This window comes from Cupressus sempervirens, chromosome 6, assembly GCF_028749045.1.
Source record: "Cupressus sempervirens isolate cs-2001-9-10 chromosome 6, ASM2874904v1, whole genome shotgun sequence".
In the NCBI taxonomy this organism is placed as follows: Eukaryota; Viridiplantae; Streptophyta; class Pinopsida; order Cupressales; family Cupressaceae; genus Cupressus; species Cupressus sempervirens.
This window is the reverse complement of record NC_143123.1, coordinates 155,859,909-155,931,997: the sequence shown is the minus strand read 5'-3', so window position 1 is coordinate 155,931,997 and position 72,089 is coordinate 155,859,909. Positions and strand designations below refer to the sequence as shown.

Here is a 72,089-nt window from a genome sequence, read left to right as displayed (position 1 = left end):
TCACTTGTGTTGATGGTCAATTATATGAATTAGATGGAAAGGAGGAAAAATTGCTCTGTGGTAGGAACACCTGATTATTTGGCACCTGAGATCCTTCTTGGAATGGAGCATGGTTATACTGCTGATTGGTGGTCAATGGGTATTTTTGCCTTTGAATTACTAATTGGGATTCCTCCTTTCACCGCACAACATCCACAGATAATTTTTGATAACATTCTTAACCAAAAAGTTCCATGGCCAATTGTCCCCTAAGACATGTTGTAAAGAACCAGTCAAGACTAACTATGCCACATCATCTTCAGCCCGAAAAATGTGGAAGAGAAACCAATAACATAAAAGTGGAAAAAGTCAAACTATTCATTACAAAAGATAAATAATACATCATTAAATTGATCATCATAAATTCTGTTACATACATTCATATCAAGTCATACATCAGTATAGTTTTGCTGATTGAGCTTACAACATTTCAACAGATACATGTAATTACAAATTGCTGATCTACATACCATAGTTATATGTTTCTCTTTAAAATGAACATCAACTTAACAGTTGAACATAAATGAGTTACAATGTTGTAAATAAGTACATCTCAAATGACAAGCTGGGCAATCAAATTGAGATGACTTTCCAATGAGCTCTCCAGTGGTTCCAATCTCCAAAAGTTGTAGAACGTCTCCCACCTGCTTCTTGAGATGGAAGTGTGGCCCAGGCTCTTTAACCTCGCCAACTACAGAGTGAAGTACTTCCCCGGGATTCTTCTTGACATGAAGAATTCTCCAACCTTGGCACGAGAAGCCTAGCCTCTCGGAACAAGATGGATCGGATGTATCCAGTGCAACCGTGTAACATTTCTACATTGCAACCATGTGCCTAGTAGTCTAAACACGTAATGTAGCTAGGAAATAAATAACTACATATCTACACATATGCAGTAAAAGAATACCAAATAGGCATAACCATGTGTCACATATGCAATATTTGGAAAAATAAAATGGCTTGGTCAAGCACTTTCAATCCAGATTTACCTGTAGATGAAACAAAAATAGAATGCAACCATTCTATAGAACTGGTAGATAGGGAAACTAAACATGAAGATATCCACCTATCTGTCATGTAATTTGCTACATTACACCCAAACATGGAGGAGATTCTTGTTCATGCTCTGATTCTCAGCAAGTGGTTGATTTAAAGATTCTTCCATGGCTAAGATTTTCTTTTAAATGAAATGTATAACTACCGAACTAATCCAACAGCATTAATAGACAGCTTCTATGATGTTGCTAAACTTGATGATAATGAAAGTCTTAGCAGTATCTACCAGATCTTTAACTGTCTTGTTTTAAGAAAAGAAGAAGAAGAAGGTATGACAGTTGTTGATTATTCTTCTAATTTAATGTTCAAAAGAGGATTAAATGAAACGAATTCACAAGAAGGAGTAATGCATCTTAAGGATTTGAAAATGTACTTAACTTCAGCACCTAGTCGTTTCATGGTCTAATATTCATATGATCAACAAGACAAGTCTGATGACCTAATTTTAGTGTTTTTTAGTAACTCCAAACAATGAGTCAATTTTATCTATACACGATCTTGGTCAAAGAATGTCCTCGAACTTCTGTATTATTTGTTTATATCCTTGAATATTTTAATTTTCTAAACAGATACCCTGACTATACCTACTGGTCCTGCTTAAGTTTTAGTCAAGAAGTATATAGTTAATCCTATAAGTTCAATTTACCCTATTAGCACCACTGAAATCACTACTGAATTCATGCATATAACCCTTTCAATGTTAATTTATTGAGAACAGAGACCCCTTTTTGAGCTTATAACCTGGGAAATTGTCAAGTATTGGTATTTAAATATCAGCAGATTTGTTTTAAACACTATGTCTATAGGGTGATAGTGCAATTTCAAAACAACATGCAATTACATGACGTTTTTGTTTCAAGAGACAACCATATGAAATTTTAATCACAGCAATTATAGTGCTTACTTTTTATTTATTTATAATAAGTAAATCCATTTTTCAAATTCATCTGTTGTACAACTTCAACTGTCATCCTGGATTGGGTTCTATAGGCTTTTTAGTCTTTGAACATCATCGAAATCTCCCATTCTTTGATTCAAATGACTTTAGAGGTTAATTAACAAACAAGTAATTCCCTATTGAAAGCTTTCACAGAAGTCTAAAGGGGAAAAACAACAAGAAAGCATGGCAGAATTGCTCTATGGACAGACCGAAATACTTCTCTAATAAGTCAAACAACCTATAATCTCTCATCAACGTTAAGGAAGGAATACAATAGTATTACAGGATAGAGAATATCCTGTGTGTAAGTATAAACAACAATCAATTTTAATGACTCCAGCAGACCTTAATAACATGGCATACATAATATCATTTTACTTAGGTGTAAAGAAATTAAAAGATTTTTGAAACTTCCACATTCAATGAGCTATACACAGGAAAATGTTCTAGCACATGCCCAAACCTAATTTAAACAAGGAATTCATTTTTTGCATAACATTTCTATTCAAGAGAAAAAAGTTCCAGTAACGATTCATTTCCAAGAAAAATAGTATGGAAAATAGATAGAGGCAGGATGTTTAAAAAGGAAACCTGGAAGGGTATGGCTTCTGTTGACACAACTACTCCTTCCAGCTTTCTTCCCTGAGTGCCGCTCCTGCTACTATGACTCCCAATGCTGTGGATGACCTCCATTATCTCCAAAACCCTATTCTTAATGCCACTCTTCCAAGAATGTCGATGACAACTGACCTAACTGCCTCCTCCTCACTCAAGCGAAAAGGTAAAATATATCCTTTTTTTTTTCAATTGGTTCCAAAAGAAAACACATATATAGTTACAATTGTTAAGAAAATAGTAATAAAAAAATGCTTGTATGAGGAGGCCCTATATATGATATCTAAAATATACTAATTAACACTTAACCAAAACTTTATGTCATTAATTATATTTGTTTCTTTCAAAAATCTCACATTTAAATCAATGTTATTTCTAATTTCATTCTAATATCTAAAAATTGACATAGTAATGCAGTGTAAAAGCAATCAAACATCATATAAATCCTAAGTGAAGTGTGTGTGGTCGCATGGTCATCCGACACATCCCCTTTCAAGAGGCTAACCTTCTCTACCTCGACCACACTTCCATCATAATGATCCCTGCATCCACTCAAACACTCGCAACCAGAACAAGGAGTCAGTGTCGATCATGATTAACAACTTAATTACATTATCATTAAAAATAACATTAATTGAATTAGAACTATAAGCATGACATCATGATTACATCAATTAACATCATCATCGAATGTAACATTTCATACGTATCCATCATCATAAATCATTTCAATTAGAAATCTAAAACATTAACTTTCATTTATCTTTTAATTAAGTCTTAATTTTGACCAAGTCAACATAGCCACATAAGCAAGAAAGAAAGGGTTCTAGGGCAAGATGTGACATCCTTTCCCATTAGGAAAAGGCATCGTCCTGATGTCTTTCACAACAAAATTTTTATTTACACATACCAAAACTGTTATGTATTCAAAAATTAAATAGTTATAAAAAGATGGGGAAATGATTTTTGTAAATCATCAGCATCTTCCCAAGTGGCACTATCCACCCCAAACTGGTCCCATTGGACCTTATATTAGAGTACATCCCTATCTTGTACCCTAAGGGTATGCTGCTCAATGATTTGGGTGGGATGAACTGCCATCACCCCTAGATCCTATACCTGTAATGCATGCTAGTCAAGAATGTGAGATATAGCAGGATGATAGGATTTAAGAAAAGATACATGAAAAACATTATGAATGCTGGCTAAAGCAGGTGGCAGAGCAAGCCGATAAGCAACTGGGTTGATGACTTCTAGAAACTCGAACGGACCAACAAATCTTGGAGCAAGCTTTGAACTCTTGCCAAAAGAGATTGAACTCTTTTGTGGCCTAACCCTGAGAAACACCTTATCCTCGATTTGAAACTAGCGAAAAGAGCATTTCTTGTCCGCATAACTCTTCTGTCGATCTGCTACCTCCTTCAACTGACTACGGATTAGAGACACCTGTTCTTCCATTTCTCTTACCATCTCATGACCTGTAATAATCCTATCCTCAACCTTATCCCAACTAATAGGGGTCTGACATTTCCATCCATAGAGAGCCTCAAATGGGGCCATACCCAAAGATGAATGGTAGGAGTTATTATAGGAAAACTCCACCAATGGAAGATATTCCTCCCATTTGTACTGCTGATCCATATAGTACATACGTAGTAAATATTTCAATATCTAATTCACCTGCTCTGTTTGTCCATCTGTCTCAGGGTGGTATGTTGTACTGAAATTCAAACATGTACCTAAAGCAGCGTTCAAGGTAGTCCAAAACCTTGAAGTCATTCGAGTTTCTCTGTCAGAAATAATAGTCTCAGGAATACCATGCAGTCGAAAAATCTCCTGAACAAACTTCCTTGCCAATGCCGAAGATCTGTCCTTCAGATTGCCAGGAATAAAATGAGCAACCTTCGTCAACTTATCAACTATGACTAAGATAACATCATGCTTGTGTCACGTCATGGGTAAACCCTGTACAAAATCCATGCTGATAACTTGCCATTTATACTGCAGAATCTTGTGGGGGTATAGAAGACTGGCTGGATGGGCATGCTCAGCCTTGACACACTGGCATTCTAAACACTGGGCTACATACTCCATCACGTCTTGCTTGAGTCGTGGCCAGAAATATAGAGGCCTTAAGTCAGCCATCATCTTATTTACCCCTGGATGCCCTGAAAATGGAGTATTATGCATCTCCTCAAGTATAACTTTCTGCAATCCTTCACGATCTGGAACATAAATCCTATTTTGATATTTAAGTAGACCATCCTCATCCAAACAATAGTCGTTCAATCATGGATCAGAAACATTCGTATCCAATACTGACTTTGCCCATTCATAATGAGTATCTCCAAGAAGATATTGGAGGATATACTCCCTCATGCGTGTTCAAGACGTAGAGATAGTAGCAATATGTCTTCTACGACTAAGTGCATCTACTACTCTATTTTCTTTACCCTTTATATACTCAATGCCAAAATCATATTTACTGAGGAATTCAAGCCATCGTCTCTGTCGAGCATTTAGATTTGGTTGAGTAAAAATGTACCTCAACCCCATATGATCAGTTTTTAGCTCAAATGGCTTTCCCAATAGGTAGTGCCGCCACATCTGCAAGGCATGTACTATCACAACCAACTCTAAATCATGAGGAGCATAATTTACTTCATGAGATTTGAGTTTCCTGGATTTGTAAGCCACAACTTTACCATCTTGCATCAGAACACCCCCAAGTCCATCCCTTGATGCATCGGTGGTGACAACAAAATGCCCATTTGGGTCTGGAATAATCAAAATAGGCACCGTAGTGAGTTTTTCCTTGAGTAACTGAAAGGTTTTCTCAGATGCCTCTATCCACACAAACCTTTTTCCCTTGCACTAAAGAGATGTAATAGGTGCTTCTATACGAGAAAAACCTTCAACAACTTATCTATAATATCCAACAAGTCCCATAAAACTCCTAACTTCACTAACATTCTGCAGAGTTGGCCATTCAAGGATGGCTTTGATCTTTGCAGGGTCCATGGCGATGCCTTTGGCTGACAAAATGTGTCCCAAATAATGGATCTCCTTTTGATAAAAGAACACTTAGAGAGTTTCCCATAAAGTTTCTTGTCTCTCAATCGCTACAACACTATCCACAAATGTTCTTCATGCTCTTCCAAATTCTTGGAGTATATTAATATGTCATCAATGAATATCTCCACAAATTTATCAAGACAATCTCTATAAAAACTATTCATCAGGTTCATAAAAGCAGTTGGTGCATTTGTTAGTCCAAAAGGTAAGACTACAAACTCATAATGGCCATATCTTGTTCTGAATGTAGTCTTAGGTATATCTTCCTCTCAAATCCAAAGTTGATGATACCTAGATTGCAAATCAATCTTGGAGAATACAGCTGCCCCTTTCATTTGATCAAAGAGTTCATCAATCTTGGGTAGTGGGTACTGATTCTTTATGATCACTTTATTCAACATACGATAATCTATGCACAGCCTTAAGGTACCATCCTTCTTCTTGACAAAAATTACAGGAGCTCCCCATGGTGATACACTAGGGCGTATGAACCCTTTATCTAAAAGTTCCTGTAACTGAATGTTCAATTCATACATTTTTGTAGATGTCATGCAGTAAGGAACCTTCGATTGAGGTTTTGCTCCTAGTACGATATCTATAGAGAAATAAAACTCCCTTTTAGGGGGTAGTTCAGGCAGATCATTAGGAAATACATCTCTAAACTATTGCAAAATAGGGTGATCCTCTATTCGAGGTGGAGTCTCATCTAAATTCTTAATATGGGCAATGTATAACTGACACCCCTTCCTCTTGGCCTTCTTCAACTGCATTGCTGAAATTTGCCTCTGTTCCAAAGGTCGTTTTACACCATTTAATGTCATGGAAAGACCTATGTCATCAAGACACCTAATTACCTTATCCCGACATTCCACCAAGGCCTTATGCTCACTTAACCAATTTATACCTATGATGACATCATATGAGCCCAGAGGCGCTACATACAAGTTGACCTCAGTTCAAAAACTAGGAAGCTCCAACTCACTACAAGATAAGCATTGCTCTACCTTGCATTCAACCCTGTTACCATAATCTACAATCCATGATTCTGCCATAAAACCAGCCCTAACAGGTATCTTGGTTAATATTTTAATATCCACAAAAAATTCAGTAGCAAAAGTATCTTTTAAGATAGAAACAAGGTAACCGAAAAGTGTACTAGTCATCTGAATGCAAGTGGCCTAATAATATGCATGTCGCTGATCCACTGCAGCATGGATACGGTGTTGCTGAGGAAAGTCTTTCTTATCAATTCGTTGCGAACACTTAGTAGCATAATGGTTTCCTCCACATATGTAGCAACCTCCCCTAGGTGTTCTTATATTTTGATCTCCTTGGTTGTTTCCATTCCTGCCACCACCATTTCTGAAATTTCGATTGTTGTTTCAATTTTCCTTATTCCTGTCAAAATTCTCGTGTCCTTTTTCTTTCATGTTCCTGATTTGCTGTTTCTTTTCTTTTCCTTTTGCTCCATCATCTCGATACCCTTTGTTATCTTGATATGACCTGCTATCCTGAAACTTCCTTTTATAGTTCTGGTTGAAGGATTTATAGGATGAAGCATCCTTCAACCTCTACTCCTTCTTAAGGGCTTTACGCAATGCAAAGTCCATGGTTTTAGGCTCCTGCATCTCAACCTCACTATAAATTTTAGGTCGCAAGCCCATTACAAACTTTCGCATTCTAAAGAGTTCATCATACTGATACTGTGGAACATATTTTACCAAATGGAAAAATCGCTCATGATATTATGTAACATTCATGTTCCCTTGCACTAACTTATAGAAGTATGTTATTTTCCTGTCATAATAAAGCTGAGGTAACCATCATTTGTGAAACAACTACAAGAATTCCTCCCAAGTTACCTCTCCATTTTGGAATTTCTTTTCAGCCATGACATTCTCCCACCAGTTGGCTACCTCACCCATTAGCTGATAGGTGGCCCATACTGCTCTAGATTTCCTAGTCTAGTTTCGCACTAGAAAGTACTTCTCCATGCTAGTGATCCAAGCCTCTACATCTTCCCTAGAAGCTCTTCCATGGAATGTGGGTGGAGTTACCAGCTATCTAAATCCTATTAGAATTAAGGAGAGCACTTCGACGGTCAGCTTCCACTTTCTGCTCTATTTCAGACCTCCTAAGAGCTTCAGCCATCTGCTCATCCTTAGGTTTCTTCCTTAGCTCCTCTTCCTGCTTACTTAAAGCTTCAGAGCGTTGATCCTCCTCACGCTTCCTAGCCTCTTCTTTGACTTATCTACCTTGAGCCCCTTGCTCTAGGTTGTCCATTTGCTGACTTTGTTGTTGTAACAAAGCCCCCTATTGGGTTAACAGTGCCATAATTTGATCCAACCTCTCATTAGGTTCTTTAGCCCGTGCACTACTGCTTGACCAAACTTTCCGTTTAGATCTTGTGGCCATAGTAATATTTCAAAACATCTGTCAAACATAGGCGCAATTAGCATAGTATCCCAAAGGGCCTAGATTTAAACCATGCTCTAATACCATATGTAAAGAACCAGTCAAGACTAACTATGCCACATCATCTTTAGCCCAAAAAATGTGGAAGAGAAACCAATAACATAAAAGTGGAAAAATTCAAACTATTCGTTACAAAAGATAAATAATACATCATTAAATTGATCATCATAAATTCTATTACATACATTCATATCAAGTCATACATCAGTATAGTTTTGTTGATCTAGCTTACAACATTTCAACAGATACATGTAATTCCAAATTGCTGATCTACATACCATAGTTACATGTTTCTCTTTAAAATGGGCATCAACTTAATAGCTAAACATAAATGAGTTATAATGTTGTAAATAAGTACATCTCAAATGATGAGATGGGCAATCAAACTGAGATGACTTTCCAATGAGCTCTCCAGTGGTTCCAATCTCCACAAGCTATAGGATGTCTCCCACCTACTTCTCGAGATGGAAGTGTGGCCTAGGCACTTTAACCTCGCCAACCACGGAGTGAAGTACTTCCCCTAGATTCTTCCTGACACGAAGAATTCCCCGACCCTGGCACGAGAAGCCTAGCCTCTTGGAACAAGATGGATCGAATGTATCCAGTGTGACCGTGTAACATTTCTACATTGCAACCATGTGCCTAGTAGTCTAAACATAGAATGTAGTTGGGAAATAAATAACTACATATCTACGCATATGTAGTAAAAGAATACCAAATAGGCATAACCATGTGTCACATATGCAATATTTGGAAAAATAAAATGGCTTGGCCAAGCACTTTCAATCCAGATTTACCTGTAGATGAAACAAAAACAAAATGCAACCATTCTACAGAACTGGCAGATAGGGAAACTAAACATGAAGATATCCACCTATCTGTCTCGTAATTTGCTACATTACACCCAAACATGGAGGAGATTCTTGTTCATGCTCTGATTCTCAGCAAGTGGTTGATTTAAAGATTCTTCCATGGCTAAGATTTTCTTTTAAATGAAATGTATAACTACCAAACTAATCCAACATCATTAATGGACAGCTTCTACGATGTTGCTAAACTTGCTGATAATGAAAGTCTTAGTAGTATCTACGAGATCTTTAACTATCTTGTTTTAAGGAAAAAAAAAAAAAAAGGTATGACAGTTGTTGATTAATCTTCTAATTTAATGTTCAAAAGAGGATTAAATGAAACGAATTCACAAGAAGGAGTAATGCATCTTAAGGATTTGAAAATGTACTTAACTTCAGCACCTAGTCATTTCATGGTCTAATATTCATATGATCAACAAGACAAGTTTGATGACCTAATTTTAGTATTTTTTAGTAACTCCAAAAAATGAGTCAGTTTTATCTATACACAGTCTTGGTCAAAGAATATCCTCAAACTTCTATATTATTTGTTTATATCCTTGAACATTTTAATTTTCTAAACAGATACCCTGACTATACCTACTAGTCCTGCTTAAGTTTTAGTCAAGAAGTATATAGTTAATCCTGTAAGTTCAATTTACCCTATTAGCACCACTGAAATCGCTACTGAATTCATGATAATAACCCTTTCAATGTTAGTTTATTGAGAACAGAGATCCCTTTTTGAGCTTATAACCTGGGAAATTGTCAAGTATTGGTATTTAAATATCAGCAGATTTGTTTTAAACACTATGTCTATAGGGTGATAGTGAAATTTCAAAACAACATATAATTACATGACATTTTTGTTTCAAGAGACAACCATATGAAATTTTAATCATAGCAGTTCCAACACTTAAGTTTTTTTTTTTATAATAAGTAAATCCATTTTTCAAATTCATCTGTTGTACAAGTTCAACTGTCATCCTGGATTGGGTTCTATAGGCTTTTTAGTCTCTGAACATCATCAAAATCTCCCATTCTTTGATTCAAATGAATTTAGAGGTTAATTAACAAACAAGTAATTCCCTACTGGAAGCTTTCACAAAAGTCTAAAGGGGAAAAACAATAAGAAAGCATGGCAGAATTGCTCTATGGACGGACCGAAATACTTCTCTAATAAGTCAAACAACCTATCATCTCTCATCGATGTTAAGGAAGGAATATAGCAGTATTACATGATAGGGAATAGCCCGTGCGTAAGTATAAACACCAATTAAGTTTAATGACTCCAGCAAACCTTAATAACAGGGCATACATAATATCATTTTACTTAGGTGTAAAGAAATTAAAATATTTTTGAAAATTCCACATTCAATGAGCTATACACAGGAAAATGTTCTAGCACATGCCCAAACCTAATTTAAACAAGGAATTCATTTTCTGCATAACATTTCTATTCAAGAGTGAAAAGTTCCAGTAATGATTCATTTCCAAGAAAAATAGTATGGAAAATATGTAGAGGCAGGACGTTTAACAAGGAAACCTGGAAGGGTATGGCTTCTGTTGACACAACTACTTCTTTAGGCTTTCTTCCCTGAGTGTCGCTCCTGCTACTATGACTCTCAATGCTGTGGATGACCTCCATTATCTCCAAAACCCTATTGTTAATGCCACTCTTCCAAGAATGCTGATGACAACTGACCTAACTGCCTCCTCCTCACTCATGTGAAAAGGTAAAATATATCCTTTATTTTTTTTTAATTTCTATTTTTTTCAATTGGTTCCAAAAGAAAACACATATATAGTTACAATTGTTAAGAAAATAGTAATAAAAAAGTGCTTGTACGAGGAGGCCCTATATATGATTTCTACAATATACTAATTAACACTTAACCAAAACTTTTTGTCATTAATTATATTTGTTTCTTTCAAAATCTTGCATTTAAATCAATGTTATTTCTAATTTCTTTCTAATATCTAAAAATTGAAATAGTAATGCAGTGTAAAAGCAATCAAACATCATATAAATCCTATGTGAAGTGTGTGTGGTCGCATGGTCATCCGACACATCCCCTTCCAAGAGGCTAACCTTCTCTACCTTGACCACACTTCCGTCATAATGATCCCTGCATCCACTCAGACACTCGCAACCAGAACAAGGAGTCAGTATCAATCATGATTAACAAATTAATTACATCATCATTAGAAATAATAGTAATTGAATCAGAACTATAAGCATGACATCATGATTACATCAATTAACATCATCATCAAATGTAACATTTCATACATATCCATCATCATAAATCATTTCAATTAGAAATCTAAAACATTAACTTTCATTTATCTTTTAATTAAGTCTTAATTTTGACCAAGTCGACATAGCCACATAAGCAAGAAAGAAAGGGTTCTAGGGCGAGACGTGACACATGTCTTATGAGGCAAAGGACTTGATTGATAAAGAATGTGGATTTCTATATGCCCTTATCAGTAGTTATGGACATGTACAACATTTCATTCTTTTTCTCTTTGTGATTTTCTGGACTAGCAACTTGAATCTTAACCTCATCAAACCAGAGATGCTTCTTACCTTGGATCCAAAACATCAACTAGAACACATTAGCAATGCAAAAGGCAGCTTTTTTGCCATGTCCGTAAAGTGTAGATGATATGCGGTACTTTAAGTCACAACATTCCCAGAGCTCTTATACGATACAAGAGTATCCAGAATCAAGTGACTATGGCAACGGATAGTAGATATACTATCAAATCAAATAAACCAAAGGTCACTTTACTTTGGAAAATGACTAGTTAACCCGAGAGTTAATAATCCTAAAGAAGAAGTAGCATTTTGTGATGTTTATGGTTTTGGTGATGAGCTATTGGAAATAGTTCCCAAGCCTATATTGGCTGTACTCTTCCTTTTTCCACTCAATCAAGGAATCAAGGGAACTGACGAAGGACAAAAGGAATCGAACAGCAATCTATATTTCATGAAGCAAACTATTGGGAATGCTTGTGGGACTATTGGCCTTCTCCATGCCATGGCCAACATTAGATCAGAAGTTCATATGGTTACTGGATCCTATTTTGATAAACTCTTTACATTGACTACAAATATGAATGTTGAACAGCATGTTGAATACCTTGAGAAGGATACTGAATTAGAGGATGCACATTCTATTGCAGCTTCTATAGGCGATACTACTGCTCCTGATCTGAGTGTGAACATGGATTTGCATTTTGTTTGCTTCACTTGTGTTGATGGTCAATTATATGAATTAGATGGAAAGGAGGAAAAATTGCTCTGTAGTACGAACACCTGATTATTTGGCACCTAAGATCCTTCTTGGAATAGAGCATGGTTATACTACTGATTGGTGGTCAATAGGTATTTTTGTCTTTGAATTACTAACTGGGATTCCTCCTTTCACAGAAAAACATCCACAGATAATTTTTGATAACATTCTTAATTGAAAAATTCTATGGCCAAGTGTCTTCGAAGACATGTCTTATGAGGCAAAGGACCTGATTGATAAATATTGTGGATTTCTATATGCCCTCATCAGCATTTATGGACATGTACAACATTTCATTCTTTTTCTCTTTGTGATTTTCTAAACTAGAAACTTGAATCTTAACCTCGTCAAACTAGAGATGCTTCTTACCTTGGATCCAAATCATTGATTAAGACACATTAGTAATGCAAAAGGCAGCTTTTGTGCCAAGTCCAGAAAGTGTAGATGATATGAGCTACTTTACATCACGACATTCCCAGAGCTCTTATACGATACAAGAGTATCTAGAATCAAGTGACTACGGCAACTAAGAGTAGATATACTATCAAATCAAATAAACCAAAGATCACTTTACTTTGGAAAATGACTAGTTAACCCGAGAATTAATAATCTAAAAGGAATTATTTGATGAGTCATCAGCTATATATGCCACCTATCAAAAAACATATGTGCCCTCAGAAGCTTTAATTCTTATTTCTATTAAAAGAAGATTCAAAGTTAGAAAGAGAAATGATTTCAAATAACACATACTTCCAAAAATCAGTTACATAACTAAAAGCTACGAGAAGGGGAAAGATGATAGATATGCAGACAGAAGAGAAAAGAGGGGTTCCATCTTTTGGTGGGGACACTGTAAATTGGGTGCTTGTAATAACCCCAATAGGTTATAACTTCTTCAAACACAAAAAATCTTTATACTTCAGTTGTTTGACATTTCGTCAAACACTTTGCAAGCAAGCTCTGATACCATTGTAATGGCCCTCCTCAAATTTGCTCTCAAAAAATGCTGATGAAAGCTCAAGGAATTTCTTCAAACAATTCACATGCAAGGGACGTATGACTAATATAGTTTTTCAACTGGCTTTAAATGACTTTTTTTTTTCAATTTGCATCAATGAGATTCTTATGCTAGAAGACTCCAAATGGACTACACAATGGCCTAACATGAGTGTGCTACTAATTTTGACAATATTCAGTGCATATATATGATCTAAGCATGAGAAATGAACACTTATAGCCAACTGACATTTTTACAAACAGTTGGTATGCAAACTAACTAGCTGATAAATAATGATATTGTATTGCTTAAATGACACTAGCAACTATTATCTTATTAATTTGCAATGAAATTTCTAATACAATGCTCATGAAATATAGCCAAGACTTTTGGCATTTACATGGATTTCAAAATGATAATGCTGGTATAATGCACACTTACAGCTGAAACTTATAACACCCTAAAAGAAATATTAACAAAGGAACCTGGTTGTAGATGGCTGTAATAATTTTCTTCAATGCTGCCCCTTCTGTTTTGCTTTTCTGATTTGCTTTTTCGACTACTTTTTTTTATTCTGCTTTTTTCGGGCTGCTTTTTTGTATCTGCTTTTTTCAGACTGCTACCATGTTGAATCTCAAGACCATATCTTTCAATGGCGTCAAGATTTCCAGCTTGAAGAGATTTTGTCCTTCAAACTATTGAGACATAATCTCTAGAAAATTTCTCAATTTCTTTGATATTTCCAAGCATACTAAAAAGAAGCTCTTCCATTTCTTTTATAGTGTTCTCACAAGAGCTCAATCCTTCATTTTCTCAATGTGGGATAAAACATCACTCCCTTTATGTAACTTATATCTCCAATGTGTTATAAAATAAAGGGGACTCTTTTAATTTAAATATTTCCCACAAACTATAGTTTATGCATTAATAAAGTTAAATATTTAAATTTAACTTTGTAAAATAGTTTTATCAATGCATAACAAATCTTATCAATGATAAACAAATCTTCTTGTCTATTTGAAACAATTACCATCGACCTATTGTTGCCACTGGATGTTCGACCATATCCAAGATGACATACTATAAATAGTAAGTATGCCCAAAGTTGCCTCAACACCCCTCAGAAAAACCTGCAACTGAAACTATCTAGGCCAAATGGCCTCTAAGCCCCTTTAATGTCTTGGTTAGCCTATGGGACCGTGGGGAAAAAGGCTAACAACAACATCATGCTATGAATGCTAAAAAGGGGACATTACAGTCCGCCCTTCCCAAAATTGCTTGTCCCCAAGCAATGGTCGAACAACAACCCAATCAATCCACCTGGATCCCAAATGTAGTCATGAACTATAATGCTCTCAGTCAACATAGGCTCCTGCAACAACCTCTGAAAATTAACCAAGAGGAATCCATAATCAAATTGGCGAATACAACTCACCCAAACTCCAAAGTCAGGAACCCATGAGAAACAAGCTCTCGAAATATCATAACCCAAGTAGAGTAGATAACCCAAACTGCCAACATAGTAAATACCATCAACACATCCCACTGGCCTATGTAGAATGTACAATACAACTCTACAACAACGGTGAATACTCCTGCATGAAACTGCACCAAATACAGAGAATCCACACACTGCACACCTACTGCAATAAACACAACTCTGTAAATCACCGGCCACTATCTCATAACCATAACTCCCATGCATTACTGATGGCAAATAGTCATCACATGATAAATAGCAAGAACTAGAACCCAAACCAAATCTGACAGCCATCAAGTCCTCAACATCTGGATCCAATGCAATCTGATGAACATACGTTGTAGTATAATGCTGGTAAAAAGAACAAATCTCAGTCAAGGACTCATCCTTTAGTTGTGATACGACCAACTGTGAATGATCATCAGCTAAGTCAGAGGATGTTATAGCCAAGGGTGCAAAATCAACAACAACATTACTATTCTTTGTGCCCCCCAAGTTGAACATACCACAATGCTCAGCTGTAGTGCCCAACTTAGCTGAACCTACCTCCAGTGGAAACAAACCAAATATGCCAATAGTAGTGTCATGGACAGATATATCCTCATCTCCACTACCTCTATCAACCTCGATCATGGACATCCTCAGATCACCAGACACCACGGTCTGTGATTGTACAAAATCTTGTAAAGATTGAAGTCATTCTAACTCCATGGTCACCTCAGCTAAATGAAATTGTGACTCCTTGAAAGCCAACTGTGTACTCTCAAGAAACTCAGAAGTCACCTCGAGCTGTTGAGTAAGCTCATTCACCTCATCTTCCTTGACCAATAATGTGTCATATGCTATACTACCCCACTCCATCAGATAATCTCTGTCGGCTGCCAACTACATATAATTCTATCTCAGAATTCGAATAGCCTCCCATAAAGAGTGGATCTCTGTTAAGGAAAGATAACTGCCTCCTTGCTCATCACTAGTAGGAGAACCCCATCCATAAACTGCTAACAACTGACAATCAGCATCGAAATGCTCGCAAGCGATAGAAATGTCTCACTCGCCAACTCTCAACTGACTAGACACATGATTGTGCCGACTAGTCGAAATCCTATACTCTATCCCTGGTACACTGTCCAAAGGAGTAACCTCAAAATAGCTATAGCTATCATCTGTAATACTTAGATCCTAGGATTCTTCTATAAACTCTGTCATATCTAAGAGATCATCAACCCATTCCAAAAAGAATGGTTGATTGGATATATGAACAATGCCCAATATAGGTGTGTAAAAACTAATTCCAACATCAAACAAGTTGTTGGCATGGATGAGAACTACACCTAGAAAACTACTAACCAAGTCCATGATGGTGCAATAGATACCACTACAAAGGAATGATAGATATCTCCAATCAAAATGATCCCAAGTACTAAGATAAGGATCCCAACATCTAATCCATGAACGAAAACCAGCTAGCAATTCAAGTAAACTTCTCACCTGAGTAATGTGAACAATACCAACTGACTTCACGCACCTATCTACAATCTTTGAATTTGGAGTGTGAATGCTAGACATACTCATATCATCATCAACATGTGACCCGACTGTAAAAGAAAATTGAGTCCCTGCTATACATGCTAACTCCCGAACTGAACTCACCTCAAGACAAATCTCATACACGTGTCTCTTAGAATCTTAGAGAGCCAACTGAGTACACACCAAGGAATTTTGAGTATCCTCCAGCTCATGAAAAAATTGGTCAACCTCCTTCTCCTCCTTCTTCACTGCATCTAAATAGATCCTTGCAAGATTAAGGATATGATTGCGATCTGAAAGTAGGTCTATGTAGCTTAACTTCATTGCCTCCATGTCTTCCTTGATTTTTTGTAAGTTGTCACAAGAAGAACCTGTTGTGACTCCTTTCTGTCTCTCCTGTAGTTGAATCATCCAAATGTGATTCTCAATCAATCCATGTATCCTGTCATGATGAGATAAAGTCGTGACAATATTCTTATCCCTTGTCTTTAGTTGGCTTTCCAAACCAAGTAAAGAGCTACTAGCCTCTATCTCATGTGAATAAGCATCCAACTGTGTCCGATACTCATTTTCTGCAAAGTCCTAAATGCTCACTTTCTGATCAACTGTACTATCCTCAAACATGACAGTATCCTCAACTACTGTAACTTCATCCAACCCAACTGTACTGGAATCACTATCTGTGTCAATCACACAATACAGTGTGCCTATGATATCACCTTCTAGCTCAACCTGCACAATTTCTATAACCCCTTCTACATGTGAAGATGATGCAGATAAACCATTACCTGAAGATATGCTAATGTCTCCCTGTATCGAATCAACATGTCTGTTAAACTCCTTATACAAGTTTCTGCCTGTCATAGGGAAGGTACGATCCTTAGGCCTATCAAAACGTTCAATCAGTCTCTCCTTAAACTCCACATATGAGGTAATATGTGCATGACCCATAGTGACCATACCATGATGCCACCACTCATGTGCTAACCCATCTAGGTGAATTACTGCATACTTAATAGCTTCTTCCTTAGGCATAGGGTTCATTTGAAAGTATGTGTCAAGCCTTTGAACCCAAGCTCTTGCTGTAGACTTCCCCGAGCCATCGTAATATGGTAACTGAAGTTTCCCTACTTTCTTCCATAGCTCATAGCTCTAGTTCTTGTCATGTCCACATGGCATATGCTTCATCCGCACATCTATATACTCCCTAAAAGTAATTGCAGCAGTAAAATCTGTACCTTCGGCTTCCCAATATCTCCTCAGTTTGTCCTATATATCAGTGATCTAGGGCTCTGGTATGGGCTACTTTGGAGCTCTAGGAGGAAATGTGGGAATAATGGGCCTCGAACTCACTATCCTAGTTTGCTAGGGTGCATGACCGAAATTGTTCCCAACTTGTTCGCTTCCATTATGTGTCCCATCCTGATTATTACCACTCTGGTTATTACCATTCTGATTATTTCCTCCACCCACATTAGCATTCAACCCCATTTGACGAGCCATCATCTGCATCATAAGTGCCAATTTCTGACTCTGTTCCTGTGCTCTCTGCTCTACTGATCGTTGTTTCTATGCTAAGGTGTCTAATAACTGTAAGAATCTTTCCTTTCCTAATTTGGACCGGCATTCATTTTGTCAAACATTTTTCTCTCTATTTGGCTAATCTAAATTCCCAATAAGACCACCATAGGATGGCAGGAAATCACTCTGATACCACTGTAATAACCCCAATAGGTTATAACTTCTTCAAACACAAAAAATCTTTATACTTCAGTTGTTTGACATTTTGTCAAACACTTTGCAAGCAAGCTCTGATACCACTGTAATGGCCCTCCTCAAATCTACTCTCAAAAAATGTTGATGAAAGCTCAAGGAATTTCATCAAACAATTCACATGCAAGGGACGAATGACTGATATAGTTTTTCAGCTGGCTTTAAATGACTTTTTTTTTTCAATTTGCATCAATGAGATTCTTATGCTAGAAGACTCCAAATGGACTACACAATGGCCTAACATGAGTGTGCTACTAATTTTGACAATATTCAGTGCATATATATGATCTAAGCATGAGAAATGAACACCTACAGCCAACTGGCATTTTTACAAACAATTGGTATGCAAACTAACTAGCTGATAAAATAATGATATTGTATTGCTTAAATGACACCAGCAACTATTATCTTATTAATTTGCAATGAAATTTATAATACAATGCTCATGAAATATGGCAAAGACTTTTGGCATTTACATGGATTACAAAATTATAATGCTGGTATAATGCACACTTACAGCTGAAACTTATAACACCCTAAAAGCAATATTAACAAATGAACCTAGTTGTAGATGGCTGTAATAATTTCCTTCAATGCTGCCCCTTCTGTTTTTCTTTTCCAATTTTCTTTTTTGACTGCTTTTTCGGTTTCACTTTTTTCGGGCTGCTTTTTTGTATCTGCTTTTTTCAGACTGCTACCATGTTGAATCTCAAGACCATATCTTTCAATGGCATCAAGATCTCCAGCTTGAAGGGATTTTGTCCTTCAAACTATTGAGACATAATCTCCAGAAAATTTCCCAATTTCTTTGATATTTCCAAGCATACTAAAAAGAAGCTCTTCCCTTTCTTTTATAGTTTTCTCACAAGAGCTCGATCCTTCGTTTTCTCAATGTGGGATAAAACATCACTCCCTTTATGTAACTTATATCTCCAATGTGTTATAAAATAAAGGGGACTCTTTTAATTTAAATATTTCCCACAAACTATAGTGTATGCATTAATAAAGTTAAATATTTAAATTTAACTTTCTAAAATAATTTTATCAATGCATAACAAATCTTATCAATGATAAACAAATCTTCTTGTCGATTTTAAACAATTACCATCGACCTACCGCTGCCACTGGATGTCCGACCATATCCAAGATGACATACTATAAATAGTAAGTATGCCCAAAGTTGCCTCAAAACCCCTCAGAAAAACCTGCAACTGAAACTATCTAAGCCAAATGGCCTCTAAGCCCCTTTAATGTCTTGGTTAGCCTACGAGACCATGGGGAAATAGGCTAATGACAACATCATACTATGAATGCTAAAAAGGGGACATTATAGTGCTACAGTAGTGTGACAACAAATTCTGAGATTGTAGGAGAGTTGGTTTTTATTTGCTTTTCTAAACTTTGTGTTAGGAAGAATAAGGAATTTTAATTTTAAGTTTTATGAAGGAAGCTCCTGTTTAGTTGTAGATAATGGTACTGGTGCAATGTGTATTGAAATCAAAGTAATTTTATGCATGTTAGGGAAGGGAGATTTAAGAGAAAATTGTATATTGAAACTTTGAGTCTGTGCAAAGTTCTCTCCATTGATTGTTATCTTGGTATGACTTTCATTTTTCCTTAAATGCATTTGGTTTCATTATTCCCCAAATATATTTGATTTCAAGATCCCTTTTAAGTTTCAATTCTCTGCTTTCTCAGGATTTTTATTCATTATGTAATACAACATGCAAATAGACTTTGTGAGTTGTTTGCTATTATTTTCTTTTTAGTTGTTTAGGTTTTCCACATCTACTTTGTGTTTACAGGTAGATGTTTGACATCCTTTTGTGCTTTCTGGTTAAAAGCATCCATAATTAATTTGTTGTACATCTTACACAGGGAGTTGTACCTGATAAAATTTAGAGGAAGGTTATCAATCCATTGATAACCTGTCCAACTTTTGGTGCTAATTAGTCCTCTCACTTGGGCATTTAGGGTTATATTTGCACACACTTTCTTGAAGGATAATATGTTCACTAACACTACCACAACAACATTCATTATTAGTACTTTATTTAAAAGAGGCATCAAGTTTTCTTCCATTTATTCATCAGTTGAAAAAAACACAATGCAAACTAGGTTAAACCTCATATTATCCATCAACACATTGACATTCACACAGGCCTAGAAACTAGAAAAGGGTATAATTAGTCAAACTTATACAAGCTATATAACTTCATGGATTGAACTCTTACGAAAACTTGGTAAATCCCAATGCATCACCATACAATCCATGCTAGAGAGGTTTGTCCAAATTAGTTAACCTTCTACACTATTCTATATTGCTATTAGGATTTAACTGTGTAGTTTTTGAGTCAAATGCATTGAGCCATGTTTCATGAGTAGTGATTCACTCATGAATCCATTTCTCATGATAATAAATGGAATGCCTAGCACTCAATGGATCTAGGTGATGCTCACAGAGGTGAAGCACCAAGACTTCCCGAGAGCATCGAGACTTGGATATTACCCAATTGGATATAGGGGTGTCTACTTGATCAAAGGGTTCAAAAAAAAAAAAGATTCAAACTATAAATGCTCCACAAAACACACATTGTGCTTGCATTCAAATAAGGACATTTATTGATAAGTCCGTAGATTTTATCTCCAAACCATTCAACGGTTCCTATATGGCTCTCTATGTTTCTCATCCCAATGATTTTTCTCCATCAAACTCTTCATGAGATTTTAAATATTCTTATTTAGGTTGAATGTATGATAAGGATTGGATGCTTGAAAATTCATATTCTTTTGGTAGACCACATCTTTAACTTCTATTTCAACTATAACACTAACTGAAAGTTCATCGATATCCTTGAAGGTAAAGGAGTTCAAAGGAAAATAAGATATCTTCCTTTTTATATTAAAAATCACTTGAGCTAACAAATCAGTTTGAGGTAGTGGAATCTAGATACTTAACTGTGTGTTGTCAAATATATGGTTAAGTAAGTTGAGGTTAAAAAATAGTATTCGTCTTGATTATGCAATTATAATGATATTGAGGGAATTCTTTTGAAATTCCCACAATGAACTTGAAAACATGTAAAAGAAAATGGAATTTCTTTCCTTTTGAATCCTCTCTCCTTACTTGAAGGAAATGGGGTTGAAATACCCAAAAATGGTGTTTTTTTATTGAAATAAGAGAGAGTGTTTTGTGAGGCCTAGGAAAGTCTAGTGGGTCTTTAATGGATGTTTGTGGCTGAATTTAGTTGTGACACACAAAAAAAAAAAAAAAATTAGGCCACACAAATTTGTTTTTCTCACATAATTCTACTACTTTGCTTGATTGATAACCATGGTGACATCAACTCTTATTCTTCGACTTGTTTGTAGGTTAAGCAAGGATTGCAACTTGGTTTTCTTTTACACTTAGTTTAGGGTTTATCTGATTATTTGGATGGTTGGTGTTGAACTTTATCTCGTTTACAATGGGGCCATGCGAATAAGAAGATCTTGGAGATGCTTACAAGGATAGAAGTGTAATGGAGGAATTAGTACATTTGTATTGGTATGATTATTTTAATGGGTTATTTTAATATACTAATACTTTTGTAACAAGTGGTATGTTTTTTGTACACTTTTTAGTTTGATTGTTATTTATTTATATTTCTATTGTATAGTTGTAAAATAATAATAATAATATATTAGGTGGTTGATTGCCTTAAGTTTGATTCTTATTTATCTTAAATTCATTTGTATTATATGGTATGGTTTCTACTTTATGTTATGTTGTTTACTTACTCCTCCAAAAAACTTCTATGTGACTTTAGATTGATCTCACTCAATTATGGGGAGGCATAAGAATGATCTCAAATTTGGAATCTCAACTTAAACTTATGAGTAGATATGAGTGGCCTAATTCATATTTCATGCAATCTTCTAGTTGCTATGAGTGATCTAGTTCATATTTCATGCAATATACTATTATGTGATGGCATTCAAAAGTCATCGATTATGTATTCAATTTTGAATGGTGGATTTGAAACAAAATATAGCTTACTGGTGGAGGATGGCATAAAGAGAAATAGGAGGATGACTTCTATTGTTTGAAAATATATTATTACTATTCGAATTGTCGACGACCTGCTTCTAATTCATCTGGGCCACCCCACTTTACACATGTGGAGTGAGATTGATTAGGGAAAAAGTGAACAAAAGCTAGGACTATAAGTCTTGAAATTTTCTACCTATTCACATGTTCTTTTTAAATTTCATATTCTCGGTGACCTCGCTATCAATTTTTCTTTCCATTGTGTTCTTTTGATAGAGTTATTAATCCTCAATGATTTGGAATTGTCATTTACTGTATTGATATGAAGACAATTATTTAATGGTCACTTATTTGGTGACTAATTATGGCCTCCTAAATGAATTTGATGAGAGAGAATTCTGATTCAGAGACATCCACATATGCTAGACCATTGCTCTTACAAATCCATGGTGCAAGTGCATCTATCTAATCTTTTAAATTAGGGATGACTGGCAGAGAACACTCACATATTGGATAGAGGGAGAGAAAAAGAATCCTCTTTGCAGTATCTATATGAATGCTACCATGATTTTAGAGACTTTAAAATATGGAAACACTTGTGTTACTGTATTGAAAATGGATGGCATCAAAAGCCTTTTTACCAAATACATTTTCTAGTCAATAGCATTGATGGAATACTTGGTAGTTGAACTCTTAAAAAATAAAATTAGAAAGGGGGAAGCTTATTAAATGGGGCTAAATATTAAAGATAGGAATAGAAAAGACCTAGATGCCAAACACCTCTATTTTTTCATAATATATTGAGAGCTTCATAGATTTCAGCATTTAAATGAAACATGAAATAAATTGGGAGCAATATATATTTTGTGTGAGAAGTAGCTCAACATTATCCAACATGCAAATAGATTACGTAGTAGAAATTTTTCTCAAAGGTAACGTGTTGGTAACATGTGAAATATAATAATAAGAAAAGTAAAAACAAAAATAACAGGGTCGCATACTATCTGTGTGATCTCCACCAATGGCAATGCTAGTTCTAGTCACCATGAGCATTGTCATTCCAATCATTACAGCAAATAAGTATTCATATTTTCTGTCAAATGCCATTTTTGTAGAAGAAAAAGGTGTAAAATCATATTAGCTTATGATGAATTGATACAGTTTTTAGAGAATAGAATATTTTTTGTCAAATGTCATTTTTGTAAAAGAAAAAGGTGTAAAATCATATAAGCTTATGATGAATTGATACAGTTTTCAAAGAATAGAAATGTATGAACATTTTTACCAAATACTATTAAACTCATTGAACTTCTATGTTGCATCTTTCTTGCGTGATTAGAATATATTTTTCACTATACTAATTCATTTCCACATTAAACACAGTAAAACATGAATGCATATTGATTCATCTTATGTTTGATGAGGATTTGAATTTAGACCATCCACACATATTATGACATTTTTCTACTCTTCCAAACATGTAAAAGGTGAATAAACCCCTAACATGTGATGTGATCTTCATTTTCATTCATTTTATGAACATATTGAATGGAAAATACAATGAAGAATGGTTTTTCGGACTGAAATTTTAGTTGACTAATAATATAATGTCACCTCTCTTAGAAGGATATTAAAGAGTTAGTAGTGATGGAGCCCTATTTTTTTTGCAAAAAAGTATGGCCGCCATTTAAGAGATGATGTTGAAGATCTGATGAAGTATTATGGCCTCTTATAAATCTAGTTTTAAGAACAACATTAGTAAAAATTTTGTCACCTAATTATGGGTTAATATGCTCATTGTTTAAATTAAAAAAAATTTAAAATGTTATTAAATGAAGGATACCTTTAAACATCGCATACTCATATGTTGCTTTCTCTGCTATCATCTTTGAATAACAATACCAATTCTTAGCACCAAAAGAGAAAGAGGCAAAATTAGTTTAATAAAGTTGGAATATGGATATAAGTTTACAAGTCTTTCCATGGTATACAAATACAAAGTAAATGGATTACCTTGGTCTGGATACAGTAATGAAGGTTGCTTTAGCAATTCTCATCAACTATGGTTTGCAAATTTTTGTTGGGGTCGACATAAATGGCGTCGATGGAGGATGTGAGGTGTTCAGAGCAATCGTCAAATGACTACTAAAAACTAGAATGCTTAGGAGGGCTATAATTAACTAATTAGAAAATAGCTAAGACCAAAGGCAAACATCTATTCAAAATAAGGATTGTTTGTATGGTGGCTTGTGGGTTGCAACACCATCTATTGTCATATGGGAGTTATGGTAGATGAGAAATAAACACATTTAAAAAAATAAAGGACAGGATAGGAACAACTTATCGACAACATGGAGGCTTCCATTATCAAGATTGTGAATAATAAAATATTGAATATCTAAAAGGTGGTAGAAAAGATGACTTACTAGGATAAGAAGATGAGAGGTAGATGGATTGGGTTTAAGATTCCTTGGTATGTTAGTTTGAGCTTCACTTGGTTCTCAGAATACTTTAATATTCTCTACTTAACAAGGCCAACCATGTGAAGGTGGAAGCTCATCTGGCCTCACCTCACTCCCCCTAACATCAATCTAAATTACCCATTATCATCTAATTACATACTTCATTCATTCATTCATCCATTTATGAACTATAACATTCAATCAATACAATCATATAACATTCATTAATATGATATAAAACTCATTAATACATAATATTAATCAAGACTTCATTAACACATAACAATATTCATTAACATGAAATAAAAATCAATACTAATATGAAACATTCAGAGATAATTACTTAAAACAAAGTTATTTCATTATCCAACAAAGTTTATCAAACAAGGTTTATCAAAGAGCATTTTTAAAACATCATTTCTTCTTTTTGTTTTTCTTAGCTTTGTTAAGAAAAAGGCTGATAGGAGCATCAGTATCTTTCACATTCTCCTCCTCTTGTGGTACATGTAATGTCAAATTATGATGCCTCCTCCTATTTGGAGGAGCATGAGGCTACTACACTAAAGGGGCCTCTATTGCAACAACAAGTAATGGGTTAAATTGGCATACTCTTTTTTTTTTTAACTGTAACGAGTATTTAATTAAGTAGTACAAAATAACATGCATTTTTCTTACCTAAAAATTCCACATCATGTAAATTAAAATTTTGATCTACTGCCATGTCAACATGTTGAACACTTGGAACATGCTCCACTCCTTCACCATCATGTTCAACATGCTCTAAAATATTCAAAAAAAGATTACACATCAAATTGTAATTGAATATGTTAAATTGTATTCATAATTGCATGATTAATTTCCAATAGCAAATTAATACCTCCATCACTATAATGCACATCATGGCCTTCATCACGAGTAGGTTTTAAGATAGGATATGAAGGCCATAGTGAATGTTATGTGCATTGTTATGCAGTCAATTTATGTTCAAAACTAACACCAATTTTTTTTTTCTCAACTATTCAATTTGATTTACTTTTCATCTGACCAATTTACCTTTGTCTCATTTGGTGCACCAAATTCTTGGGCAAGGCTTTTAGATTCTTGGTGTAGGTATGCAACCACGACTTTATAGCCTTCCTTCAAGGAAATTTTTTTATCTCCATCTGTGAGCTCTACATTGAATTTTGTGCCCTACATTTTTTGCTTAATATCATTAGTTTTGCATGTATGGTTTCATTAATCAAAATTATTTGCAACATTATATATATAAAAAAATATGAAATTTCATTACTGCTACTTACAAGTTGAAATTGAAGATTCATATAGACACTAGAGCCAAGTTTGTGTTGGCCAACCTTTTCTAGTCTTGCTTTTATAGCCACTGATGTGTCCTGTTGTCTATGAATAGTTTCAAACATGTTAGATTATATATTTACAAAGATCACTAATTAGTGCATGATTACATTGTACTTAATATTATCATGACATATCTTCTTTTGCCTTGTGCTTGTTCATTTCCTTTATTTTCACATAACCTTTTCTCCTTTGCATCTATTATTATTTCATTCCACTCCATCAGTGGAATCATAGGAGGATGATAGTACTTTGGGTTCTCCTTTAGACCCCTTCTATATTGATCCCTCATAATCTTTATATGCCTTGATGTGCTTTTTAGAAGTAAGGCGGTTTCAAAAATATTTTTTCCAAATGGGTCTTTAAAAGATGTAATCAACTAATTTTTTAATTTAGAACCCTGTTCATTCCATCTTTAAAAAAAAATTAAATTATTAGATCAATAACTTTAATTTAGTACAATAAAAGGAAGAAAAGAAAAAATTTGTAGCAATGATATGAAACTACATACCTTTTACGTATGGTGGGTCCAAATAGCCTCAATGTTATATCAAAAAGATGATCAAAGAAAACATTATTTGCTAGAAAAACATAAAGGGATTATCAATCCAAAATGAGTTATGTATAAGTAAACTAAAACTATACTTTAAATAATAAATTTTTTAAAGCACCTAGAAGCTTTCAAAATTTTGATGGAAATATAGTTTTCTTGTTCAGCAACAATTTCCCTACAAATGAACTAGTACTAGTCACATAGACTACTCCAGAAAATGGATCAGCTTCAGTAGTACTGGTCTTTGTTGCTCTATCAACTAAAGGTCTATCTATTAGTGCACAAAATAGATACATGAGTACAAAATCCACCCAAAAAAAAACAATGCATGATTAGCACATTACAAAATATAGCAAAACAAGGTTTTACTAGTTGTAGTGGACATAGACGAGGATGTTTGCATGCTTCTTGTTGCCAACAATGCACTCGACAATATCGAACCATTGATTGAAGGAGGCATCTACACTTCATCATGAGCTAAAGAATACAATATTTTTAGCAAAGACATTTGCAATGGGTAAAGATAAAATGGGATACTAGTTAGAAGCATCCAAAACTAAAGTTAAGTGTTATAATGTTGATTAAAACAAACAAAGAAAGTGTTACTTACATGAAGGTTGTGAGCTACAACCCTCACTATGTTCACCATGTGGTGTCATAGCTATCACATTTTTTTGTAGAAGAACACATAATATTTTAGATTTTGATCCATAAGATACTATAAAATATAAACATCTATTAACTTCTATTATTGCTTTATATTAATTACGGTTGGCCTTCATAGAATCAATCCTATGGACCAATTCTTTTTTCAGTGCAGCTTTCTCCTCGCTTGTGTCATACTCAATGATAATGTTAACAATTTCATCATTGTATCTTTGTTTGAGTTGTTGGGCCATGAACATAGGGTTAGGACTAAGGGTGATGGCATGTATAAATGATGTTAGTATTTCAGATCGCATTTGATTTGTTGTCATTCTAGCTTTTTCCTATCATTTGTGAAATCAATATTAGTAAAATTCCATCAAAATAACTCCAAAGCCATAAAGAAAAGAACATAATAATAAGACGTTTATTTCTATATGATTTGAACAATTACAATAATTAAGGTTTACCTCCACTAAAGAAGGTGCATGAGATGGTGCATCCTTGCCTATGCATGGTGGTCTACCCATGTCACCCTATGAACAAGATTAGTAATTCTTAGAAATCAGCAGTGAAGTGAAAGTATTTGACATGTTGTACTTTTCACATATGGTTTTTAAAAAAAAAATTGGTGTAACTAATATGTATATCTGCAAAATTCAATATTAGTAAAATTCCATCAAAATAACTCCAAAGCCATAAAGAAAAGAACATAATAATGTAATATTTGTTTATATATAATTTGAAAAATTACAATAATTAAGGTTTACCTCCACTGAAGAAGGTGTGTGAGATGGTGCATCCCCACCTATGGGACGTGGTGGTCTATCCATGTCGCCTTATGAAAAAGATTAGTAATTCTTAGCAATCAATAGCGAAATGAAAGTATACGACATGTTGCAGTACTTAATGCTTATATCTGCACATATTGTTTTTAAAGAAAAATTAAGTGTAACTAATGTGTATACTGCAAAATTCAATATTAGTAAAATTCCATAAAAAATAACTCCAAATCCACAAAGAAAAGAACATAATAATATGACATTTGTTTCTATATAATTTGAACAATTACAATAATCAAGGTTTACCTTCATTGAAGAAGGTATGTGAGATGGTGCATCCGTGTCTCTGTGTGGTGGTCTATCCATGTTGCTCTATGAAAAAGATTAGTAATTCTTAGCAATTAGCAGCAAAATGAAAGTATTAAACTTACCAAAAAAAATATTAATAATAAAGTAGATTGTATATTAGAGTCAATATTAATTGGATATAATTGGTTTAAATGTTATACTTACCAGTCCCATGATAGGGAATTTTTTGTATCTACATGATTCGAATTGTAATCTATCAGAAGCTCTTCTCCTATGCTTATTGATTTTATCGCACATATAAAACATGGTTTCCCTTGTGTGCCTTGAATATACAATTTGCCAACTCATTAGTTGACACAGGTCGAGAACTATTTATAAATTTTGCAATACTCCCTATTATTTTTGGCCTTCCATCAATATACATAGTGAACATTTTACTTTGATCATTTTCTTTGCATTGTATATAATTTGGTAACAATGCATACTGACACATACTTTTTTATATTGCACTATCCACATCCAATTTTTGTAATTGTAACAAGGTCCTACATACTTGATCAATTCAACAAATTTATTGTAATAGACCTTTATTTCATCCATGGAAAATAGGCCCAAACCATGTAATGAAGATGGAGCTATGTGATATATCCCTTCATTAATAGAAAAATCAGTGTTAACTAGAGGTAGTTCCTTGGGTACCCATTCTTTCTGAAGATGGGTGTACCTTAAGGGAACCTCCCTATCACCTTTATTCTCATTATCATAAGAACATGAACCCCCCTCAACAAGAAAAAATTACATTCGTTTGTTGAATTTTCTTCTAGTCTTTTGACCTCTAGTTGATTGATCTCCCTATTTTATACCTACTAGATGTGTCACTTTTGTCTTCTATTACTGCATTTTCCTCACTCAAGGAAGACAGATTAGACAAATACCTATTTGGTGATACCTACAATCCATAAAATGAGAGACACACTAGGAAAAAAGTTGATGTTGATGGTAAAGAGAAGATATACAAATAAAAAATTGTATCTATAGGGTCTATTGACATATACCTATCGATCCATGTGACTATGCAAGACCCTCGTCAAAAGCATTGAATAGCCTACATATATAAATCATTTAACTTAAGTTAGCCAAAAATTTGGTGTACTAATGTGTATATCTAAAAAAATATTGGACATGTTCTACTAAATGTTTATATCTACACATATAATTTTGAAAAAAAAAGTTGGTCACCTTGCTTATTAAATTCACCCATATTGTAATGAATGAAAAGTGATCCTCTTACAATGCTCTATAAACTAAAAATTATGTAGAAGAAAAAAATTACATGATGCATTCATCAAAATCAAACAAATTTCTATAAATAAAAATCATGACCCCATCATACTTGACATTGATCGTACCTTGATAGACATTTCATTGATCATCATCTTCATCATCACTATCATCACACTTGTCATTTTGATCATTGTCGTCACCACCACCATCTTTATTGCCATCATCATCATCTTCATCACCATCATCATGACCATCATCATCATGACCATCATCACCATGATCATCACCATCTTAATCAGCATGATCATGATTGTCATCATCATCATCATCATCATCATCATCACCATTATCGTCAGCATGACCAGAATCATCATCTTCTTCTTCTTCATCATAATTGGGTAACAATCATTTGTGATCATCATTTACTTCATCTTGTGATTCTTTAGTATCTTTTTCTTCCATCACTTTATACTTTACCAACCTTCCTCTTGGATCGTGTCTAACAACAAATTACCAACCTAGTTTGTGTGGAATGCCAAAGTAAAACACTTGCTCGCATTGGCTTGGAAGAACATAGGGCTTATCTCCAACTGGCTCAAATAACCTTGTATTAATCATTGTAAATCCACTATCATGTTCAATAATAGTCCTATCAAGATCATTTTGATTCATCCGTAGCTTATACCATTTAACAAAAAATAAAATTAATTTGAATGAATTAAAATTGCACTCAAGTATATCATCCAAAATGACATAGTATCAATTGTTAGATTGTTAAAGATGTATGTTAATTCTAGATGAAATATTAGTGACTACGAAGAATTCACTTATCCTGGAATCACAAGTTTTGTTAATTTTGTCTGACTCTTTTATGCAAAATTTATGGCCATGGTAATACATAGCTTTGTGGTATTTGACCTACAATTACTCAAACATTTCAAGATTATTTGCATCAATTTGTGAGTTGATATTAAAATTATGACTCATGATTAGTAATATTCTATGTACCTTTGTATCTCTTAAGCCATATGCTAGATTAAGTGCCATTGACATAACATTGAGATCTCTATTACGATGAGCTTCTTTAACCAATGATGAAATGTTGTCTCTTGTTAATAAGAAACTATTTTCTTGAGACTACTCAATCCATACCATCATCCAATCAAAATTATTTGCAATATAAAAATGTAGTGAATCCCACTCATGACCAACTATAAAGAAAACAATTAGACCAGTTAGAAACAACTTATATTAATGATGGATAAGATTTAATTAACTACAAAAAAAAAAAACTTATAATTACCTCTCACTCTCCTCAATCTACCTTTCTCCATTAGGTACTCCCTTTTGAATTTTTCAATAGAGTTGGGATCCCAAATGTGATTTACATGGATATTTACTGCAAACTTTGGAAGATATTCACTAATGTACACCATGGTTTGGTATACCATATATCCCTCAAGACATGCTTTTTGCCGAACTAAGTTCTTCATAAATTTCAAGTGCCTCTCAACCGTTTACACTGAACTAGTTTGTATAGGTCCACACAATTCAATCTCCTCAACTTGATGTATGAGGTAGTGTTCTTGAGCATTAAAAAAGGTTGAAGGTAGACACTTTTTCATTTCATACATAAGCTGTGGAATTTTTCTCTTTCAATATTTAATATCTTTTTTTATCAATTTCTTTAGATGATAAGTACCTAAAAGAGATTCAACATGCAAGAACATATAAATGAGATTTTAAATAAAATTATACAATAGATTTCAGAAAAAATTATACAAATCTAAGAAAAAACACTCTAACCTCATGTATTTTCCAAAATCATATATAACTTGTTTAATACTATTGTAAAACTGATGTGGGAGGGATAAAGGTAGGATGTACTACAATCATTGAAAAATGATCATTTTCAATATATTATTAAATAATGCAATAGGTAGAACATTCAATTTTACAAATATATTATAAATAGAGAACATGACTTACCTTGACGAAGGTATGCCAAACATGTGTTTTCAACTCTAGCCCAAAATCACCTTTCTTTGATACAAGAGTTCTTATATTTGCAACAAATCCTATGCGAATTTTTTTTTAATGACTTATTTTAATGCATCACTTTGTTGCTCCATTAATAACCAAGAATGGGCACTCATATTTATATGATCTTCATTGCTATTTGATTTAATGAAATCTTTCAATGCATGATTGGATTCATGAATGTCTGTACAAAATTTGAAATTTTTTCTCTATCATGCCTTCTATCCAATATTTTTCATAGTTTTTATGTTACATTATTTCCAATATGCATAACATCAAACAAATGCACAATTGGAAGATCCTTGTAGTATGGTAACCAACTAAACTAAGTACAATAACTTTTCATTCCTCTAGAAAGTTGGTCATTAATGCCTTGATAACCTTCATGAGCATAAGTTACATCATTACTAAATATAAGACAATATCAAAATATAAATTTTGAACTTCAGACCATAAACTAGACATTACCTCGACAATTTAGTTGATCATATTCCAACTTCCATAAATGAGGTGTCATTATTTGTGGCCTTAATGTTGTCTCTTCTTTCCTATTAAAAAGATTTTTTTTGGTAATTTAATACTTATGATTATTGTGGAGGAAGTGCCTAAACTCATCGAACACCTACTTTCCTAAACTTCTTGAATGACGAGATTTCATCTTTAGACCACAAATTGGACATGTGAATTTTTGCTTTGTCTAAAGACCTAAAAGATCATGTGCAATTGGATCATGTACAATTATCATACACAATTTAAGCATACAAAAATAATGTGTAAGCACTATAATAAACCAAAAAATATGTGATCTTAATAATATATCATATTGCAAAAATGAGTTAGCCCAAGGGCATCATGTATTGTCCATACAAGCATTGCATAGAATTGAAATTGTCTTTGTCCTATTGGTCTAGAGATGTCATACATAGTGATGCCATTCTATAACTTTAACAACTCATCAATTAGGGGTCCAATATACAGATTCATATCTTTGACTTGGTACTTACATAGTAATTGAATGAACATAAATTACACAATTATTATGACTATTTTTATGCACTATTTATAAATTAATTTAGATAAATATTAAATGAAAAAATACCTTGCATAATCATTGAAAACATTATGTGCTCCCTATTTATGTACATCCAAAGAGGAATGTTATTGTTAATAACAAAAATAGGCCACACTAAGTAAACAGATCTCATATCTCCAAATGGATTAACATCGTCCACTACCAATGAAAGCTTTAGATTATGAGGTTCTTTTTTAAAGTGTGACCATGTTTCTTCTATCTCTTTAAATGCAGAGCCATCTGCAAGCATTCACATAATGTCATCTTGACTTCTATTGCATGCATGGAAATCCATAAATTGTGCCAAGCTAGTGCACTTGAATAACCATTGAAGACGTAGAATAATGGAAATGTATCGAAGAACTTTGTGAGGCACTTTTTTTGTTATTTGATCTAATCGATATCTACTAATATGACAATTAGTGCATTCTGTTACAAATTCATGTTGTTTATGATATAGAATGTGATCATTAGGGCATGCATGTATTGTCTAATACTTTATTCTAATCTAATTCATAATGGTAGATAATTCTCAATATGAATGAGGCAGAATGTTTGATGGTGGTAAGAAAATCTCACCTATCAACCTACAACAACAAATATGCATTGTTAATATAATGAATAGTAATGGTATGCTAACATTGAAGATGGAAAAAATGGCATACCTTAGCATACATGACATTGCTACATTGGATAAGCCATTATAACTTTCAAGTTCATCAACAACACTATAGCAAAGAGAAGAGTTTTTTGGGAGCCTTTGTATAGGGGCTTGTGTGCCTTCTCAAGTAAAGGTATATCAAGACCATCTTCATCATCATTATCAAATGTGCTAGTACCATCATCATGAGCATCTTCATCACCTGCTTCAATACCATCTTCTTCAATCATGTCCTCTAGCACATTATCAACTTCTTCCATGGGAGTGTTATCCTCAACTTGGATATTCACACCTCCATGTTTCTCTAATGGGAAATCCACATTCAGCAATGGATAAAAATTGTGCCCCCCTTCAACATGACCATGTTGCCTACAATGACTTTGGGCTGTTGTGATTAGAATTCTTTGATTCTTTAAGCCCTTAAATTTTTTGCAAGGAAAATTACATTTATCAACTTTTCTTCAAAATTAAGACCACAATGTAGCCATTGTCTCGTTATTTTTTCTAGGTTCATATTTTCAAGTGTGGTCTTTCTTCATAGGAAAATATATTTGCAAAAAAAATTGGACATGTTGTACTTAATGTTTATATTTGCATATTGATTTTGAAAGATAAATTTGGTGTAACTAATGTGTATATCTACAAAAAAATTAGACAAGTTGTACTTAATGTTTATATCTGTACATATGGTTTTGAAAGAAAATTTTGGTGAAACTAATGTGTATATCTACAAAAATATTGGACATGTTGTATTTAATGTGTATATCTGCACATATGGTTTTGAAAGAAAAATTTAGTGTACTAATGTGTATATCTGCAAAAAAATTGCACATGTTGTCCTTAATGTTTATATCTGCACATATGGTTTTGAAAGAACAATTTGGTGTCATCAAGAGTTGAATTGTTCTATTCATACTTGTCCAAAAATCATAAACTTTCTATTCATATGTTTTCATGGATTGGTGCTCACATTAAAATTCAACCCTTTCCCTCTATATGATTTAGTTTGTAACATAGATCTTTTGGGCTGAAGTTTATTCTTGGACTAAGAGCTTTTATCCATCCATAAATAGCACCATCAACCAACTCTATGTTATATCAGTGGCCAATATTGATAACTCTGAAAAATCAACAATGAAGGTTTCCATTGAACAACATTGTTCAAACTAAGCCAACTTCTTAACATGATGTTTTTTGTTAATAAGCCTCTTAGTGAACTCTTCATAAGAGGTACTCTAATCATTTCCCATTATGATCATTTTGTGGTGCCACCAATCATGAGCAATAACAAACAAGTGAATAACAACATATTTAAATGGCCTCATCTTCTAGCATGGAGATAAACCAGAAATAGGTATATATTTTTAGAACCCATGTTCTTGTCATCGTCTTGCTAGACACATCATAGTAGAAGAGGATCAATTTTCCAACCTTTTTTTGCAAGTCGTTTTCATATGGTCTTCAACTCTATAAATCAGTTAGAGGTCCTTATAATCTCTTAAAGATATCTTAGGTTGGACCTAAACTTGACTATTTTGTTTCAGTCTTGCATGAAGTGATCTTGCAAACCATTTTATGTAGGTTCATTTTCAACTTGTGGTTGGACTATAGGAGAAATATAGGCATGAGAGGTCTTCTATTAGTTATTCTAGCGTGTTGATTTGCAGTGTTGTTATTTAGTGAATTGGTCCCCTTGGCAATTATTTCTAGCACTATTATTTTTATTATTACTATTTTTATTGTACCCCAATGAGCCACCATATCCATGTACCAAAATTGGAACCCAAATTGGCAACTTAGATGAAAATTAAAGCATAATTTAAATACTCCATTTGAGTTGCAAAAAGCAGCATCGAGGCTTCAAGATCGAAAATTAATCATGATGGTGTAAGTAAGGTAAAATGATGATGAAAATTTTCAACTCAAAAACTTACTAAAAATTAACATTCTCTCCAAGAATTTTGTCGAACACCCCGAAGGTCAAGAAGTTTGTCGAGCAACCAAGACTAGCAACCAAAATGTTGTACACAGTCTGTACAATTATTTCTCCAATTTTTCCAACCCATTGAAAAGGTTGTCCTCATACTTTTAAAGGTTCCCCCATCAGTTTCATAACTATTCCAAATAGTTAGAGCATTGCAAACACAATTTTTTAAAATCTTGCAAAAAAATTGCTCTCATCAAGAAAATGTTATCATGACAAGATGACAACATTTTAGCAACTTTTTCCCAAATTGAAGTTAGACCTCCAAACTTGTTTGAAAGAAAAAGTGGGCATAAAATATGCATTAAAGGACCTCAAATAACATATCCAAGGCTATGGCAACCTTAGTAAACCATTTTACCCTTTCTAGAACCTAAGTCACCTAGTTGACAACATTTTGCACTTTCTAGCAATTTTGCCATTTTGGGTCTTGCTAACTCTCCTAAACATACCTAAGGACCAAATAGGACCTCTTATTAGAATATTTATGTGGCTAATCATCACTACAAGCCAAAAAATAAGGAAGCCCTAGGTTTCATACTAGCCTACCTAGGTGCTCCTGCACCACCTATTTATATTGGTTGTGCCTACATTGTTAGCCTTTTCTATGTTTTCAGCAAGAAATTCCAAAGGAAAATTATTATGATTCTTGCTCTATCTTCCCACTATTATTCAAGAGCAATACAAATTTATAACAAAAAATAGACTAGATTTCCAATCATACAAAAGATAATCAGCTAGTTTGAAATATGAATTGTCCATATTGAGATGCTTATGATAAAAGCATCTTAATTTTGTTGATCTTCCCCCAACTCCTTGTAATCCACTACATGTTTCAAAATTTGATATATTATCAATACATGGTTCAAAAAGTGAAGTTAGGTCTAACTACCCTAAAGGGTTCTTTCCTTGTGTCAATTCTTAGAAGAGTGATTTGTATATGAGCAATGTTAGTATGCTAATAGAAACCAAATTTAAATAAAGCTTCTACAAACTAAAAAAAATTCATAAACTTCAAGATAGACTAAGATGAAATCTCAATTGAGAATATGAGCCATTAATGGAATCTCTCAATAAGAAGCTCTCTTGTTGAGTAGCTTTATCTAAATGGATAGGATGTATGCTCAATATGCTTCCAAAGGCTTCAATGGATGATTGTGGATTTTTAGTGTGGATAGATGGCTTTAGTATGGATTTGGCTCTCAAAATAGCATTATAACTTTACTTCATGGATTGTGTTATTTTGCAAAGGGGAAGGATCCAATTTATAGGCAAGAGGCTTGAGGGATTGAGGGCTAAGATGCAAGGATGGGAAAAAGCTCATGGAGGGCTCAGATTGCATGAGAAGAGAGCACATGGATTGTGCTTCCTTATAGCCAATCAAGGAGTGACACATGTCACATGGTGAGAGGATGGAGGAAAGGGGAAGGATGAGTCAAAAAAGGAGGCTCAAGGGATAAAATCTTCATAAAGACCCTCATAATGACTTGTAAGAGCAATAAAAGGGCTTGTAAGAGTCATTTATGGCCTAGTGGACTTCATAAAGTTTTATGGTTGAGATATTTTGAGGGTGATGAGAGCAATTTCGACTTGGACTTGATTAGGAAGGTTTTAAGCTTGTTTAGGCTTGTGCAAATGATTAGAGGATGGATTAGGATGGTTTAGGATTAGCTTAGGGATAGGCAAGTGGATGGCATTTAATGAGGGTGGGTGAAGGAGGAGATATTTGTTAACTTTGGCTTGGGTTAGTAAGTTTTAACCCATGTTTAGGAAATGTGACAAGGTTAGGAGGGGATTAGGATTAGGTTTAAAGACATCTTCTAGAAGAGTCTAGATTTTGGATGAGGATAAAGACTTTCTAGAATAGTCTAGAATTTCCTAGGATGAGGATAAAGACTTTCTAGAATAGTCTAGAATTTCCTAGGATGAGGATGAAGACTTTCTAGAAGAGTCTAGAACTTCTTAGGATGAGGATAAATTAGATTTTTAGAAAATAAATAAAGTTTTATTTATTTCAAGGGTTTGGGTTGAGGAGATATTTATTAAAACTTTTTTAATAAACATGAGGATTAATATTTAATCTTAATTAAATATTTTGAGTTGGGATTAGGGGTAGGAAATGATGGGATTAGCCTTTAATCGAAATTAAAGAAGGATTAGAAGATTTTGGAAGAGGTTATTGGTCATAAGGAAATTGGCCAAGTTTTGGGCAAAAAATAATTTTTTTATTTATTTTAGGATTTTTGGTCAATTTATTAATTAAATAATTAATAAATAAGGAAATAATGTTTAAATAAGATTTAAACATTTTTGGGAAGGATTCCTTAATTAAATATTTTTAATTAAGATAAAGGGATTTAATGGCATAAAAATTAATTAATTAATTAATTAATGATGATGTCATCAGGACTTTTTTAGAAAATAAAAATACTTTATTTTCTAAAGGTTTTTTAGGTGTCTACAGATTTACCTTTTGTTCCTTAGACAACAACTATTTTTATAAAGAAATGTGTGTTTAGAAAAAACGTGATTCAAATAAAGATAACACATCATGCTTTACTTTGCTACTCTTTATCTAATAATCCACCAAAAAGGATTGGCATATCACCTATTTTCAATGTTGTTGATATGAAATTATACAAAGGGGACAACAACAACATAGATTCTTGTGACAATAGCAAGGAAGATACTGAGGTAGATTGGATAAAGGATCTTCCACCAAAAAAACCATTTAAGTTGGAATGCATTTTAGATACCAAGACAATCAAGAAGACTAGGAACAAGACATACAAAGAGTATTTGGTGAAATGACAGGGTTTGCCTGAGGTAGAAGCAACATGGATGACTGAAGAAGACATCATCAAGCATGGCACAAACCTCCAGTAGTTAGCAATTCAAGGGACTTGATTTCTCAAATGACGAGAGTATGGTACAGAAGCCCTAGGTCCTGATTAAGGTGGTTAAACACCAAGGAGAAGAGTGCAAAGGTCAATAAGTGTCCAAGTTGACACATGTTAGTTTAGATTTTCTTTTTGTGCATTTTTGACATCTAGATTGCATGATTTCTAAGGTTTCTAGCAAAGTCAAGTGGTGCTCAACAGGTGGTCAAACATGGGAATTGACCAAAAATCATCAATTTTATGTTGCATAAACTTTTTTCATATTTTGGGTATAGTTAGATGACCTTGGTAAAGTTCTTGTGTTATGTTTTTGGAAAAAATGTAAATTTGCAATGCGACTTTTCTTGCAAAATATGGAAGCTCAACAATGAGAGCTTTATTTGGTAAGATTTCTAGTAGTTGAAGTTGAAAAGATAGGGGAAGAATTTAAATATTTGTTTATCTCCCATGTTAAAACATTAATGACACCATATACGAATTTGGGAATGGAAATTGGAATGTTTTTTACAACAACTCTGTACACAGTCAACAATATTATTTCTAAACTTGGAGTATTGTGTTAGTAAATAATTGTTTTCATGTTTTAGAAAGTTGAATATATATATATATATATATATATATATATATATATATATATATATATATATATATATAGTGTAATATGGAATATGATGTTGGTTCAAATAAGGAACATTCCTTGTTAAGTTTAAGATTTGTTCATACTTGATCTTTACCCTAAGTTTGGATTGAGGATTTAGAGGTAAATTTTTGTTTTCTTTCATTATTGCAACCCAAAATTCTTGGTACCTAGTGAATAATTGTATTGGAAGGTGGAGGTAGTATGCAGGGTGAGGATATTGGGAGTTTTAATCAGATGGAGATGCAACACTAAATTTCATGACTGTGACTACAAGTTTAACATGTTGATTGCTAAGAATCACAGCACATAAGGTGTTCTAGTATTGGTGAAGGAAAAATATTTAGTGGAAAGGATGGAAATAACATGCCAATGGTGTTTTTGGAAGAATTTTCTTCATGGGTTTTGTGGGAATGAGCCTATAAGGCCAAACAACATTTTTAGACCTAAAAGGCCTAGGAACTAGGGCTCGATAGAATAGAGTTAAAAGCTTGTGATCTTAAACCAATATTAGAGATTTAGATATGGTTTTACACCTACTAAAAGATTATGTAAATATTTTTGGTGGTTGTGTGGAATTTTTGAAGTTAAGATTAAATTTGGCATAAATAGGGTTACTAGGACTGAGCCCCTTTTAGGCCTCCTAGTGCAACTTTTGAATTTGGAATATTCAGAAGGGCTAGACCTGTTAGTTGGCCAATAAAACTTGTAGAAGGTTAGAGAATGAGATGTTAAAGTTTATGGTGACTTAAGATCTTGGAGGATGTAGGTGAAGAGAGGTGACTCAACTACATAGTAGTTATTGTATTAAAGAAGGATGTGGGTTATTAATTCTGTTAGAGATTTGTAGCTTTAGTTGGATTACTCTAACCGATGCAATCAAATGTATAAGTGGCATGTTGGCCTTGAACATTTGATCTCTACCCTTTACCTTATCATAATTAATCTCTATAATATATATGATTAATAATCAATGAATTCATAATCACCAATTGTGTATATATATTTAGTAACAGTCATATTATTAAATACATATACGTGAATGATTATATTGAAATAAATAATAATCATATTATCACTCAAGTGCATCAATAATTAATATTGATATATTATGGTGTATTGTAGCATATATAATCAATCATGATTGTGATAATGATATCGATGAGTAAGGGTAATCAAACAGTTGTTAATGGTAACAAATGATAATTTCATAAATGACATATCTCACGTAGAGACATGTCTCTATGTAAGATGTGGCTCTGTGTTATGTTATTTATTGAAGTCATTCGAACACTTAGAAAAGCACACAAATCATTTTAAGTTCAGAGCAAAACAAGTATACAACCATTCAACTAATTATATCTTAGCAACATTAAAGTCACAGCAAATCAATATTGATAAACTTATCTTGGTGAGATTATATGAATTGAAAACAACAATCATTGAAGGTTATAGAGTTGTATAAGGTTTGATACATATCCCATTGATTATTACTTGTTTTTTCAACCAAAATAACAATTGTATATTGGTATGATTCAATATCTTCAACATAAGCCAATATCTTATGAATTGCTTATAAACCGCACTTTCAACAATGATAAGTTGTGAACTTCTTATCTAAGAAGTCTTAAGTTTGAATCTATTCAAACTTAACAAGTGATAATAATTAGTATAAGCTTTGTTAATAGTGAGAGCAACTGGGATACTTTGAACATCAATCCAATTTCAATTGTTTCTAATAATAATCTCCTTAGTCCAATTTAGCATCTTGGTTGTATCCTAATTTGCTTCCATAGCCAATAGGGCTCCCATCTTGTTCATTTCTATACAATTCCTTTTCCTCCATGGAAAGATTGAATTTTTTTTTGCCCACTTCTTGCATTTGAGAAGTCAGAGTGTGGGATTCCATGATTGATGATCTGAAAGAAACCCTAGTTTTGTGCAACTCTAGAGATTATTGTAGTATTCTCTTGTTCAAGATGTGGAGAGCCCAAGTCATGCCAATCAATGACTAGAATCTGGGTGTTGTGTGTGGTTTGAAAGGGAATTGTTTCAATCCCACTCTATGATAATGTCTGAGCTCTTGGTAGACTACCCAGTTCATCCATTATCAATGCATTTAGTCTTACTACCGATGAAAGAACATTAGGACCAAAGAAACCTCATAATGATCATGATAGAGAATACATTTTGGTAGTAATATATGTTCTTTCATTGGTAGTTGTAATACCCCAAAATTGGCACATTGCCATGATCACCAATTCTAGTGTATTCTGATCAACCCTAAAGTCCTATTTCATTAGGCAATTCTCATTCCGATTGTCACTACTTGACTTAATTGTCAAATGCAAAAAACCCTAAATCTACATTAATCAATTTAATTCCTGAAGTATTGACTCGTATTAGTCACATTAAACCTATTGATTAAGATTTAATTTAATTTAAAGTATTTATACTTTAATTAAATTAAATTATATCCTAAGGCTAATGTACTAGGGAATTAAAATATTTAATTTAATATTATGCCTACTTTAATTAATTGAATTAGATTATTCAATTGAATGAAAAAGGTACTTGTGAGGTCATATCTCACCTATTAAATTAAATAATATCTTAAAAATCCTCTCTTTAGTTCTAAATGGAAACTCTAAGTGAATTACTTCTTGAAAATGGAATCAATCTAGTTAACTTGCTTTCACACTTATGACAAGTTCAATTAACTACTTATCACACTTAGATTTGAAACAATTCACTTCACCTGCACAAGGAAGTTTCCATCCTAATTGAATCTTCTGTTTAATCTTAACCATTCATCAAGGTTGATCTTGACCGTTGATCTATTCCTAGATTCTATTTAAGGGGCTCTCAATCCCTCATTATAGAGGTTGAATTTTTATGCTATTGAATTGCTGTCAGATTGAATACCCACTTTCATAGCTTTATATGTGTTTTTGCTTAATATCTTAGTATCATTTAGATTAAACAATGCATACATGTAGCTTAATTTCTTTTATTACTTCTTAGATTAATGCTTGCATAACATATAGATTAATTTGCATAATCATATAGTTGCATTTAAATCCTTCATTCTAGAAAGGTCTAGTTTCCTGCATCTCAACTCTGAGAGCATAAACAGGCAAAATCCTTCTAGTTAGAAGGCAATGGGTCACACTATTGGACCTCTTGGATGAACTATCCCATGTTCATTCCAGGATGAATCTATAGGTAAAGACCATGTTGAAGTGTGTGTGTGTGAAGTTTGAGGAAACATTCTGCATATACATTTTTGGCACCCACCGTGGGGCTCGAGAAATAGTTTTTTGGCCTCATTTGCATTAATTTCTGTCATTTTTTATCACTTTGTCTATACTATTCTGTATAGTTTTCTGAATTCTCGTGTGAGAAATTTCATTCTCGTGCAAAGATTTGAAGGGCCTCGCCCAAATCCATACACTTTCTCATGCAAAAAAGTGCCCCATTGCACAAGTCTTCGCATGGCACCTCTTTTTCTCACATAGGTTGGTGAAAGATCTCGCATGGTCCTATGCAATATTTCACGCAAAATTTCAAAACAACAAGGTTCATTTTGTCATTTTTAGCATGCTATTCATTATCTTTTACTAACGTGTTTTCCTCTAAAGCATTATTGTGCTATTTTTTTGGTTTTCTGCAGCTTAATAGTTATCTGCAGGACATTTGACAAAGATTCCTCATACAAACCATTCAAAACATGAATTGACTATTTGTTTTCAGGATGATTGCCAAAGATATGTTTTTCGAAGATCTAATCTTAAAACCCACAAAATAATGTGTTTTCTTTCTTTCTTTCAAAACATGGTCTAATTAGGGCTTGTGAACTTCCTAGGGTGCAAGACAGAAAAATAGGGGATTATGCTCTTTACCACTTGGAAGTCATGACCAAGGGTGAATCAAAAACCTAGACGCTTCTAAAAGATGGCATTCTGAAGAAGGCAAGCAACTTAGTGGTTCTCTAGTGCTAATTCTTTTCTATGATGAGATGATGGTTTTCTTTCAAGGGAACCAAAATCTTTAGGAAGAATGAGTCTAGATTGATTAAGCTAAGTTGGTAATTAACCTGTTCTGCATGTTTGGGTGAGAAAGTAAGGTAGAGGAGTATGCTCTTTCTCCTTGAGGAAAATTAGAAACTTTGACCCTTATGTTTGAACCACCAGTCCGAGTCAATCCTTTAGAGGGTCTGCCGCAATGATCCAACCTCTGGGAATGACCCAAGTGAGCACACTCCTTTCGCTGGATATTCCAACTCACTATAATCAAGATGCTTTGTAGAGTGAAAGACTCCAAAGTTAGATTAATTTCTTTTCCTCGATTCTTGATATCACTTATCAAGGGGAAGCTCTATCTATTGCACTGGTCGGTGCCAGCCCCAATCTTGGTAAGCAAGTGTGTACACTCTCAGATGTTGGCATGAGCTGCTAGTCTCAACTATGCTTGTGAAACCATCGGGGATTAATTTGAATGAAAGCCAAGTTAAAACCTCTTAATTAGAAGCTACCTGGTTCACCTCCAAAAGGAGGCATAATCTTTGTGCAAGGAGGGGGAATAATCTCTCCTATAGAACTCACCATAGACATGCTACTAGATGTTGGAAGGTGGTATATGTGTTTGTCCCCTGCCACAAGGGCACTCATTCAGTGTACAATATTGAGTCCTTTTAATATACCAAAAACATGGGTGCCCTCTAGGGGGTGACACAATTGTGTGAGGTACACGCATGCGCATAAGATGTGGGACAAAGGTTTTTCCTTCTCTACCATTTTTTGTTTCTAGGGATAAAGCGTGTTTGTTATCAAGGCATAAACAGTCCAAACCTGTCTAAAAAAAATAAAAGGTCAAGACCCCCCCATCAATCTAAGTTGTTTTTTCCTTGGTTGGATTGTTTTCAACTACTGCTTGCTTCCCAATGTCTTGTTTAAAAACACTTTTCCTTGGTTGAAACTTAAACATTGTCCAACAATTTTTAGAGTTAATCTTACTGTCTGTCCAACAAATCAGTTCAGTTAATCTATCCAATCTATCTAAACAATCAAGAAATCTCTTCGCAATCCAACGTTGTTGTCAATCTGGTCCTAATTTTTGCACACAATTATGCAAGTCCTCAAGTGAAGTCCTTGTGTGCTGTCATTTTCTTGCATGACACTATATAGGTTCTCCTACAAACAGTTGCAAGTCTTTGTGTGAGATCTTGTAGCTATATCCTTGTTTTGTCATCTAACCTGCTCACTTTCTCGCGTGCCCTAGAGCACATCCTCGTGCAAAATTTTCTTGCTATTCTGAGTCTTTGCACAGTCCTATAAACTTTCTCGCATGGCCCCTAGAGGATTCTTGCATGAGACCTTGAGTCCGAACTATCATTTTGGTTTATTAGAGCTATTTGTGCTCTATACCCTATCTACTTTTTGCATCGAGTTGTCCCTTCTCTATCTATATATAGTCCCCAAACAATGACATTTAGCTTAGCTAAAGATTTGTGATCCATACCTGGACTAGTCTCATCTTTTAGTTGTCTTGATTCGTGTTCTTTAGTGCTTGTCATACTCTGCATTACGATAGTCATAATATTTGGCTGCCCTAGCCTTCAAATCAGATGATTCGTGCATTAGTATACATCACTCTTATCTTTTCCTATTGAGACTAAGTTCTAGTGCAGTCCTTGTCCAAGTTCTTGCTTCTTGTCCTTGTCTATGATTGTCGTAACAAGGAGCGACAACTTGTTTTATCCTCTTAGACTTAGGTGAGGTCATGCTAGGGGTCATAATCATGGAAGAGGTCACCTTCCTTTTGTTACACAGTCTGCATCTAGTTCATCTAGTGAGGCATCTTCATGATCTTCCTCACCCATTAGGTCACCTCGAGTCCAGTGAACATTTTCCATAAAATTGTGACAAACTAGGAACCCTTTGTATCAAGACGATCCTGAGACTAGTAGAGGTCTCGTATCTTTGAACGAAATTTCAGACTTCCTTTTCAAAGGACCTTTTGAATCACAACGTATTAAAACTGAACACATTCGTATAATGACTGATCGTGAACCTGAACATGGTAGTCACAACAAACATCAAGAACCACCTAGGAATGACAAAGAGAAAGACCATGACACTGATAAGGAATAGTAAGAGGTGGAAATACTTCCTGAACACATAGCAAAATGTCGAAGAGACAAAAAAATTCAAAAGGTCATGGGAATTCTACTCAATGAAGAGAAAGAAAATTACTTTCTCCAACTTTCCCAAGAGGGAACTAAGCTACCCTCTCATTTCAACGTGGAAACCATCATCATGCCTAAAGAAGAAACCAATACTTCCAAACTCCAAAAACAACTAAAAATTATGCAAGACCAACTAGCTCAAATGATGCAAGAGAAAGAAAAACCCACTAAAACATACACCTTAGACGCTCTTTGTCCATTTCCATTTGACAAGAGCATAGACATGCCTCCTTTCCAAAGAGGAGTAGAACTACCTAAGTATGACAAATACTTTGGAACCACTGATCCTCAAGATCACTTTTGGGAATTCAGGGCATTATCTATGGAATTTATGCATAACCAAACATATCTCATGTGTTTATTCGTCGGAAGTCTAGGTGGTCAGGCTTTGGTGTGGTTCTCACACTTGCCTCTGGATATCAAGACGTTTGACAAAATGGACAACTTGTTTGTCCAGCAATATTCTCATAACATTCAACACTCTGTCAATATTTGAGATCTATGTAACCTTAAGCAGAAAGCTGGGGAGCACTTCCTCAAATTCCCCCAAAGGTGGAGACAACTATACACTAAATATTCATGCAAGATTCCAAAAATGGAAAAGCTTGACATCTTCACTGATAATCTCCTACCTAATTTCAGGTATAGAGTCCAACTTCAAGGTTCACATACCTTTGAAGATATGATCACACAGGCCATCTGCATAGAGGAATTTATGGTCAAGAAGGGTGAAATCACTCTTCAAAAGGACACAAAACAAGGCTCTACCTCAAACAAGGACAAAACCAAATATGTCAACAAGAACTGAGAAATTGTACATGATGGGGTTGTTGACAATGTCACTCCCAAACCTGCAAAGGTAGCATTTAATCTCACAGATGGTCTCAATGTGGCCAAAAATGCTGAGAAGCCTCCTCCTAACAACAAGACATCTGGAAACAAACCGAGAAACTCATGGGCCACATGCCCTAAGTGAGAGTATATACCCCTAGGTGAACCTTTGGATGTGGTTTACAAAACATTGTTACAACACAAGCTTATTTCACCATTGGACAACTCTCACCCCTATGATCTGCAACCATGCCCACCATGGTGGAATGAAACCTCATTCTGTGAGTATCACCAAAATAAGGGTCACAAAACTAGCAACTGCATAAACTTGTGCCACAAAGTCTAGGACATGATTGATACTGGTGACCTTGTGGTGGATGGACATAACAAGAACTTAGATCACAAGGCATTCAAAGAGCCTTTCCCAGCTTATGAGAAAGGAGAGAGCTCAAAACCAAAACCCAACAACAAGGTTAGTTATGTATACTCTAATGACGATAATGTGATTAACATGGTTGAACCTATGGATTCTGAATATTGCGACATCATTACCATTAAGGGAAAACAAGATAATGATAAACCCAAGACACCATTTGTCTTGAGGGGCCCTACTTCCAACACAATGGATAACACATCTTTGCAACACTGTGCTAATGTTGTTACCTACTCTTGCTCCAAGTTGGTGCTCAAAGGCCTTGTTCCTTCTACTCCCAATCTTGAACAACATAAAGACAAAGTCCTTGTTGGTCCATCTGGAAGAGGTGCAAAACTCACAATGAACTCAACAACAACCCACTATAGTGTTCTCGATCAATTGAAATGAACTAATGCTCAAATCTCCATCTTTGAGCTACTTAAAATCTCGCCTACTCACAAGTAGATTCTGGACAAAGCCCTCACTAAGGAAAACATTCCTCAAGATCTTGATCTTGAGCAATTTGGATCCATGGTAGGTCACCTAACCTCAACTTATTTTATGTCCTTCTCTAAGGAGGATGATAACTCACTGAGTCACCCACACAATCAACCTCTACACATTGAGGTCATGATACATCAAACATGCGTTCGTTGGGTACTCATCAATAATGGTGATTGCCTAAACATTGTCTCTGCTACTTTGCTTAAAAAATTGAATTATTATGAGGACTCTATTGATCCTCGATGCAAGATCACTATCAAAGCATATGAAAAAGTTGAATGAAAGTCTCTAGGTCATGTGGTCTTACCCATTTGCATCATTCCTATAGAAAGGGATGTCACCTGTCAAGTGCTTGACATTCCCTTGTCTTATAACATTATGCTAGGACAGCCATGGATACATGAGATGCACACTGTGCCATCCACATACCACCAATGCATCAAATTTCTGTTTCATGGCTCTGAAGTTACTATTCCTGCCACTACTAGATATACCTACAATATGCTCAAAGCTGCTAAAAATTTTGTCCCCACTAACAGGGAATCCACTGATTATCATGACAACAAGCTGAAACAAATCAAGCAGTCATTCAAGCTAAAAGAAAATAGCATGGGGGAGTACCATATTGAACCAGCGTTGTCATTAACATCTCTTCCAAAGTCTCCTCATCATTATGGGAGAACCTTAGAGGAAAAGAAGTTGTTTGTGTTGACACCTCAAATCAAGTATACTGGCACTTTTGTCAAGGCTATAGTTCCCCTAGAGGATCAAAGTGAAAATAGAGCCATTGTTGCATGGCTTTATAGAGAAAAGACTCCAATAGACTTAATAGAGCAAGCTCGAGAGATCACCCCTGAGAAATATGGGTCTGGTCTTAGGCTCATGAAGCATTTTGGCTACAAGGGAAATGGCCCTATTGGGTGCAATAACAATGACCTAATTGATCCTATCAAAGTAATAGCTCAAATTAGAAACAATGATACAACTGGTTTAGGCTTTAAGAAGGTTCCCTTTCATTTGGGGGCTAACAAATTCATACCAAAACCTGAGAATTCATTTGGAAATGAGTCACAAGCCAATTCAGATACTCAAGATGAACAATCTAATGATGATGATCCCTATCCTTATCATATCCCTCATGATCTTGCTAAATTCTTTGCTGAGCCGGATGACTTTGTGCCACGTGTTAGCACTGTGGATGATACTAGTGATTCTTCTGAGGACAATAATAATCAACCCAAAGCTCATTCAAAAAAGGGAGAGTCTAGTTAGTCATTACGTATTGAGTACTTGTGTAAGAACCCAAAGGATGAAGACAAGTATGCCCCTATCACTGTTGGGGAGTTCTACAATCTCTCACCATGTAGCACTGATTCTAAAGAATATGAGTTTGACTCTCTTTCAGAAGCAACTACTGATAAAGACATTGACCAAGTTCATGTCTATGAAAACCAAATCGAAGTGGGTGAAACTTCTAGGGTTAGGTCAAATGGGTTTGATCCAACTAGTTTCCTAGAGTCATTAATTGCCGATGTTAGTACTCAGAGGCATTCAAACACACTTGTGGAAGAAGTCATCGTAGGTCTCAAATTGTTGGTCTAAGCACTTAATGACTACACCATGAATGCAATTGAACCCGTCACTGCTCTTTCACTCACACATCCTAAGCTTATAGACTAGAACCTTAATGTAGCTAGTGAAGTACCCATGTTCTAGAATGACTATGCTCTTGCCTGCTACCTAAATGTTGTCGAACTCGTAATGTCTTCCACCAATGTATAGAGCATCAACATGACTGAAGCTAACATCAAATATCTCATTCATACTATTAAAAAGAAAAATTGCAAAAGCTATGATGGTGAAAACCACATTATGGCAGTGTCAAAAGCCAAAAAAGTAAACATAAAAGACATCCAAAGGTTAAAGCCTCTCTGAGGTACCCACGGATGAGATATTTGATGCACTTCCAAGTCACTTTCAAGAGAGATCATCAGTGTTGATAAAGCCAACATAGCCAATTAACTTGGGTATAGAAGAAAATCCTCATATGATACATTTGGCACAATCACTGTCCCCTAAAGAAAGGAAGGAATTTATTTCCTTCTTCCAAGAGAAGAAGATAAATTTTGCTTGGACATATTCTAACATGCCAAGACTAGATCCTGATCTTATTATGCATCATTTGTCCATTGTACTAGGCATCAAACTAGTTAAAGAAAAACTTTGGAAAATGCATCCTCATGTTGCATTGCTCGTTAAAGTAGAACTAGAGAAACTTCTGAAAGTAGGATTCACTCGTGCAATTGATTATGCTGAATGGATATCCAACATTGTTCTAGTAAATCTATCAAAGTTTGTATTGACTTCCGTGATCTCAACTTGGCATTTCCTAAGGATGATTTTCCACTTCCCAACATTGATATGATAGTAGACATGATGACAAGCTATGAGATGTAGTCACTCATGGATGAGTTTTTTGGTTATAATCAGATAAAAGTTGCGCTAGAAGATTAGGAGAATACTACTTTTACATATGCATGGGGAACTTTCTGCTAGAATGTAATGCCATCTAGCTTGAAAAATATAGGTGTGACCTATCAGAGGGTAGTAACTAAAATTTTCCATGACATGATGCATAAGACCATGGAAGACTGCGTTGATGATACCTTGGTCAAAAGCGTAAAATGCAATACTCATCTACAAGATTTGGGACTCATCCTAGATTGCATGAAAAATTCAGTCTTCAGCTCAATCCTAAGAAATGTGCATTTGGTGTCACATCAGGAAAGTTGCTAGGATACATCATCTCTGCAAAAGGAATTGAGGTGGATTCAGAGAAAGTTCAAGCAATTATGGATATGTCTCCACCTCAAAATATTAGCCAGATGAGAGGTCTACAAGGAAGGCTCCAATCTATTTATAGGTTCATCTCACAATTGGCAGATAGATCGCAACCCTTCACAAAGACTTTACATAAGGGTGTGAAATTTAACTAGAGTCAGGATTGTGAACAAAGCTTAACATAGATCAAACAATATCTTGGCAATCCACCAATATTGATGCCTCCTATCTATGGGAAGCCTTTAATTTTGTACATTTCAGCAACTGAAACATATCTAGGAATTCTATTAGCTCAAGAGGACAATGATAAAAGGAGAGAGCTATTTACTACTTAAGTTGCACACTGATCTCTTATGAGAGAAACTATAGCATCATTTAGAAAGCTTGATTGGCAATTGTCTTTGCTTCCTAGAAGTTGAGACACTACATGCTTGCCCACACTACGTGGCTCGTGGCTAAAATAGATCCACTAAAGTACTTGCTCAGTAAGGCAGCTCTCATAGGAAGATTGGCTAAATGGGTCATGATACTCAGCAAATTTGACATCCAGTATGTTGAACAAAAAGCCATCAAGGGACAAGAAATTGAAAATTAGCTAGCAGATGCACCTATGTAGAGTCTCCTACCAATGAACATTGATTTCCTTGATGAGTCGATTCTGACACTCACACACCAAACATGGGTCATGTTCTTCGATAGGCCTCTTACACAATAGGGATCTAGTGCTGGATTACTCTTCATAACACCACAGAGATATTCATTTCCCAAAGCATACAAGATTTTGTTCCCTTGTACAAATAACATTGTTGAATATGAGGCTTTGATCAATAGCATGAAAATTGTAGCTGAATGGAGAGTAGATCAGTTAGACATCTTTGGAGACTCTTAGCTTGTAATCAACCAGGTTAATGATGTGTATCAAACAAAGGATGAGAAATTAGTTCCTTATAAATGCATGGTTGATGACTTGAAGAAGTATTTCATACACATCACCTTCCAACATATTCCTCGAGTAGATAATAAAGCAGCTGATGCTATGGCTACTTTGGCCTCCTTGCTACAGATACCTGAAAATGATCTTCGACATGAGTTCTTGGTGGAAGCATTACACTACCCAACCTATGACACCCCTAATTCTAGGATGATCTATTCTATTATAGGACAAGACTCGTCCTGCTACAATCACATCTATTCCTATCTTCATAATCAAACCATTCTGAACAATCTGACCAAGAATAAAAAACATTACCTTATCCGTAATGCTTCACGGTATGTCATTATTGCTGACGACCTATATAGGAGAGGTCTTGATAGAACACTCCTTAGGTGTTTAGAATCTGAAGAGTCCAAATGCACATTAATTGACATTTATGAGGGCATTTACGGATCTCACTCAAATGGCTTGACACTAGCTTGCAAACTCATTAGAGCTGGTTACTATTGGCCTAAAATGGAGTAAGAAGCTATCAAGTACGCTAGGTCCTGCAAGCAATGTCAACTTCATGGGAATCTGATCTATGCTCCAACCAAAGAGTTGATTCCCTCTACTACAATGTGGCCTTTCAACAATGGGCCTTCGACTTGGTGGGACAAATTCACCCAACCTCTTTTAATGGACATAAGCTCATTATCACAGCTACAAACTACTTCACGAAGTGGGTACAGGCAGTACCTCTCATAGTTGCCAATGGCAAAACTGTAGCTCTCTTTATCACAAACTACATCATCTACAAGTATGGTGTACCTTCCTCAATAATTACTAACACTAGAGGACAATTCAAAAATAAAGACCTCAAGGAACTATGCAAATGATTCAAAACCACACAACATTGGTCTTCTATCTATTACCCCTAGGGTAATGGCTAGGTTGAGGCATCCAATAAGGCAATCCTCAAGATCTTTCACTGCACAGATAGCAAATCTAGGGGAGACTGGCACCTCTAGATTAATCTAGCCTCGTGGCCATATAGGACAAGCATTAGGACTCCAATGGGTATGATGACTTTTGCTTTGGTTTATGGAGCAGATGCTATGCTCCCACTAGAGGTTGAGATTCCTACCTTGAGAATTTCTATGAATGGCCTTATTACTGATGAAGATTATAGGATAGCTTGGCTTCAAGAGCTAGTGCTACTAGATAAATGTCGACATGTGGCATGTGATCATCTACAAGCTTATCAACAATGAATGTCAAGAAGAAACAATCAGAAAGTTAGGCCATGTGACTTCCAATTGGGTGATCTCATCCTGAGAGAGAACCCTAAGAATCAATAACAATGAGTCCAAAAAGGGAAGTTTGAACCAAATTGGCTTGTTCCTTACGTCATTATTGCAGTTTATGGATCCGGTGCTTACCAAATTTCTACAACCAAGGGAGAAGTGCTCGAAGAACCTGTCAACACTCTCCACCTGAAGCAGTTTTATAGTTGATTTGATCTTAGTAGCTCTTTGTACATATCTATATGTCCTAAAAAAATCATAAAAATCAGAAAAAGTCCTAAAAATAAAATTGTTACCCTAGTGAAAACCTAGCAATAGGCGCTTTGGTAACACCAAAAAAATTGAAAAATCCAAAAAAAAAAAATCAAAAAGAGAAAAATACAAAAAAATTGAAAAACAAGAAAAGTGTCATTGGTGAAAACCTAGAAATAGGCATCATGGTAGCAAAAAAAGAGAAGTTTTGCCAAGAAGGTGAAAACCTGCTAAACAAGTGCCTCTTGTTCCTAATGCTCCATCTCGCAGGGCATCTTCTAGCATTTTGTACAGTTGCTTTATTGCTTTTCCTGCTTTCTGCTCATGTATCCATGGATTGATTCTTCTCATAACTTAGGGGTGTTCCCCTTCAGTGTCATAGAATCTCTTTCACGATAGTCACTAGTCGTTCTAGCTGTGTCTGCCTACTATCACCAGTGTCACTCTTTTCGAGATTCTCCTCATAGAATCTCTTTTGCAATGGTCACCGATTGTTCTAGATATGTCTACCTACTGTCGCTAGTGTCACTCTTTGTCAAGATTTGTATCATTGAATCTCTTTCACAGCAGTCACCAATTGTTTCAGCTGTGTCTGCCTACTATTGCTCGGGTCACATTTCAAAATTTCTTTATGGAAGATCTCACTTCCGTCAGTCACTAGTCATTCTAGTTGTGTCTGTCTACTGTCGCTCAATCTTCTTTAGGTTCTTCACCTCAAAGATTCATCTTTGACCTCAGTCACCTATCATTCTGACTACGCTTGTCTATTGTTGTCACCCTACTGAAGATATTTCTTTCATTCATGTTTTGGACATTGACACGTGACATCAATCCCATGACAAAAATTGAATTCAAAATGACATACTTGTTTGGATATGCTGAGCATTTTCTTTGTTTGTTTTGTTTTTGCGTTATTATGTCTTCTCAAGCAACTTGATGATGTTATTTTTTACTAGAGAAGTAATGACTAGGGGCATGATCTTTTCTTTTCTTTTTGTCTATGGTTTAGTTCCAAATAGCTGACATATTCCTATAAGAGGGGTGTCCACTATAAGAGCTTCCATATCATATTGGATGGCTGGGTGTACCTCGACTCCTTTTATACAAATACATCAATAACATTGGTTCTTCTCCTTGTCTATTGGAGTGAGCTCTTCATGTTATAGTAAATACTGATACTCGTCCTGATAAGTGAACGTATGGGTCACTGCAAGTATACCTAGCACACTTCTGTCTCAGGTTACGAATGCAAGGGTCATTGCAAACTGAATACTTACTACATACTTAGCATAAGATGGATCTCTTGTGTGTTTGGTGTGTCTACCATGCAAGCAACATTCTGGTCATCCTGGTGTTTATACTCTGATTCTTATGTTAACTTGCTACAATAAAAGGGACAAATGTTCTGGTCATTCTGGCTTCTTATGCCTCGAATGCTTACATTTAATCCCGACAAACTTATAACATATGTCCTATTCATATCCCCATTATTGCAATGTTAGTAGGAATTGTATGACATATGGGATTTTGTCCTATGCTCAGTAATGATAAATTGTCAAGGCTTGGTAACCAGACCTAGGGTTGCATTTAACATAGTCTTGCATTTCATACTTCACTTGCATAAGCACGTGATTCAATTGCAACTTTGTTTCCATCCTTTGTGATGGGGGATTATGGATCTCTTCAAATGTATCAAGATTCTTCATGGTTGTACAAGTGTTTGGTTCTTTGGTTTGTATTCACACGCTTGAGGCGATACCTATCACTATCAAGCAAAAACATACAACACTTCATGAGGTGTCAGTTCATTTCCATATGCATTACATCCATACACTCATGTCATTTACATTACATAATCAACTCACATCATATTAAACATACATCCATTACATCGCATTTCACATCTCATAATCATCATATAAGCATCTCATGTACATCAAAGGAAAAGACAATGACAATGACATAAACATAATGCTACTTAGCTCAAAATCTCATATATATATATATATATCTCAAAGAATGTCTTAATACAAAAAAAGGAGCACAACTTGAGCACTATCAATAAAAAATGATACAAAATGTTGCTGCCACACCAATTGATACATAGCCAGAATCAAAATCGATGCTAAGCATATCATGTGGCTAGCTCTGAACCGCATCATCACCTCCTAGTGGCGGAGGAGGAGGAGGCGGCATGTCTAGTCTCACTGGTGGGCGTGCACCTCCGGAGTCTCATGCATACTATGAGAAGTGAGGCACCTATTGAGCCTTATCATGCACAACTGTAGAGTAAGATGCAAAGTAATAGGCCACTCGGGCCATCTACAATCTCACCTCATCCTGGAGCATCTCTGCCCTCCGCTCACCTACTTGAACCTACTCTCGCAATCTTTGGATATCCTGATCCTGCTCAATGATTTGTGCATCTCTCACTACCATCTATATCTATAGCTCTCCAATCTGTCAAGAGGCCTAGCGGATCTCTTCTCTCTGTTACCACAATGCATCTTGAGATCCTATAGCAGGTTGCTCCTGCATCTCCTTGTCGAGCATCTCAGGTGCTTGTTCCTTGGTCCTCGGCCTTTGTCACTGACTCTACTCCCCACCACTACCTCTTGTACCTAGGTCTGACCCCATATGTCATGGAGGAGTCTAGAACTGTTGCACCCTCTATCTCACCGATGGTAGTGGACCTTGTGGCTGTTACTGCTACTGTGCAGGCTACTATACAGGTCCTTATATTGGTGCATGTTGTGGAGCCTGTGCTCCTCCCCCTAAGGGATTTGTGAAGCATGGGAAGAGGTGACTGATAAGATATGCCTAATATATTGGCATCACCCTGCATCTAATACCTCTGGAAGGTAATCCCACTATGCCACAACTAGGTTGCGCACATCAATCATAGATCGTCCAACATCTAATCTCGCTGGCCATCCTCATTTCAGGTCTCAAGCTACCCTTGCATAGGCACAATATTCTTGGGAGACATCTTGTGGCTACCCATACTACCTTCGCACCCATGTGATAGCAAACCTCTTAATGATCTGTGTGGTCTTTCCCACGAGTGGCCGTGAGTAGAACATCCAACCTAGCTCTTTTAGAGTTTCATCTCAATCCTCTGTCTCTTGCCAAGGCCGCCATATGATGGAGACCAGGTCATCAAGACGGGTCCTCCAATGATCCATCTTACCCAGACCTACCTAGGTGATTTGCCCCCTATATCTACATATGTATAGCTCTGTAGGCTTGCAAGCATCCTCAAAAATGGGTCATGTAATAGGCAGGTGCTCCCATGCCTAGATCTGAAGAACATAAACTCTAGCGTCCATTCTCTTCTGCTCATGATAAATGATCTCATGCATCTCATAGAAAATATGCACCAACATGCACTAGCCCCATTTCAATCGCTCGGGAGAATCAAGCATATGCTACAGCATGACCCCCCATCCACACTCTAACCCATGTTGTCCTCTATCTGGTACTAGGAAGTAGTTGATAAATATAGCCAAAATTGAAACCAACCTATGTGTATGGCTGTATATATGAACAAGCTCATCCCAAGTGTGGCTCGTCCTATCGCTAGTTGTCTCTGGAAGATGGCACAGAATGTCTTTGTACCTGTCCGGGGCACTGTGTCATAGACCACTCTTGGCCCATGGAAGGGGATATGTATAATCCTATAGATGTCCTCAAGGGTGATGATCATCTCTCCTTGGGGTAGGTGGAAGGTGTTTGTCTCTGAATGCAAATGCTCCACCAAAGTTGTCAACAAGTCATGATTCACTAGCACTACTGGGATCTGGCATAGAGAAGTGAGACCCAATCTATCAATATGGGCCATGTCTGCAGCATCAAGGCTCCACAACAAAGCTCCATATGGTGGATAATGTGATCTAAATATGACATCACTGAATACCTCTTGCACAGATGAACAACAACAATGTGAAAATAGTCAGTACTCACTTGAAAAGTCAAAATGATGACAAACTAAACGAAAAATCGAACCTAAAACATAAAAAATGCAAGTTTTAAATTACATGTTGTCCCAAATTTTCATGTGAAGATTCATTTCCTCACGCGAGAATTCATTTCTTTATGCGAGATTGTGCATCTTTGTGCGAGAAATCAAGTCCTCACACGAAAGGCGATGACAACCTGAGTGAAGTTTGCCCAAATTCCCATGATTCTTGTGCGAGAAGTGGGTATCTCCCACACAAGAATTCCCACTAAGGCACACGAAGAAATACAAGGTTGGTGAATCTTCGTGCAAGAAGAGATTGGCTTCTAGCGAGAAAGGACGGTCTCACATAAAAACTTATTGATGACCTCCTACAACATGCTAAAAATGCAATAAATGACCTCAAAATGCATGAAAATGAAAGTAAAAAGCAAAGTTATTGACCACTCACCGGAGGTCTGTAGTCTGTTGGCCAGCAGTGTCATTGGGAGTGCTCAAAATGATGATATCTTACATTGACTGCCATCTTCCTCTCAGAGCTCCTACTCACTAAAGACAAAAGGTTCAAATGATTTGGAAATGACCCCTTGGGCCCTTATATAAGGTTTGACCTAATTTTTCAAAGTGCTTTGATTAGTGCAAAAATCACCCCCTAGCTAATTTGACCGTTCTAAATTCATTTTCGGGATCAAATTCGAAATCTAACACACTTAAGTGGCTCAAAAATGCATTTTAAAATTTTGGGATTGATGCGATTGAACGCTTGTGCAGTCCAAATTTTTTGATACTTTGTGATTGTTGGAATCTTCTCAATTCAAAATTCTTCATGTTTTCAAAATTTATTCTGGAAAAAGTCAACTCAAGTCAACTATGCTCAATTCTAGTCAACTTTTGGTCAAACTTAGTCTTCTGGACCTTGAAAGCATGTTGAATTGACTTTGAATCTTCTGATGATCGTTCTGATCTCTTCTACATTTTGTTGAATCTTGTATTTCTTTTATCCCTCTCAACATATTGCTTTACATCATATTTTTGGTGTGTCATCTTTCGATTTCGCTCCCGAGGGGGCAGTATGATTACATCATTGAACTTGAATTTCAAATCAATCTGAATCTTCATCGCTTGGGGCATCATGTTCCCTTCTTATGTCCTAATTAGTTGGGGCATGACATCACTTGGGCCATCTTGTTCTCCTCTATCTAGCATCTTTTTCATCTATTTCATCTTGTCATCAGTTGATCATATTTTATAGTAGTTCTTATTAGAGTTCTATGGACAAGTATCGGGTCAATCTAAACCTCGACTCCTGAGAATCAAGCCTCATTCTAGGGATTATTCTATTACTCATAATTTGATCTTGCTATCTTTTATCAAATTTTGGGTATCTAGGTGTTCTATCTGGATCCTTAAAGATTAAGCTTCATTCTAGAGATAGTCTTTAAAATGCTTATCAAACCTCAAAGATCTAGATGTTCTATCTGGATCCTTAAAGATTAAGTTTCATTCAGGAGATGATCTTTTAAATTCTTATCAAATCTCAGGTATCTAGGTGTTTTATCTAGATCCTTAAAGGTTAAGCTTTGATCTGGAGATGATCTTTTAAATGCTTATCAAATCTCAGGTATCTAGGTGTTCTATTTGGATCCTTAAAGGTTAAGATATGTTCTAGAGATAATCTTTTAAATGTTATCAATCTCGAGTATCTAGATGCTCTATCTAGATCCTTAAAGGTTAAACTTCGTTTTGAAGAAAATCTTTTAAATGCTTATCAACTCAGGTATCTAGGTGTTCTACTTGGATTCCTTAGAATTAAGCTCCATTCTGAAGATGGTCCTTAAAAGCTCATCAATTGGTCTTCGTGATATCAAATTCGGAACCAATCTTACTTATTGATCTTCACATCATGCTTTCTAATTTTCTTTGAATTGAACGTATTGCTCACACATTCATTCAAAGAGAGGCAAAATGTAATAACCCAAAATTGGCACATTGCCATGATCACCAATTCTGGTCTATTATGATCAACCCTAATGTCCTATTTCATTAGGAAATTCTCATTCCGATTGTCACTACTTGACTTAATTGTCAAATGCAAAAAACCCTAATTTTGCATTAATCATGCTATTTATTTAATTCCTGAAGTATTGACTCATATTAGTCACATTAAACCTATTGATTAAGATTTAATTTAATTTAAAGTATTTATACTTTAATTAAATTAAATTATATCCTAAGGCTAATGTATAGGGAATTAAAATATTTAATTTAATATTATGTCCACTTTAATTAATTGAATTAGATTATTCAATTAAATGAAAAATGTATTTGTGAGGTCATATCTCACCTATTAAATTAAATAATATCTTCAAAATCCTCTCTTTAGTTCTAAATGGAAACTCTGAGTGAACTACTTCTCGAAAATGGAATCAATCTAGTTAACTTGCTCTCACACTTATGACAAGTTCAATTAACTACTTATCACACTCAGATTTAAAACAGTTCATTTCACCTGCACAAGGAAGTTTCCATCCTAACTAAATCTTCTATTTAATCATAACTATTCATCAAGGTTGATCTTGATCGTTGATCTATTCTTGGATTCTATTTAAGGGGCTCTCAATCCCTCGTTACGGAGGTTGAATTTTTATGCTATTGAATTGTTGTCGGATTGAATACCCAATTTCATAGTTTTATATGTGCTTTTGCTTAATATCTTAGTATCATTTAGATTAAACAATGCATACATGTAGCTTAATTTCTTTTATTACTTCTTAGATTAATGCTTACATAACATATAGATTAATTTGTATAATCATATAGTTGCATTTAAATCCTTCATTCTAGAAAGGTCTGGTTGCTTGCACCTCAACTCTGAGAGCATAAACAAGCAAAATCCTTCTAGTTAGAAGGCAACGGGTTGCACTGTTGGACTTCTTAGATGAACTATTCCATGTTCATTCCAGGATGAATCCACAAGTAAAGACCATGTTGAAGTGTGTGTGAAGTTTGAGGCCACATTTTGCATATACAGTAGTAATATAAATGCATTCAGTTATATATATATTTTTTGGTGCATATAAGGACATGTGACATTTGTTGTCTAGGTGTTGATGATGAAACCATGGACCCTCTAATCTCTCTTATGAAAGGGGCTTCTATAGGTTTGAGTCTTGACAATAGTGATAAAAATTGTTGTAGGATTTCTACCCGTAAAATAGAATCCCCAATTCTTTAAGCATATATTTTCAAAGACTACTCGGATTACAACAATTTTGCTAATGCTTATCAGGCAACATTGTCTTGTCTAGACTGTAAACAAAACATAGTCATTTCTTTAAGTACAAACAAAAACAAATTGAAATTACCAAAAAGAAAAATAAAAATGCATATGACCAATAAAAAAAAACATTGTCAATGTAGACTCAATTCCTAATATTGTTATTCAAACATGTTCAAGTTGCTTCTTATAATGCTAGAAGGAACTACAACATTTTTGTGTATGCATTAAACAAGACTGTCAATAATATAAGCATTAAATTGTAGATTCTCAGAGAAATTTTGATCAAGAGTAGATTGTAAACACCAATAAGTTTATTGGAGAACCAAAGAAACCTCATAATGATCATGATAGAGAATACAATTAGAGAAAAGATGAGAACCCATACCTATCATCTTTCAAGAAAAATAATAATGTTGTTGGTTGTACCCACCCAACCAACTATATCCATCTGGGCTCCTAAAGTTGGTCAAGGGATCTAGATTATGAATTCTCAATCTTAAGGACTTCTTGGTTGAGGCCAGACTCAATGGAGAAACCATTGATACCGAAAGGATTAGGAAATATTCATGTTCATTCATCATTCATAATTCACTTTGAACCATTCTACTGGAAAATCATACTATTTTTGAGTTTATTGTTGAATGTTTCATATGTGAGCTACTTGCATACCCAGCCAATAGATTGTGAGTTTTTGTATACTTGGACATTTAAGCTCAGAAAAATGGTTGTGGAGTGGGATTGTAAAACTCATTGAGTTGCATGACCACATGCAATTAGATATAGAGGAACTATTTTGGGACATTTCCAATAGCATTATAAATTTGACAGGGACCGTATTTCTATAAATAGTTAGATAAGCAATTTCATTACTAGATGGCTATGGCACACCTATGGGTCATAAACATAGAAGGTGATTGTGAGTTTGTAAAATGATAGAATGTGAAACTAAAGTAAAAAAGAAAACCATTTGGAAGATAGATGAATAGAGACATGTTCAAGAAAAATACATGTTTTGGTTGCTACAAGAGAGCTTATTTGCTAGTCTAAAGGATGAAAAAAATTGAAGGAACCAATTGAAGAGAAGCAATTTCAAAAGGCATATTTAGGAAAATAAATGTTTCTATTGCTACAAAAGAGCTTGGTTGCAAGTCTAAAGGATTAGAATCAAATAGAAAAGAAGGGATTAACAAGCCAAAGAGTGTGCAACCAGTGGTAGTGACCCTGATATTTGAAATTGGCAACTTATGCAGAAAAGGGACTCACAAGCTTAAGTAATTACTAATGAGAATGACAACATTTTATCAATAGGTTAGTTGAAGGACAGTTAACATGCTTGACAACATGTGATAGTGAAGTAAGGAAAGTGACCAATGATCTAAGAAAATGAAAAGTTTAATATAAACTTCTAGGACTGTGATGATAGTTTATATAGTTGCCTTAACAAAAAGGTCAAACCCATATAAGATGACCATAAGGACTCGAGAATTATGAGTTGCTACATTGAAAACCATGATGATCATGAGGAAGTTAAGTTGGTTGAAAAGGTCCAGTATCAAGATGAAAATGAATTTGTTGCACTTAGAAAGATGTCAGATAAAGATAAAATTGAAGATTTTAATGCCTCCTGATGAGCTCTTGTCAAACTTGAGTGTTTAATCTAAGCCTAACACCATGAAATTAATTAGTTTGATATTGGATAAAGATAGAAATGAATATTTAATGCCTCATGATGAGCTCTTGTTAGACTTGAGTATTAAATCTATGTCTAGCACCTTGGAATAAATTAGTTGTCTGAGGCAAGTGCAACGTTAACCCTACTCAAGAAAGATGCATCTCTGTTAGGTCCCTATGGTTAGTATATATAGACACAATGGAATTTGATCCATATTTTGAAACTAGCACTGGTGGATGATTCTTGTCAAGGTCAGGAAGAGCTAACACTCTATTCTAGGCAACTAGAAAAACTTGTCTTTAACAACACCTAGACAATAGATGCCACATGTCCTGATATGCACCAAAAACAAATATATAATTGAATGCATTTATATTACTACCGATGAAAGAACATTATATAACTACCAAAATGTATTCTCTATCTATATAGAGAATATCTAACTGATCATGACTATATTACTACCAATGAAAAAACATCCAACAATGTGTACATTCAACAATGCATAACTTGAATATCTTTGAAGTGAGTGGATAGTGATATGACAGAGGCTTCATGCATTACACTTAGTTGGATTTTGTGCAATTATTATGCAATTATTAACAAGACAACCAATTATAAATGACATAATATTATTTTGATGAAATCCTTACCAAATACATGCTTTGAAAAAAATTACTTATTGATTTGATGAAACCCTTGCCAAATACATTATGTGATAAGAAAATTTGTAGATTTCTACCACTTAGCTATGGCAACTCGAAACCTTTCAATCATTTGCAATGGAAACTCGAAACCTATCAAACATCTGCAATGGAAACTAAAACTTGTCAAACATATGCAATGGTAACTTGATCAACCTATAAACCATATGAGAAATTCAAACATAAATAGCAAAGGCACCTAAGGCACCTTGAAATACAATAAACAACAAAGGCATGAAAGGAAACTCAATGGAAAATGGTTGCTTCTTACCTAAAATGGCACCCATGCTCAATGCAATCATTCCTTGTCACACATTAGTTCATTGATTGATCCCTCTCGATAGTCAACTATTTATTAGCTTCAAGAACAAAAAGGAATCACTAAGTAAGAGCCCTTCCAAAACAATAGTAGTTGCTGAAAATTCGTACCTGAACACTAAAATAAACTCACAATAATTAGTTATATTAAAAAAAATGCTACTAATATATAAAGCACGGTCAATGACTAAACAAAAATTAGGTTGGCCAAAATCAAATTGCATTGTTTACATACATACATACATACATACATATTCACACACACATATGTATATGTATATGTATATGTGTGTGTGTATATATATATATGTATGTATGTATATATATGTATATGTATATGTATATGTGTGTGTGTATATATATGTATGTATATATATGTATACATATATGTATATGTGTATATATATGTATGTATATATATGTATATGTATGTGTGTGTGTGTGTATGCAATAACCTAGAAAACACCAAAGATAATTCATCAAAATTATGATTCGCTCCAGCCACTAAGAGCTGTAAGGAATAGACAAGAACAATAATAAATACCAGACAAGATCAACAAAACAAATAGTTGAATCACCAGTTTACCAACTTGACTTTTAACCAAGAGTTAGAAAGAATTCTTGCTAAAGGAAATAAAATCATAGCAATAGTTATCTAATACTGTCAATTGATATAAAATATAAAAAACATTTGGTATTGTTGGCAAAACTCAAGCTCACACAAACACAAAAACATAAACATTGCTCCTATCTACACACACATTTAATATCAAAGATAGAAAACCCAACCAAGCAGTACACACTTGAAACACCAATAAGAAAACAAAATAATACATCTTGAAGATAGTACAATCAACTAAGGCATCCTTTCATAGCCTATCAGTGTGCACAAAAACTTATGGGATTAACATAATGGTTAGTATGACATTTTTGCTTATGTCTTATGGTTCCCCTTTAGCTTGGAATGACTTGATCAGAAATCTACTCCCTTCGGTATTGATTCTTGCCATTTTATCATATATTCATAATCAACAAAAAAAATCTTTTATAATAATAAGGAAAAAGAATAAAAACAATATTTCTCCAATACAAGCAACAGTTCTTATGATAGTGAGAAAATATAATGAAGCCTTAAATGAACACATTTTATGCTCACTTGTAATATCATTGAGATGACTATCTTGTATATGTTAACACTCACTGCACTAAATTTCCAACTGTGCCTTATTCATTGCATCAACAATGATATCTATATTTTATCATGCGATTTCTCGTGGTTTGAAATGACATATCTTGATCCTTAATTTTATTTACACCACCCTTCATAGAATACTTTGCAATATAGATCTCTATACTCATAATTTCCATGACCACACACCCTCAAAACTACTATTTCTTATGACAATCTTAATTGACTATTTCAACATGTTAAATATTGTTTGGATTTTATCCTTTGACCTTTCAAAGTAGCAACACATGACCAATCTCTTAAAGCATGCTCAATGTTACCCAATAAAATTAAACCTGATTGTTTAACATATTTAATGTTTACAAGGTCTTTAAGAAGCATACATGGCCTTCTTTTGTAATAAATCTTGCAAAAATAGGTAGAGTTAGCAAGTCAACGAAAATAAGCATAAAATACCATTCTAGAAAAGGTATGGAAAAGCTTATCTGCCAATTTTAGGGCATATCCATCCAAATACAGTGTGTATCTACTATCTACATGATTAGTCAATGGATCCCCCAAAATAGATCAATCAAACCTTATGTTGGTATACCTGCTGAAATTGAAAGGGAATCATGCTACTGTGTATCTATCAAATAAAAAATGTTAGATGCACTTCTCTAAAAAATTAAAGATAAAAACCAAGAAACTAGTTAGGCATTTCTGCAGAACTAGAAAGGGTAAATATGCTCTGGTCTATCTTCTAAATCTAAAATGGTACATATCCTCTGGAGTATTTGATAAATAAAAAATAGGATATATGCTCTGACATATCTATTGAAATAGACATGGTAGATGTGCTTCTTGCAAAATAAATATAATAATAAGAAGGAAAGTTGTCAAGCATATATACAGATCCCCATAGTGTATCTGCCAAAATATAGTGGATCCACAAATTTTGTAAGAGGTGTTAAGAAATTGGTTTTTGATTGGACAAGGCATGAAAGAAGATGTTGAATTCATTGAGTTTTCATTATAAAAATTTAAAAAACTTACTATTACCCTTCTGTTGCTTCAATTGAGTACACTAGTTGGGACAAGAGACGTGGTGGTTTTGGAGCTCATCAAACAAACATGATCGCCCATGAAATGATGATTTCTTTATTTCTTGCTTTGCTATTATTAAACCCAATTTGGTATAAATTTTGACCAAATTGGGAAACCCTAATTTGGTCAATATTTCAACCAAATTGGGCAAAAAAAATAAAACAAAAAACATTCATAGGCCAATATTCACACCTCTGTTTTTTAAAGAAAAGGATCTAGAATGTATGATCTCACTAGAATCCTGTAAATTGGTTTCTAAGGAATTAGTTAGATCATTTGACAAATTATGAATGATAATATTAAAATAGATTCTTACTTTAAGAGGGGAAGAAATTAGAAGATGGTTAGCTAAGTCTAACTTATTTGTTGAATTAATAAGATTATTATGATCTAAAATAATTTATTTGGTCATAGTAGGTATAACTTAGATAGGATAACATATAAGAAGATAGAATAGAAGAATACTTTGTTACTTTCTCATTTCTCTTGACTAAATTTACTAAGGAGACCTAAAATAAGTTTCCTTCAAGTCTGTTATTTGAAATTGGTCAATAATTAGATTGATTACATTCTTTCCTTGAATAGATTCATAAATAGATTTAAACTCCTTAAAATTTTCTATATCTAGATGAGTTTCACGTATAATATCTACTTCTATAAAAATTCCACCTCTATTTGGTGTTTGTCAAAACTTATATAACTTTTGTGTCATTTTTTATTGGTCCTTTCCTTGATAAGGAGTTATAATATATGTTTGCTATTCACTATCATGTGTCTTTTGACAACTTTGATTTGTAGAATCTTTAGAGACTTCTTTAACATGGTACATATTATTTCTCTTAGATGTCTCTGAGAGCCTTACATTTTTATTTATAATTTGATCATGGGAATTTTCCAATTTCTTTACTTTTTCCTTTCCTACAAAATTTTTACTTTTAAACAAAGGTAGTTTCCTATTTTTATATTTTTTCTTACCCATATTAAACAAATATTTCTTTGATGAAATTCAAATTTTGGCACTCTCTAGGTACTTTCCTTTATGATCCACTGCATGTTCAATATAACTAATATCCCTATGTAAATCATTCTTATATTCTAAAGGATTTTCTTGTGACATGTTCAATATAACTAATATCCCTATGTAAATCATTCTTATATTCTAAAGGATTTTCTTGTGAGAGATGAATTATAGAATTGTTCCTTTTCAACTCACTATTGGTATCATAATTAATCACAGCTTGAAATTGGGCACTCGTCGAGTTTATACTAAATTGTTGATTAAAAGACGGCTGAAGAGGATTGACTTTTCTAGAAATTAAATCTAATGAAAAACATCCTTCTTCTAACTCTTGATTTTCAGAAGGCCTATTACCTATTAATGATTTAACTAAATTTAACCTTAATTCATCATCCAAGGTTTGATACTTTGTATTTGTGTTAGATTGTGGTGACTAATCAGAAAAGTACTATACATACTTCATAAATTCTTTGGGGCTCGGGGTATCGCCCCAGAAAAAGAAAATTGGGTCCTATTTTATCGAGATTTTGGGCTGACATGTAATTATTAATTATAATGCTAAAGCGGTAAAAATACTTGTATAAAAGAGCTTAGGGTTAGGGATTGTTTCATAGTTGTGATGCGAAAATTAGTTCTTGCGGCGGTATTGAGCTATAAGGGATTACAGATTGTAATCAGGTTGTAACTAGATCGTAAAAATATTGGACTTGCTATTTGGTGGACGTAGCCCAGGGTTTGGGTGAACCACATTAAATCTTGGTGTCTTGTGTTCTTTTCAGTGTGATCTATTATTTTCTGATATTGGTTATATTTGCATGTAATTGTTATTTTTGTCTATGGTTTATTCCTAACAATTTGAGTGAGGATAGTGAGGCTTTTTCCATAGACTAAGTTGATTATAAATATTGTTATGTATCAACATTATATCTTCCATTAGTTTGCTATGCACTCTTAAATTTTCTCTTTTATCTTGAATAAATCGTGATTTTTACATTTTTCACATTTTCCTAAAATCTTAATCTTATATTCAAGACTTGAATTGTCTAGGTAACACTTATCATTCATAAATAAGTCTTTTTTTTTCCTTTATTAAAACACGTGTTTATATCCTTGAAGATTTCATTAATATGTTTTTTGGATAAAGTCTCTTTTAGTTTACTAGGATATGAAATGTTTTGATCTAGATTAAAATTTGAGCTTATATTCGTTGCTTCTTCCACTAATATTCCTTCTTCAATGTCTAAGTTTAGATAGACAATCAAACTCACCAATCCTTTTTTTAAATTCACAACTAAAGATGGAGATCTGTCTTCCCTAGGATTGATACAGGGAACCACTGGCATTAATTGGCCATTACTTCTAACATTTGAGGTTGGATTAATAATTGTATAACAATTATAGTCATTATGTCTTGAATCAAAATCAATCAACATGATTTCTTAAATTAGTTTATCATACAACCTAGGCTTAAGTTGGTAAATTCATTTATTAGTTTTGATCTTAATTGGATTGAAGTCTTGAACTTCAGTAAACATATTTATTAGAATTTTAATATCATTGGAACTTGTAAAACTAGGTTCTAAGCCTAAAAACTCCCCATTGTGATTACCAAATCTTTTAAATATTTAGATATGTATTAATTGTATTGGCATATTATTATTATTAACCATGTTGGTTTGTGAATTTTATTGATATAAGTTTGATCAAAATTCGGACACCAATTACATAAAGTCACACTAAAACCTTTGAGAAAAAATATCGGACTTAATAAGAAATTTATCTTTGATTTGCTTATTATCACAATGTAAGAACACTAAAGAATCAGAAATGGATAGGATATTTTTGTGGCCTTTGCAGCCTGCATTTAACCACTCTACCATACTGTTCTTTGTTGAGTTCGGATTATTTCAGATTGTAAACAATACAAGGTTTTTGCATTTGAACCACTCATTTTTTGAGGACTAATTACTAATGAGTAAGGCATTTTCCTTACTATCCTTAACTTCTTTCTGACATATAAGGATTTTAAATATTCTCTTCGATTTAAATGATCTTTATGCTTGAAATTATTGTCATTTTGGATTAATTATTTAGCTTTCCTATTGCTTTCGATATTCTCTTTATCCGTGATTTTATAGTTTTTTGTTTCTTGGCAATGCTGCTGGGCCTTTCTTTGCTTCTTTAAATTTCTGTGAGTCTGTCTCTTTGTTTTAGCCTATATTTTGCTTACTTCAGTTTTACCAGTTTCTAGCCAAAATGACTGATTTATTTTATAGATGTCAGTCGTTATTCTTTCCTTCTTCCTGTGAGAGAATTGCTTCAAATTCGATGTTTCATGGTCTTGATAATGGGAAAGAATTTCAAACTTGTTATAGCACTGTAAAGTCATCGATTTATTTTGCCCTAGATTAACCAGTTTCGCTCCATCTTTGGTCTTATTTTGCCCTAGATTAATCTTTTCATTCTTTTCATTCTATAATTTACTAGATTTATTGTTCATTTAATTTCTTTTCATTCTGAATCCTTCTATAAATTTTTTTCACTTGCGAATTGGGAACTCTTGCCGATGCATTTTCCTTCAGAATGTTGCCTACTTTTTATTTTGGTCGAGGGAAAATGTTTTTCCTGGCTATAAATTGCATTCTTACGCTCTGGTTTGTCGCAGTTTTTTTCCAGAATTATTATTAGTTGGATCTTCCTTTAATATACCAAATTGGGTGGTGCAGGGAATTAATGAGATTATATGATGACCAGGTTTCACATATTTTGTGAAGGAAAAAACATTCAAAAAAATCCTAACTTTAATATACAAAGTTTTTAGATAACATTCGTTTTATAAAGTTTTAAAAATATTATTATAATTTTTTCTTCTAAAAATATAAACATATTATCATTGAACTTCTATTTTATTCAATTCATAGTTATTATCATTTTTTAATTAGTAATTTTTTAATGATTATTTTAATCCACAAGCCGTATTAACAGTTTGGCTTGTAGGTTATGCTTCAGGATGTCTAGCGACACTCCCTATTTTATGTTTGCGCTACAGCCGAAGGTGAGCATTATTTTGTCTTGATCTCTCTTATTCAATTATTGGAGGGTATTTTGCAATTTAGAATACTTTTTCTCTTGCTGCATTGAAATTAACATTTGAGCTGCATTCCTGCAGCGTTTGGAAGCTTTATTTATCTTGTTTTTTCGGCTTGCTAGTAGTTGTTGGGTTGAGTTATCCTATGCTTGTGCACACAATTGTTATAATTTGTACATGATTTCAATTGGACTCGTATTAGAAGGTTCTCTTTGTTTCCTAACAATTAGTCACCATTCCGTGTCTATTAGCAGACTACTCTTGATTTTGGGATGTTTTGGAATTTACTGTGAAAATTTAAAAGTTTGAAAGTGTTTTGAATTATGTAACCGGCCTTGAGGATTGTCGGGTTTGATGGCTGCTGTGTTCAAAAGTTTAAGCTTCTCCTCTTTTCAGATTCGTGAAATGTCTGAATTAATGATGTTATGCATTTCCAAAATTGTCACACTTTGTTTAAGCTGATCACTTACTCAGCCAGGCTCTGGCAGTGATGTTTGTGTTGACTAGAAATGGCAAATTTAGCTCTTCACTTGTATGCATTGATAATCAACTTCAGCTGTATTATGATTTATCTGTAATGTAATGATTTATTTATTCATCAGTTTGGCGATCTATTTGTTTGTGTCTTTCTCCATTTAAAATGTAATCATAGATAATCAACTTCCGCTGTATTACCTGTAATATAACGATTTATTTATTCATCAGTTTGGTCATCTGTTTGTTTGCTTCTTTCTTTCAACTTGAAGATAGTGCAGAGCTAACTCCATTTAAAATGTAGCCCATGCTTAGAAACATGGCCAAATTGATTTGAGATGGGTACAACACAACTTCTATTTGCTATTTCTCAAACTGCATGAGTAATTTGCAAGCGTGCTATCATGGATAACTAGTTCACCTTCTCAGCGAGGCTCTGGCAGTGATGGTCCTTACATGGCTTGTGTGGATAAGACATTAATTTTCAAGGTTGTTCTGTTTACATCACATGACTACTTAGCTATAATGTTATGATTTATATATCTTATTTTGTGATCACGATCCTTGATGTCTAGGCCAATTTTTGTCTAATGTTAATGATCAAATTCAGATGATTGTTTTGTGGATTGACTTGACCATTTCAAAGACGGTGTCAACTTTTCTTGGAGATCAGATGACTCTGAAAATATAAAGCATCTTTCAGTTTGTGAAGGTAGAAATTAGATCATATATCTTTAATATTCCTTGTGATGTTGCAGGCTTTGTGAATTTGTAGAACTGTTCGAAATTCCATCGGACTGCTTCTTTGTTGGTTGGAATTGTTATGGTGTATTGTTGATCCATGATCATTTGTCCTCACGTGATGCTCCAACTCATTACAGGCAAGAATAGCTCTTCAAAATTCTACTTATGTACCTTGAGTATTCTGTCTGAAAATTTACCTCTGTTGACAACAACCAAGCCTATGTTAATTTTAACTGCTAATGGAGTAATTAAAAAGCCGCTGAAGCAGATTTTGTGGATTTTGTGCAGGCTGTTTATTGCATTTGTCGCATTGGGCTCCATTGGCATAGTTATTAAGTGGATTTTATCCATATCAGCATGGTTTTGCTTACCTCACATCATATTTCTCCTTGGAGATTCAGAGGATCAGACCCAAACAAGAGGGTCTTCATGTGAAATAGTTGGTGCTTTGCCAGAATACGAGTTCAAAGCAAAAAAGTCAACTGGAGGAAATGGAAGCAAAGATGGCTGCAAAAATCACGCAGAGAGCTCAGGCGAGGATGGCATTATAGCAGCTGGTACTGATAAAGGGAGCTCTGTTTCAACCAAAGATGAGGTATGTGCTGTTTTATGTAATTGAAAATATAACTTTAATTTTTTTGTAGTAATAATTGTAGACCTAGCTGCTCATGTGTTTCTATCGTCAAAATGCAGACGTGTTGTATTTGCTTGAGGAAATATAAGGATGATGAGCATCTCATCTTGAGAGAGTTGCCACGAGCACACTACTTTCATGTTGAATGTTATGATAAGTGGTTGAAAATTATTGCCTCTTGTACTTTTTGAAAACATGGAATTGGAGAATCAGTTAAGCAGCATCAGAATCTGATGGAGATATAAGGCAAAATGGAAGCCGATAAATTTTGGATTACAGTGGATTGAACAAGGCAGAATTAGTTAATTTTTATGTTTTACAGACAGGTAAAAAAGGTATAATATCTTGGAAGTGAGAACTTGAGAATGGAAGTTAAAAACGTTATTCTTGTGAACAACTAATAAAATAAATTCCTTAGTAGTGTTGATTGCAATTTAGGTTGAATGATACCCTTTAGTATGTGTCCCTCATTACTGCAGGGATTGTTATAAATTTTTGCTGATTGTACCATTAGTGCAATATTGGTCATGGATACTTGATGCAAGTACAAAAGCAAATTTTGCATTTGATTGAAATCTGATTGAGTTTTTATGCTTCACTTGTCATCACCAACTACTGTTGCTGCGAATTCTGCCAATTCCATCATTAATGTGAGTGGTTAATGTATCATAATAGGTGTCCAAGAGCCTTTTTTTGCTACAAACAAACTGTTATCATCATCCTGCATTGTCAACAATCGTCAAACTGTCACATGGAATATAATATTCACACAACCAAAAATTGGCAATACAATGACATCAACATATTGTACATTTTTGTTTTAAGGGAAAATGGGTTCTGCATGTGACAGGTGGCTCCTAATGGATAGTTTTCCAAATTTTGTGCCAGCACCTGTAAATATCATGAAAGGCATCACTGCCATGGCCCTGGACATTGTCAGGAATTCGATGGTGTTAGGAAGGCATCAGACTTTATATGCAGACCATCTTTTGGAAAAGTTTTGCTCAATAAGCATAATCCAATTACCTTTTCCAGTAATATACCTCTCCATGGTTCTCTCAAGAAATCTCTTAGACCAGAGGCCCTTTCAATCCAAATATCCCCATTTTGTCCAAGTTCTTCACTGTTGCGGCAGGAGATTCATACGGAAACGTTGGTTTAACTGATCTAGAAACCATAACAGGGATGGACGCATCAAATTACTTGTCCAGAAGGAAAAGACAATTCTAAAGAGATGGTTCTAGAAGGAACCCCTGATATAAGGGGTGGATCCAGAGAATGCCAAAGCTGGTTTTAATTAGCAAGGAGACACCATTCATATCACCTTTTTACAATAATTGCCCAAAGTTCAGACTTGTGCATTGAGGTAACCACTTTAATCGGTAACTTTTGGAACCACATCATAGGGAAGAAGAATCTTATAGAGATTTAGTCTAAAAATTGGGTTGGTTTGGGAGCAACAAATTGTTTTAGAGAATCCTGAAGTTGTCAGCCAGAAACAAAACATAACATGTCACTTTTCTAATGAATGCAACTCCACCTTTAATATAATATGATAATTAAGGTTTGTTTAAATTTGGTATCAGATCCAAATCTCATTTAAGAAATGTCAGCACCATTTCTTTTCCCTAGAATGCAACCAAAGCTTCAAGTGGTCTTCCCAAAGGATGAAAAATTCAATCACTGCTAATGGACAACATTCTAGTTTATCTCAATAGATGATTATGTAAGAATTTGGAACTCGTTCAAATCTTTTGAGATATTTTGCTTAC

General features: G+C 34.5%; 1 protein-coding gene and 1 pseudogene across 1 annotated transcript; both read left to right on the top strand.

Annotated features, from left to right (window-relative positions):
- Nucleotides 1-74, top strand: part of LOC149551722 (ubiquitin carboxyl-terminal hydrolase 3 pseudogene) — a 1,425-nt pseudogene extending 1,351 nt beyond the window's left edge.
- An 11,642-nt stretch (nt 75-11,716) lies between these two features.
- LOC149551721 (uncharacterized) lies at nt 11,717-70,886 on the top strand. The gene is made up of 8 exons (XM_089790126.1): nt 11,717-11,771; nt 11,863-12,360; nt 54,873-54,954; nt 67,516-67,568; nt 68,375-68,432; nt 69,698-69,820; nt 69,972-70,278; nt 70,377-70,886. The coding sequence occupies exons 1-8, from the start codon at nt 11,717-11,719 to the stop codon at nt 70,506-70,508; spliced, it is 1,308 nt and encodes a 435-aa protein (XP_089646252.1). The 3' UTR covers nt 70,509-70,886.
- The last annotated feature ends 1,203 nt before the right edge of the window (nt 70,887-72,089 follow it).

Bases quoted from the DNA above. Each gene is read 5' to 3' on its own strand.
- LOC149551721 (XM_089790126.1), top strand. From the start codon at position 11,717: ATGATATGCGGTACTTTAAGTCACAACATTCCCAGAGCTCTTATACGA. The intron at 12,361-54,872 runs GTAGTACGAACA...GCTACTGTGCAG, and splicing joins AAAGGAGGAAAAATTGCTCT to GCTACTATACAGGTCCTTAT. The intron at 69,821-69,971 runs GCAAGAATAGCT...GATTTTGTGCAG, and splicing joins GATGCTCCAACTCATTACAG to GCTGTTTATTGCATTTGTCG.